This window comes from Phascolarctos cinereus, unplaced genomic scaffold (genome assembly GCF_003287225.1).
Source record: "Phascolarctos cinereus isolate Bilbo 61053 unplaced genomic scaffold, phaCin_HiC Scaffold_3;HRSCAF=262, whole genome shotgun sequence".
NCBI classification, from domain to species: Eukaryota; Metazoa; Chordata; class Mammalia; order Diprotodontia; family Phascolarctidae; genus Phascolarctos; species Phascolarctos cinereus.
In genome coordinates this window covers 144,460,384-144,518,671 of record NW_027555736.1, presented here as the reverse complement: position 1 = coordinate 144,518,671, position 58,288 = coordinate 144,460,384, and the positions used below count along the sequence as shown (strand labels likewise).

General features: G+C 43.8%; 3 protein-coding genes across 6 annotated transcripts; 1 reads left to right on the top strand and 2 right to left on the bottom strand.

The window, feature by feature from the left end:
• Positions 1 to 2,121: 2,121 nt before the first annotated feature.
• On the bottom strand, positions 2,122 to 6,196 carry KBTBD13 (kelch repeat and BTB domain containing 13). Its single transcript, XM_020983418.2, has one exon. The coding sequence runs from the start codon at positions 6,031 to 6,033 to the stop codon at positions 4,663 to 4,665; it is 1,371 nt and encodes a 456-aa protein (XP_020839077.1). The 5' UTR covers positions 6,034 to 6,196; the 3' UTR covers positions 2,122 to 4,662.
• Positions 6,197 to 14,723: 8,527 nt separating this feature from the next.
• Positions 14,724 to 39,225, top strand: RASL12 (RAS like family 12). 3 transcript variants are annotated; one of them, XM_020983498.2, is made up of 6 exons: positions 14,725 to 14,852; positions 15,216 to 15,434; positions 18,654 to 18,710; positions 28,260 to 28,333; positions 30,507 to 30,697; positions 37,240 to 39,225. In XM_020983498.2, exons 2-6 carry the CDS (start codon positions 15,317 to 15,319, stop codon positions 37,613 to 37,615), a joined length of 816 nt encoding a protein of 271 aa, XP_020839157.1. In that variant the 5' UTR covers positions 14,725 to 14,852; positions 15,216 to 15,316; the 3' UTR covers positions 37,616 to 39,225. The 3 variants fall into 3 exon arrangements, with proteins under 3 accessions (XP_020839167.1, XP_020839157.1, XP_020839147.1); XM_020983488.2 differs by having other exon boundaries at positions 14,725 to 15,139; positions 15,292 to 15,434; XM_020983508.2 differs by lacking the exon at positions 18,654 to 18,710 and having other exon boundaries at positions 14,724 to 15,434.
• Positions 39,226 to 39,233: 8 nt separating this feature from the next.
• On the bottom strand, positions 39,234 to 55,136 carry SLC51B (SLC51 subunit beta). 2 transcript variants are annotated; one of them, XM_020966544.2, is made up of 4 exons: positions 55,023 to 55,136; positions 48,030 to 48,339; positions 43,921 to 44,011; positions 39,234 to 39,635 (listed from the first exon to the last, which is right to left on the bottom strand). In XM_020966544.2, exons 2-4 carry the CDS (start codon positions 48,124 to 48,126, stop codon positions 39,392 to 39,394), a joined length of 432 nt encoding a protein of 143 aa, XP_020822203.1. In that variant the 5' UTR covers positions 48,127 to 48,339; positions 55,023 to 55,136; the 3' UTR covers positions 39,234 to 39,391. The 2 variants fall into 2 exon arrangements, with proteins under 2 accessions (XP_020822203.1, XP_078007336.1); XM_078151210.1 differs by lacking the exon at positions 55,023 to 55,136 and having other exon boundaries at positions 48,030 to 48,372.
• Between the last annotated feature and the right edge of the window lie 3,152 nt (positions 55,137 to 58,288).

Below are 58,288 nucleotides of genomic sequence, written 5' to 3'. Positions count from 1 at the left end.
GTGGTCAATGGTGGTCAATCCTAGACTCCAGTGGTGACTTTGGGTGGGTAATATAAAATGATGAGAGTTCTACTGAAAATTCAAATTGTTAATGAGTTTCATGAGATCTGTCAGTATCCCCTCATTCCTTTTCTCATCACCTACAAGAATAACCCTCATGTTAGAGTATGAGGGAGCCGTGGAATTGATCGCTGACTGAGCCTATATCTTACCACTTGGCAAAAGCCTCCAAATTTCTGGTCAATGTATGTTTTACTTGACTGAAGGCTCCCAGGTTTCAAGGCCTGCTAGAGGCAAAATTAAGATATAGATGCATAGGTTCATAGATTTATGACTAGAACAGACCACAGAGGGCATCTAATTCAACCTCCTCATTTTACAGATGAGGAAACTGAGGCTAAGTGAATTCTCTGAGGTTATATAACTAGTGAGTGGCAAATCCAGGGCTCTAACCCAGATTGTCTGACTCCACATCCAACAACCTTTATAGGGTGTGAGGCAGCTGGTAGTGCCTACTACTCAGCCTGAAGTCAGGAAAACCTGAGTTCAAATCCAATCTCGGATACTTACTAGCTTGTGACCTTGCAGAAATCACATGACATCTGCCTCTATTTCCTCAACTGTTATGAGGATCAGATGAGATAATATTTGTTGGGTTTTTTTTTTAAAGGCGCTTAGCATAGTACCTGGCTCATATTAGTCACCACATAAATGCTTATTCCCTTCTTTTCCTCATTTTGCTTTCTGTCTCCTCCCAGTTGGGACTTGGTCCAGGACTCAAAAAATGTCAGTCAGGACAAGTAAGAGGGAATTAGGATCTCACCAGAGAGAGAATGGATTTGTGCACCTTTGTCACTGGTGAACTAGACCAGCCCTGACATTGTTCTAGGGATGAGAGCCCTGCACACAGACAGAATAAAAGGATACGTATGTGGTATGATTTGATGAGGATCAAAAGAGTCCCCCTTGGTCCCAAACTTTCTCGCACATTTTCTGTAAGACCATAGTCTTCAAGATGTGTGCATTTCAACTGGGTTAGGTCAAGTGAGAGAGGAGAACACATTAGCTAGTTAGCACATTAGCTTGGATTTATTTGCTGAATTATTTTGATCTATTAACACCACACTGCCTTTTGGCAGAGAGGAGGACACTTGAATGTCTGGGACACAGGACAAAAAAGCGTTGCTCTCCAGGAAGGCCCAGACACTGAGCAGTCCCGAGGGACAGTGTGAGGGCACTGGACAGCTGATGCAGGTAGGACCAGGAAAGGGACAATGGAGTGTTGAAGGTGAATCCTGCCCAGGACTCAGTTTTTGCCTGGTTAGGTGGGTCAGTGGATACAGCACTGGGCCTGGAGTCAGGAAGACCTGAGTTCAAATATGGCCTCACACACTAGCTGTGTGACCCTGGGCAAATCATTTAACCTCTGTTTGTCTTAACCCACTTGAGAAGGGAATAGCAAACCACTCCAGTATCTTTGCCAAGAAAACCCCACGGACAGCATGGTCCAAGGGGTCACAAAGAGTCGGACACAACCGAACAACAACAATAACAAGCATGTTTGCCCTGCCCATGAAGAAGAATTCTGGAAACAGCTGATGATCCAGGCACCAATGAGTCTCGAGGACACTGAATACCCTGTCTAAGGAGACCAGTAGGAGCAGGCCAAATCACAATGAAGAAGGGGCTTTTCCCTGACTCATTCAACATTTTTGAAAGCATTAGTCACCCTATACATGGAATTAATCACAAGATAATAACTTGGATTCTTAAACTTTTTTGTATCACAGACCCCTTTGGCAGGCTAGTGAAGTTTGTCGACTCTTCTCCGGACAATGCTTTAAAATATATAAAATAAAACACATGGGATGATAAAGGAAACCATTTTTGTTAAAATATAGTTATTAAAATATTTTTAAGAAACAAGTTCATAGACTCCAGGTTAAGGAATCTCAGGGGTGAAAAGCACTAGCAGGAGTCCAACCTACAAAAATTGGGTGCCAGTCCCTCTTTCACCGCTCATTTGCCCCAAATTCTATCCCTTTTATTGGTCCATTGGGGTTGGGGGAATCCAATAAGATAGTGAAACATGAAAGCATTTTAAAAACCATAAAAAACACACACATATTAAGAGCCTTTTATTTACCAGACCAAGATGCCCTGCATTCTGAAGGCCCCAGGCCATTGCCATTTTTTTTTTCACTAACAGCTTTGGAGAGACTGTTCTGCATTTCATTTTCCTAGTGCCTTCCCCTCAACGTCCCCAGGTTTTACTTGGTCACTGTCCCCTCTCCCTTCCCCCCATCTCCTGACTCCTATCCTGCCTCAATTCTAACCGTGTCCAGCTTGGAAGGGAAGAGATCCACTGTGAGTGGCTCCCCAGCAGATCAGAGGCCAGCAGGGTCACTGGCAGAAAGGGGGTGTAGCTAATCAAAAAAAAAAAAAAAAGAAAATCCTGCAGCCGTCTGCAGATCCCCAAAGGTTTATGCAATCACCAGCAGAGGAAGGGGCCTGGACCTACAGAATTCAGATTCTGGGACTCTTTCTGTCTTTTGTAATTCACAGGACCATAGATAGACCTAGAGCTGGAAGTGGAGACCCCAGAGGTCCTTTAATGTATTCCCCTCATTTCTCACATGAGGAAACTGAGGACTAGAGAGGTTCAGTGACTTGCTCAAAGCCACACAGGAAATAAATATCGAAGGTAAAATTTGAACCCAGGTCCTCTGACTCTAGCGAGTGGTACTTCCACTGGGACATTCATTCACCACTTGCTACCTTTATTGCCTTGGGCAAATAACTTCCCTTCCTCGAGGTTTCATCTGCAGAAGGGGGAAATTGGACGAGATGAAGTCCCTTCTAGCCCTAAAGGTCTATGAAAGAGCGAGAGGAGAGGGAAGGGGTCTCATGGGGGAGAGGGGGGGTTGGCTGGAATGAAGGCGCTGGACAGGAACAAGCCTGGCTGATTCAGGGGATAACCATCGAGAAGACCAGCCTGGTTGGATTGGAGGCTTTATGTTGACAAAGACAGGGAGAACAGAGAGACGGCTGCAAAGGCAGGATGAAAAGGTAAACGCTGTCTTTGACCCCGGACAGCTCGAAAACAAATGGCAAAGCACTGGTTTTGCCCCAGGTGGAATCGAGTACAATAACCAAAGCTGAGCTATGACTAACCACATGAAACTGGGCATGGAGAGAAGGAGAAATAGGAGGTGGTGAATAGCAGAAAAGCTGCTGGTGGTACCGGGGACAGAGATCTAGACTTGGGATCAGGCAGACCTGAGCATGAATCCTGCGTTGCAGTCAAATCTCTTAATCTCTCAACCTTAGCAGCTCCTGGAACATAGTACGCGCTTAATAAACGTTTGCTGACTTGACTTAAATAATAGAACCTACCTTTAGGTTTACAAAGAACTATATAAATGGTAGCTATTATTATTGGGTGATTTTGTAGCTAATGGAGGAAAACATTTTCAAAGACTAAAGATCCCTGGACTCAAGCCTGCTCGATGATGCTGAGCTGTCTTTTTCTTCCTGCCTGGGAGACAGCGCAGTGCGGGGAGTAGGGAGAGACCCTGAAACATCTGGATCACAGGGGAAGAGTGCCTGTTATTATCTAGTTAGTTATTATCTAACAAACTCTCTGGATTATCACTGCAGGCTCATTCCCAGCTCCGCCTTCCTTCAGATTATTTCTCACGCCGCCAACCTGTCTTACTACATTCTATGTCTTACCACACCCAGGAAATCTTCCCAGCCCATAGTGGTCTCCTTTCCCTCTGAGTTCCTGCAGCCGTTATCCACCGTGCACAATTCAGCACTTAATTGGATACTGCCTTGCATTGTTCTCCAGTTTTTTTCATTAATACTAGCTTCTTTTCTTTCCTCTCCTAGATGGTAAGCTCCTGGTGGTTAGGAACTGTCTTCTCCAATATCTGCATCTTCACAGAGCGTCTAATTCAGCACTGTGGTTCCAGCGGGTGCTCGATAAATGACTGATTAGTACCACGCACTACAATGCCAGCATGTCTGAATCCCCGACCCTGTCACACCACACAATGTCCTGCAGTGCCACTCCATGGGTCAAGACTGCTATCCTCATTACTCAGTGATGTTAAGCAGCTTTCCCAGTAGACCAAAGGTAGGGTGGTGATCCTCAAAACTTTCCTAAACTTTGAGCTGAAAGTATCCTTAGAGGTCACCTAATCCAACCTCCTCGTCTTCATACAGGTGGAAATTGATGCACATGGACAATAAGTGACTTGCCCAAGGTCACACAGAGGTGAGATCCAAATTCAGGTCCTCTATCTCCAAAGCCAGTTCTCTTGTCTGACATGCCCCAGGCCTCAGCATCCCAACTTTGTAGGTTAAATGGAGACATGACCCCTGAGGGGGAGAAGAAAAAGGGGATGTCCCAGAAACAGCTACAGCCAGACCCAGGACAGGCAGGAGAGGTTTCAGGGAGGCACATAGGGGTTCTTTGTATCTCTATATAAGGGCCACAATGGAAGTAGGTGAAAACTCCATGTATGGCTGCTTGGACCCCGAGCCAGAGCAGATAAGGACAAGTGACCTTGAGTACCAGCACAGGCGCCTTCTTAAACCCAAGCCTTCTGACTGCTCTGAGTTCAGTCCCGTGGATTTCTCCACAATTCCACCCTGTCATTGCTCTGGGGAGCAGACTGCAGGGGCCAGAACCACATCAGGCAGACGGAGGAGAAAGGTTTGCAGCGAGCCGGGTCTAGGGAAACCTGCCTTCTCTCTCAGAAGCCTCCAGGAGCTGTTGTCAACGCTGTAGAGCAGGGTGGTCATCCGATTGACAGTGTAGATTGTGTCCCCTCTCACCACAGCTGTAAAAAGTGCCCCCTTGCTATTGACAAACTGGCCGGGCAGGGCCGTCCACTGCCCCGTGGTCAGGTTCAGGCAGTCGATGGCACAATGAAGGAAGTCATCAGACGGTCCATTACGGATCACATAGAGGTTGTCTCGATGGGCCACCATGCAGTGTCCGTAGCTCTGGGGTCTCCTCAGGGATGCCACAGGAAGCCAGGCATCAACCTGGGTCTTATACTCATACACTGCTGTGGTGTCTGCAGGCTGCCACAGACAGATGAAGAGGCGGCCTAAGGTTTGGGCATAAGGGACCCCAGTGGCAGGCTGGGGGAGGTCTGCTATGAAGTTCCAGCAGCCAGTGGCAAAGTCATATCGCTCCACTGATCTTAGGGGAACCCTCTGGAATTCTCCCCCAATAGCATAGAGGCTGCCTTCATAGCCAACCAGTGCCACATCATAGCGAGCCTGGTGGGGGCTGGGGAACTCCTGCCAGGTCCCCTGGTCAGCATCGTAGCAGAAAGCAGGCTCCACAACTTCCTTGTTGGCCCCTCGGACCCCACCCACGATATAAAGCTTGTTCTCCAGTGTGGTGACTCCAGCCAGCAAGGTGCTAGCCTCCACTGGCAGGGAGGCCAGAGTCCGCCACACATCCTCCTTCTCATCCAGGTAGCACAGGGTTCGAGTCACATCCTCCAAATACTCAGGAGTGGGTGTGTGGGTACCAACAGCCACAAAGCTGCTGGGTCTCAGGGCCTCCACATAGGCCCGCACTTCTGGGGACAGTTCATTGGCCATCTCTGGGGGACCATCTCGAATAAAAAGTGCCGCTCTGTGAAATACATCCCACAGGCCGAAGACAAATGCGGTCTCACACAATGCCACACAGTTGTCTGAGGTGAGGCTGTGGATAAGGTAGTGGGCCAGTGGGGGGGCCTGCAGGAAGGCAGCACATTCCACAGCTTGAAGCAGCTCCTCCTCACCCCCCAGGGCTGGCCGCTGACCCCCCAACACCTGCAATGTAGTCTGGAAGCCACCAGCACTCAGCACCCCAAGGTGGATCTCACCTTGGGTGGCCTCTTGCATCCCTGACCGGAACAGGCCACGGAAGAAGCCGCTGTTTTCCACCAACAAGGCCTTGTCAGCTGCAAAGAGCCGTCCCCCTACCCAGACTTGGACACTGCCTGGAAGAACTGACTGCATGGTGGGGGCTGCAGACAACAGGGTGGGGTGAAGTCAACCCAGGAATTAGGGCCGAGGATAGCTTTTCCCCCCAATCTGATTTGGTCACTTCTCACCCTTCTCCCAGGGATTTCCAGGCAATGAAGTAACTTCCCTGTGGGAATATAAATAACTTCTTGACTAAAGATAGATCCTGCTCATGTGACCCCACAAACCCGGGAGGCAGAGATTGAGCAGGGAAACCTCTGCAGGCCCCATATTGACTCAAAAAACCCCACATTGTATCTTTATCTTGTTAAATATTTCCCATTTACATTAAATCTGGCACAGCCCACTCAGGAGGGCTTTGGGTGACCTGTCCAATGTTTGACAGCTCTGAACTAAATGACTTTTAGCTCTAAATCTATTGTCCTATAATCTCATGATCCTATGTAATGGAAAGACCTTTGGGCTAAGAATCAAGAGGCTTGGATTCTGTTGGAAAGGTGGCAGGCTGAGGGCAAGGAATGTTACACAGACTGTCAGACTTGGGTCTATGCCTCAGTTGATTTTGCTTACATTTTTTCCCCCTTTTGTTACAAGGAAAGCTGAGGGAAAGACCAGGGAGGAGTATTTTGGAAGCTGAATGTGATGTAAAACAAAAAAGCATCCATAAAACATAAGTTACTATTATTTTTTAATGAAGACAGGTTTGAGTGCTGATTCCGCTACCATTCTTCCGATCTTGGACAAGTCACCACCTCTCTGGACTTTAGGCTGTACATGAAAAAGGACCAAAAAACCAAAGCCAACTCCTGAGACTGTTGTGAGGATTAAATGAGCTGCTAGATGTGAAGAGCTTCAAAAACACGTGATGCCAAAGCGGCAAATCATTACTATCATCACGCACATTAATTCAGCCCTTGCAAAGTGTTTCATGTTCATTGTCTCGTTTGAGCCTCAAAACATCTCTGTTTGGCAGATGCCTTCATTGTGCTCATTGCACAGATGACAAGTCTGAGTCTCTGAGAAATGACCCTGGGCAGGTCACTTCTCCCTGGACCTCAGTTTCCTCATCTGTAAAATGGGGAGGTTGGACCAGATTACCTCTAAGCTCCCTTCCGGCTCTAAATCCGTGATCCTAGAATTCATCCAGGGTCCCACAGCTTCTGAGGCAGAGTTTGAACTCAGGTCTTTCTGACTCCAACTCCAGGGTTAAACCCATGACATCAGTTATCACCAATGCAGGAGGGGCAGGACCCAGCTGCATCCATTGCTTTTCACCATCCGGCCCAGCGACCAAGGCAGATGGGGAGAGTTTCAGAAGAGGAGCAGGCCTGGGAACCCCAAGTCAGCCACATCTCTTTACTGTACTGGCGGCTCCAACGTGGGAATGGGGGCAGTCACTGATTTTTTAGTTTGCCCGCCCCCACTGCAAACATAGCAGCAAGGAAGGGCAGCTGGGGCTGGGGGTGGGGGTGAAGAAGAGGGCATAAGTCAGATGCACGAGCCTGGGAAGACAGATTCCCAGAGGAAGAGAGCCAGGAATAGACAGGATAAAGGAGAGGCCCTAGGGACAGAGAGAGGAGGAGGATCCGAAGAGTGGCTGGAGGCCAGATTTGTCAGCCATTAGCCCTTCCTCCAGCATCCCTATATCTTCATAACTGTTGCACGTTTGGACGCTGCTTCCTTAAGCTGTTTGGGCCCCACTTCAGGGCCAGAGACTGTCTCACACTGGAAGCTCCAACGTATTTTTTCCATTCAGCCTCAAACTCTGAGTCAAGATTCTCAGCCTCTAACCATTATTCTGAGCCCCTAGCTCATAACTCCAGGGAAGAGCATGTCCCTGAGCATTTTTCTGGATTTAAGGCAGGGTTGAATTCTGCTATAGGCACTGGGCACTGAATGTTTTGGGGGGGGGGGACGACACAAAGATCCGGGAGCCATAGGTTGGGGAAGAGCCAAAGTCAGACCCCTCTTCATACCCTCAGTCAATAAGCATTTATTAAGCACCTATTGTATGCCAGGCCCTATGTTAAGCCCTGAGGATACCCCCCCCCCAAAAAGGGCAAAAACCAGTCCCTGCTCTCTAACAGGGGTAAAGAATCTGTGGCTTTGAGGCCACATGTGGCCTCAAGAGCAGCCCTTTGATTGAATCCAAACTTCGCGGAACAAATCCCTTTAATAAAAGGATTTGTTCTGTAAAACTTGGACTCACGCAAAAGGCCACACCTGAGGACCTAGAAGGCCACATATGGCCTGCAGGCCACAGGTTTCCCACCCCTACTAGCAGATCCATCTGACAGGAATATTCTATGCATACAGGCAGATTGCAGTGGATGGAGTTTGGATTCAGGAAGACCTGAGTTCAAATTGTGCCTCATATACTTACTGTGTGACTTTGGGCAAGTCACTTAACCTGTTTGCCTCAGTTTCCTCAATTCTAAAATGAGGATAATAATAGCACCTACCTCCCGGGGTTTTTGAAAAGATCATCTGAAATAGTATTTGTAAAGTGCTTAGTAAAGTGCCTCCTGGCCTGTGCTATTACATAATAGTAAACATTTAATAAATGTATATTTTCTTCCCTCCTGTTTCCCAAGACATTTTCCTCATGAAGAGCGACCCAGTAGCCCTCTGTGCTCCCAGCTGTTCACGATGAATAAAGAGATACACTTGGATGGAACCATCTTATGTCCATAGGAGGAGTAGGTGGCCATCTACATGATGTGAATGATGAGTGTTTAATGCAAAAACCTTATTAAGGTCCATGCTGAAATCCCATTAAGGAAACCTCTTTGTTTCAAGATACATGGATATGAATATGTGCATGCTATATTTATATATATTTATGTGTAAATACTTAAAAACAACAGAGAGCTGTTCGGTTGGATCACATTAACTTAAACATAACCCAGTGGAGAAATGGAGTCTAGAAAAAAAAAAGAGCCCTAGAATCCTACGTTCCCAGCATGACTCAGGAAGGAACTGCTCTGATTTTAATGGGCCACATTGATAGAGGCAGTGAAGTGTAGTCAGAGGTTGAACCTAAAGTCAAAAGAGACAAGAGTTCAAATCCTACTCTCAACATCCCTTAACTGTGTGGCTGTTGGCATAGTCGTTCTACCTCTCTCACTTTCTTACCTGTAAAATGGAGCTAATAATTCCTATAGCATGAGCCTCACAAGGTTGTTGTGAGGCTCAAAGGACATGTATATCATGTAAAGTATGCTATAGAAATGTCAGCAATTATTATTATTATTATCTAGAAATATGCCTAGAGTGGAGAAGGGCAAGTCGTCAGGCTATCACAGCTTAACAAAGATCCTGTCAAAATATCCAGCTCCTTTGACTCTAACTTAATGCTCTGGGGACCACTGACTGGTTCTGGAGTCAGAACACCTGAATTCAAATCTCATCTCTGATGCTCACTAGCTGTATCACCTTAGGCAAGTCACTTAACCTCTACTAGCCTCATGTTCCTGTAGATAAGGGAGTTGGATTGGATGCCCTCCAAAGTCCTTTCCAGCTCTATGCCTGAGAGCCTAAATGTGGTCTCCTGTGCAGACCTCTCCTTTAGGAGGGAGGGAGTAACAATGGCATAGAACCAGGTTCGTTTACCCTATTAAATCCATCTCCATTTAAAAATTATTAAATCGTCATTCTGGTTTATAAATCAGTCCCTGAAGAACATAGGGGGTGTAAATTAAGGCACAATGCCTGAGCACCTCTGGGAGAATTAATAAATGTCTAATTTCCATACTTTCATGAGGGTCAGACCTCCACCTTACGGTGATCCTGTGAAGGCCCCGCCACCCCATGGGGTCCCTAAGCAGCCAACCTCTTTCTTTCTTGTAACTGAAATAAGCAGCTATGTTATAAGGGCCTTTCTGTAGTAGTGGGCCACATATGGATCGTGTTGGGAAACCCCAAGAGCCTGATGTGGGAGCTTGAGTCCAGAATGGGCTTCCTCCCCTTCCCTGCAGCTTATCACCCACCCCTCTTGGGGAACCCCTCCTTCCCTACCACCCTTTGGGAGCCCCTCCTTTCCTCTCACCTGGCATTTTTCCAAAGATTTAAGTGGGGGAGGGAGGAGAGCCTCTGCGGGCCCACAGAGGCCTCAAGCAGCTGGTTTGAATTTTCTCCGTGTTATCGATACCAGGAGTCCCTCGGGGAGTGGCTAACTTTCCAGCCTCTACATCCCCCTTCCCCCTCTCCTTCTCCCTTCCTCAGGCACTGGGGGAGAAAAAAAGAAGAGCTCACAGTCGTCAGCCCCAGGCTGATAAGGGAGACAAGGTCTCTGCTTCCATGTGTCAGATCAACTCCTGGGGTTGCAAGAATAGCATCAAGTTGCAGGACCAGTCCCAGAGCCAGGAGGCAGCTGGTTTTCGCCCAGGCTGGTTCCCACACATTCTTCCCCGGTGTGTGTTTCAGACTGAACGTTCCAATTCCTGCAGTTCGTGTTCCAGATTCAGAGACTCTACCCACGTGTTCTTTTCAGATGACCTTGAGTCCCTGGTGCACTGACCTTTGCTGGTGAGGACACGGGCAATATGTGGAGTAAAGGAGAGCACTGGATTTGTAGTCAGAAGCCTGGATTAGAATTGGGGTACAGCTACTTACTATCTGTGTAATGTTTGATAAGTATCTTCCCTTCTCTGGGCCTCAGTGTTGTCATTTGTAAAATGAGGAGATTTTATCAATCAATCAATCAACCTTTATTAAGCACCTACTATGTGCCAGGCACAGTGCTAAGTTCTAGGGCAGGGGTGGGGAAACCTGCAGCCTTGAGGCCACATGTGGCCCTCTAGGTCCTTGGGTGCAGCCTTTTGACTGAATCCAAGTTTTACAGAACAAATCCTTTTATTAAGGGAATTTGTTCTGTGAAGTTTGGATTCAAAAGGCCACACTTGAGGACCTAGAAGGCCATATGTGGCCTCCAGGCCAAAGGTTCCCCACCCATTCTAGTGGATACAAGAAGAGGCAAGAGACAGTCCTTGTCCTCAAGGAATTTACAATCTAAGGAAGAGACAATAAACAAACAAATAAATACAAGCTACATACAGGATAAGTATGAAATAATCCATTGAGAAAAGCCACTAGAATTAAGAGGAGTTGGGGAAGGCGGGATTTTAGATTAGATTTAAAGGAAGCCAGGGAGGTCAGCAGGCAGAGGTGAGAGAGAGGGCCTTCTAGGCATGGGAGACAGCCAGAGAAAATGCCAGAAGTGGAGAAATGGAGTGTGTGGTTCACGGAACAGCCAGCATCACTGGACCAAAGAGTAAGAATTGAGGGACAAGGTGTGAGAAGACTGGAAAGGTAGGAGGGGGCTAGGTTATGAAGGGCTTTGAATGTCAAACAGAGCATTTTGTCTTTGACCCTGGAGGCAACAGAAAGCCACTGGAGTTTATTGAGAAGGAGGGGAACATGGTCAGACAGGCGCTTTAGGGGAAAAAACCATAGAAGCTGAATGGAGGATGGCTTGGAGTGGGGAGAGACTTGAGACAGGCAGACCCATCAGCAGGCTATTGCAATAATCCACTTAAGGTGATGAAGGCTTGTACCAGGCTGGTGGCAGTGCCAAGGAAGAGGAGGGGATGTATTGGAGAGATATTGCAAAGGCAAAACCAACAGGGATCAGCAACAGATTGAATACTGGGGGTGAGAAATAGTGAGGAATCCAGGATGGCGCCTAGGTCATAAGCCTGGGGGACTGGGAGGATGGTGTTGCTCTCTATAGTAACAGGGAAGGTCAGAGGGGGAATGATTTAGGGGGAAAGATAATGAGCTCTGTTTTGGACACGTTGCATTTAAGATATCTACTGGACATCCATTTCAAGATGTCTGAAAGTTGGTTGGAGATGCAAGACTGGAGGTCAGCAGAGAGGTTGGGGAAGGACAGGTAGATCTGAGAATCATCAGCATAGAGATGGTAATTAAATCCATGTCAGCTGAAGAGGGCCCAGGACAGAACCCTGAGGAACACCTATGGTTACACGGCGTGATCTGGCCAGGAAAGGAGAAGGAGGAGTTGTGGATGATTTCTAAGGTCCCTTCATAACTCTATGATATCGTATAACCCCAATAGCAGCTGACACTTCCTCTCTTCTTTCCTCAACCCCAGTTCCCTCGCCAAACCCCACAAGCCACATCTATCTATCCCCTGCCCCACCAGCTGCCTCACTTTCAGTATTCTAGTTTTTATTATTCTTACTTGTGTTTATACTTTTTCATCCTTACTACTACTATTTAATATTTGTATAGCACTTTTAACATTTACAAAACACTTTGCTGTATATTATCTCATTTTATCCTCACAACACTGGGCTGTCCCAGGTTAAAGGCCTCACCTAAGATCACAAAGCTATCACACTAAGTTTGTGGCAGCGACTTTGGCTTATTTATCTGGCTATCTCCCCCCTACTAGGTCAAATGAGGCATTAATAATGAATCTTTTCCCTCTAGAGGCAGGGTAGTACTGGGGAGGGGTGTGGTTTGAGGTGAGGAAGGGAGCTGTGTGGGCAGGTAAATGTGGTGGAAAGGAAGATGAGGAAGGGTCCAGCTAATTGTAACTGGGTCCCCCAGTCTCTTTGAGCATCATCTGACAGTAGCCTCCTCCTGCTCCTCTTTCTCCTGCTCCTCTTCCTCTTCCCCTTCTTCATCCTCCTCCTCTTCCTTTTTTCATCTTCTTCCTCCTCCTCTTCTTCCTCCTCTTCTTCTTCCTCTTTTTCTTCCTCTTCCTTTTTTTCTCCTCCTCCTCTTCCTTTTTTTCTCCTCTTCTTCCTCTTCCTTTTTTTCCTCCTTTTCTTCCTTCTTCTGTTGCTCTTCCTTCTCTTCCTTTTTTTTCCTTCTCTTCTTCTTCCTCCTTTGATCTTATGTCTTCCTAAGAAAATCTCTTCTTCCTCTTCTTTAACAAAAATTGGGTAGGGGCAAGGAAGCCCAGTGTGGTTTGCCCCAGACTCTCCACTCCCCAGACTATGGGCCTTGGGCAAAGAATCAGGTGTGTTTGGTGGCTAGCCCATACTCCCTGTTTTTGAATCGGAGGGTTTTGATTGGGAGATACAAGTTTAGCAGCTATTCTCAATGACTCAGAGAACTCCATGGATAAAATCACTGGCAGCTTTAGCTTCCTGGTTCTAGTTCTCAGCATTCAAATCTCTCTCTCTCTCTCTCTCTCTCTCTCTCTCTCTCTCTCTCTCTCTCTCTCTCTCTCTCTCTCTCTCTCTCTCTCTCTCTCTCTTTCACATACACACACACACACACACACACACACACACACACACACACACACACACACACACACACACACCCCCTTCGTGGCCCAGGGTTATTTTCCCAACTTGCAATAGCCAGGACAGCTTCCTTCACATGCAGCTAGCTTTTAGAACTGGAATGAACTTTTAGAGGTCTCCTAGTCCAACTCTCAGCAACTGACACAAAGAATACCCAGGTAATAAAGATAGCTGTCGTTTATAGACCCTTTAAGTACTTTACATATGTCATCTTATTTGAGGCTCCCAACAATCCTGGGAGGTACGCACTATTATTAGCTTCATTTTACAAACGAAGAAACAGACTGAGAGTTTAAATACTTGCCCAGGGTCACTCAGCTAATAAGTGTATGAAGCAGGATTTAATCTGAAGTCTTCCTGAGGTAAGGTCCAGCATGCTATCCACTAGTCCATCTACCTGCTTAATATAAGTAATTGAACCAGGCAGGTAGTGAATAACAGAAGCAGAACTCAAGGCCAGATGGCCAGTATTCCAAATCACTGCACCACATTACCTCTAGACTGGCATTCTCTCTGTGAGGCCTTCTCCATTGGCAGGGCCTTCTAAGTCTGTAAGATCCAGGCCTGAGACCATCTATCTGCTCAGGAGGCAAATGAAAGGCCAAATGGGAGCTGGTTTTCACTTCCCCTCCTCCTTCAACTCAAAGAGAAAATCCCTGGCTATTAGCTTTTTAAGCAAACCCCGCCAGACTATGAAATATAAACACATTCCTCCCAACACCTTAAAGTCTTAATAACAGGGATAGTTTGTAATGATCTCCCAGAGACATGGTTAGATTCTATAAATATTCATGTAGCTCTGTCCAGGAAAATGGTTTTCTCTTTTGGATGAAGAAGAGTTCTTTATAGGAAAGTCATTCACAGGTCCCACCCCCCCCTACCCCCTCGGGTTTCTTTGCCTGTGTTCACAAGATTGGTTTCCTCACAAGTAAGATTGGAGACTTAGACCCGGACGATTCTCTAAGATCTCTTCCAACTCTGACATGAGAAGCATCCATTAGTTATTTGAGTTTCCATTTGAAGTGAAGAGGTGTCTGCAAGATGGAGCCCTGATTTTTATCTTCTTCTCTACTCTCCCTCTCACACCTTCCTACTCCTACCCCACCTCTCACTCCAACCACTCCAACTTGGAGTAACAGCTATCAGGCTAGTGTGATGGAATGAACCCTGGGTGGGGAGTCAGGAGAAATTCTAATCCTGGTGACTTTGAACAAGTCATGTCCGTCTCTGGGACTCAAGTTTCCTCACCTGTAAAATGGGAACAATAATTCTCTTTAAGGTTTACCAAGCCAGGGCAACCCATCGTGACCTCTTCTCACCCCAACACACCCATAGCTTTCTCCGGGAGATGCGCCCCCTCGGTGGGGGGAGTCTGTAGTCCTTACAAGGAGTTTGGCCACAGCTCAGAGGATGGCTCCGCCTGCCGGGTCCTCCTCCTCTTTCCCCCGAGGGCCCCAGCAACACTAGAGAGGGACGAGGCAAGCTGCATTAAGCCGGAGCTGGAGCTGGAATCAGAGCCTAGAGCCCCAGAGCCCGGGTGGCCACGTCCAGTGTCACGGTGCAGCCAAGGTGTGGGGTGGCGGTGAGGGAGATGTGGAGGTCTTCTTCCAGAATGCGAGAGTGAACCTCAGCATCCGAGGTCCTGGCACGGTCCCCCTGTGCTCCAGCTCTCCCTCTCGGGCCAGGCGAACACCCAGACTGGAAGCCCAGCGCCCCGGGCTCCCGAGTCTGTTTCTTATCCCCGACAGCTACCTGGCTAAATAATCTGAGGACTTGAGCTGGAGCTGCAGAAGGGGCACGAACGCCTAGGGGGATTGCCTTTACCCGCCTGCTCCAAGGAGTGTGGGCAGCCTAAGGTTTGTTGCACGGAGGGACTCGGTGTTAAGGGAATCCCCTCTTTGGCCTCTTTTCCTCCCTCCCCACCTCTTCCAGGTGAGCCCGCCGCCCGCCGGTCATCCACTCCTAGTGAGCCTCTGTTATTATCTTAGAGGCGACATTCCTCCCCTAGGGGTCCTCTGCAGGCTGGACTTGTCATGTCGTCCGTGTTTGGCAAACCCCGGGCTGGGAACCTTGGTCCTGAGCGCCTGGTGCACAGTTCGATCTCCGAGGTTAACGTGGCCATCCTGGGTTGCAGAGGAGCCGGGAAGTCTGGTGAGTGGGGTGGGGGAAGAGAGCAGGATTGTTGAACCCCTACCTCCCAGGGGCTCCCGCAAGCAGGTATAGATAGAAGTGTCTGTTCGTTTGCATAGTGCTTGATTGACAGGTCACTGTAGTCCTTTCACAACTTTCTCTATCCCAGCGCAGAGATGATGGCTTTTCTGTTTCCTTCTACTCTTTCCTCCCCATAGGGTCTGGGGGATGATGCCTGGTGGGGACACCTATGCAGAGCCTGCCAAGGCCAAACCTCCAAGATACACAGATTCAGTCACAGGCTGGGATAGTCTCCTGGGGAGACAAATAGGCTTTTGGTGGAGGGTGTTGGATAATGGAAAAATCAGAGTCATTTGGGAAGGCATCTTGGAGTCAGCCCGTGTATAGAGAGCTGGCCTCAAAGCCAGAAAGAACTGGGTTCAAGTCCCATCTTGGATACATACTGGTTGTGTTACCCTGGACAAGTTATTTAGCTGATCAGTGCTCTAGGCAACTCTCTGAATTGTAGATAAATTGCTGCCCAGGACTGGCCTAATCTGGAAGTTCCCTACAAGGACGAGATCATGGGTCCAGTAGCTCTCCTCATCCCCATCCCTTTGGGACATACAGCCTGACTTCTATGGCAGATCTGACCACCTTTCAATTTTGCCTTTGCATCGCTATCACCTAGCACAGTGCCTGACACTTGATAACTTAATGATGTTTGTTATTGATTGTTGAAGGGGATTGGAAGAGGTGTTGAGAGAGGAGAGGAAATCATGGAAGTAGAATGCCTGGTTTTAGAGAAATCCAAACCCCTCACTCTTGGCAGAAACAGTTTCTTCTTCTTCCCTAGGATTTTCCTACCTAGCACGTTGTTTGCCTTCTTTAATGCGTTTATCATGTGCTATTTACTGAGTATCTTAGTTTTGTGGGTTTATCTTATCTGCCAACAGGACTGTAAATCTCTGGAGGGCAAGCATCCTATCTTATTTAAACTTTGTATCTTCCCAAGCTGTCAATCAATCAACAAGCAGTTACTGAGTGATGAGTGTGTGCTAGGAACTATGTACTAATTTCTGGGAACACAAAGAAAAGCAAAAACACAGTGTTTGCCCTCCAGGAGCTGACATTTAATAAATGTAGCTTGAACTGAAATTTGAAAACAGAGCTAAAGCAACTGTGACAGTTGAAATGAAGACTTGGGCTTAGGGCTTCATTCATCGGTCTCCTTGTCCCTTACATCTTGGCTGGGCCCAATCAGCTGGGGTCTTTCTTTGAGATCCCTGTACGCTCACTTACCACTTTTTAAGTTCCCAATGATTAGTGAAGGATTCTACTTAAGCCCGATTGGATTCCTTTCCTCCTTTAGACCTGTGATGGTTGAGCAGACTGCGACTTTGAAACTGGTGCCCTGGTATAGAACAGAATTGGCACCTGGTTCTCCTGAAGCATGAAAAGTGGATAGAGAAGTAGTGAGGTATAGTGTATGGAGAGCTGGCCTCAGTGCTAAAAATGATGATGATGATGATGATGGTGATGATAGCTAAAGTTTAGATAGCACTTACTACGTTCCAGATACTGCGCCAAGTGCTTTACAATTATTATCTCATTTTATCCTCACAACAAACCTAGGAGGTAGGTGCTATTTTATCCCCATTTTATAGAAGAGGAAACTGAGGCAGAGGTTAAGTGACTTGCCCAGGATTGCAAAGCAGCTAGTAAGTGTCTGAGTCCACACTTGAATTCAGGGCTTTCTGACTTCAGGCAAGGCACTCTATCTGCTATGCCACCTGGATCAAATCTTTCCTCTGCTACCTACTGACTGTGTGACTCTGGACAAGTCATTTAACTTCCCAGGGCTCTAGGCAACTCTCTAAAACTAAACTGCAGAGAAAGTGCTACCCTGGATGGATAAAAGGGAGTTTCATTATCTGAAAGTTTCCTACAACAGGGAAATCATGGGTCAAGTCCCCATCTCTTTCCTGCAGAAAAGGGTTATTCTCACCCTCGCTGGCAGCTTTGCCTATTTGAGAGAATGTCCTTTCTGTATTTTGGAGAACTGTCTATTGTGTCAAGGCAAAACATATGGCTTTTTTTGTCTGTTTGTTTTGGTTTTGGTTTTTTCTTTTTTCGATAGGAAGAGATTGTCTTCTTAGCATTGAAAATAAAGACCTTAACTAAGCAAAGAATTCTATGCCATCATTTATTTTGCCAACAGTTATACAGATTAAAGAATTTAAATTTTCAAACGTGCATTCCCTAGACAGTAGTTTGCAAAAATCATGGAGCCTTCGAATCTTGGGAAAGAGTTTGAAGAAGCACTTAGAAAAGCACTTTTAGTTAAGAAAATATACTGCTTCTTTTTAGAGACCAGCCTAACAGCTGACTTTGCATGACTAATTTCAGTACCCAGAACAAACCTCTGTTGACTTTGCTAACTGATAAATGCTCTTTGTATGTTGAAAAATTCATTCCAAAATTTTATGTTCCAAATTTGTTCCAAAATTTTTATATTTAATGAAAATATTCCTACTGGGACTTTCTATAGTCTGGTGTTTTTTATCACAGTAAACTTGGACCTGGGAAGGAACAAGGACTAGAATTTTAAAATCAGTCTATCTTGAGCACAGGCTGGGATTTATCTCAGGAAAATAGAGGTTTTATAGCCCTCCTGAGGGACTGTCTCTATCTCCAGCTTTTATCTTTTCTTTTCAGTCCCTTTGCAAATTGGAGTCAAATTCCCACTTGAGCACCCTGGTGTGATTTCTCTACAGACAAAAAGCTCTTCCCTCGTTATGTTTCTCCAAGCAAAGGACTAGGAGACTTACAGCTTCTTGGCTTCTCCAGATTTTCTATGACTCTCACTGTATCCATCATTTGCCCTTGGTGTTTTGATCCCTGGCTTTTTTAAATCCCTGAGTATTACTAGAGGGACACGTGATCTCCTTGTTGCTGATTCCTTTGGAGTGGATTGAAGACCTTAAATGGTGCCAAACTCTCTTTATTGATTTTCTATCTCTTTTTTATCTCTGTTTCTCGATGGAGAGCTGGACTCTCCATCAGTGGAGAGGCGTCGGGGGTGGGGGTACTGTATGTGAAGGGGGTGTCAGAAGGATCGAAATAGTTGGTTGTTTCTCTAAAACATTTATGTGCCAGCTTCCAGTGAAAACAGCCTAAGATGGCAGGAGAAGATTGGAAAAGCATTTCATTTGTTTGTTTGGTTTTTGCCTCTTGCAGCTTTGACCGTGAAGTTCCTGACCAAGCGGTTTATCAGTGAATATGATCCCAATTTGGGTAAGATGCTCGTTTGTCACTTCCCTCTCACCTCGTTTCTCTTGACAGTGGCTCCATCCCTGAGTATCCCCAATGAAGCCTGATTTCCAGCCACCCCCAAGATATTCCCTAAAGCTGTGATGAGAGTGAGGAGGAGGGGTGGATTACCGAGATAAAGTGAGTGTAGTAGAAAGAATACTGATTCAGGGATGAAAGAACATCCATTCAAATCTTGGCTCTCCTGCTTTATTACTTGTAGGATCCTTGGGCAATTAATGATTCTACCCAATTTAATGTGCCAGGCACTGGGCTAGGTGTGAGAGACACAAAACAAAAAAACAAAGCAAGCCTTGTGCTGAAGGATTTTACAAGCAAGAAAGTCACGTTGTCTCTGTTGTCCTCAGTCTCCTTATCTGTATACTGAGAGAGTTGGACTATATCATTGTTAAATTCACTTCTAGCTCTATATCTATAACCCTGTGATGTAGGCTCAGGCCTACAATTTATGTGACTTTGGCCAAGTCATTTCACTTCTCAAGTGAATTACAATTTTCTTATCTGTAACATGAAGGGGTTGGAGTAGATGGTACTTCCAGCTATAAAATCCTATCAACAGATTGATTCCCTAAAGTTAATTTTTTCTTGTTTTTTGTTGGGGGGGGGTTAGGCAATGGGGTTAAGTGACTTGCGCAGGGTCACACAGCTAGCAAGTGTTATGTATCTGAGATCACATTTGAACTCAGGTCCTCCTAAATCTAGGGCAGATCCTTTATCCACTGCGCCACCTAGCTGCCCCCTAAAACTAATTTTTTGAGAAAGGAATGAACTGCCTCATAGACGTTGACACCTGTGTTGTTTCTCCTTTCCTGGCTGGGGCTGGCCTTCTTTTCAAGGTTGAGAGACGTTGCTTTAAAATATAAGACAAGCTATATAGTAAGAATAATTTTTTTAAAAACAACCGCATCAGAGCTTATACATCTAAATGAATATGGTCTTAGAGAGGCTGAATGGAGTGGTTTAAAGACCATTAGACTTGATTCAAAACCGTAGGATTTTAGGGTTGGAAGGGAGCCTAGAGATCATCTTGTCTTAAACCTCTCATTTTGCAGATGAGAAAACTGATGCTCAGAAATTCCAGCTGTCTTCTTATATCCCTGTTCCCTTTTATAGCCAAACTCCTAGAGAAAAACTGTTTCTCTACACCCCTACCTTGTTTCCTCACCTGCTACTTCTTTCTAAACCCTTTACAATCTGCCTTCCAACCCATAACTCTGAAGAAGCTGTTGACACTATTTTAATTTTTAAATCTGATGACTTTTCCCACTCACCCCCTAACCTCATCCTTCTTGATCTCCCTTGAGCTTTTGATGATATTGACTACCCTCTTCTCCAGGACATGACCTCCTCCCTTAGTTCCTATGACACTCCTTCTCCAATTCTACGTCTCTGATTGCTCCTTCTCGATCTCTTTTGCTGGGTCATCCCTGTCCTGCCTCTTAACCATGGGTATCCCCCTAGGGTGTTTCCTGGACCCTCTGCTCTCTCACTCTCTCTCCCCTCCCCCACTGTTGGTCATCTCATCAGCTCCTATGAATTCCATTATCTCTACACAGATGACCACCAATCTTTCTCCTCAGCTCCACTTCTACATTGCCAACTCTCTGCTGGGCATCTCCACTAGATGGCCCATTGGCATCTCAAATTCATCACATCCAAAGCAGAGCTTGTTATCTCCCCTCCCCCCCCCCCCGCCTTCAAATGCCCCTGATTCTTCTTGTCACCCAGATTTCCAACCTCAGAGTCAGCCTTAGCTTTTCACAGTCACTCACTCAACCACATCCAATCAATGGCCAACTCAATTCAATCTCAACTACGTTTTTCACACCCTATCCCCTCTCCACCCATGGGGCCATCCCTCTGGTTCAAGCCCTCATCCCCTCTCACCTGGACTACTTCATAGCCTAGTTGTTTTCTGTGCTTCCACCAGTCTTTGCCCTCTCAAGTCCATTCTCCACACAACTGCTAAAATCATCTTCCTAAAGCACAGATGTGTTTTGACAACATCACTGCCCTGCTCAGCAGTCTTCCCCCAGCTTTCCATTGCCTCAAGGATAAAATGCAAATTCAGTCTGGCTTTTAAAACCCTCTATAATCTGACTCCCCAGTCTACCTTTCCAGATTTATTTTACACAACAGTCATGTACTCTGTCTTCCAACCAAAGTGACTGGCTTGCAAACTCCTCCTGCACCACCAATGACAAAATAAACCAGTCTTTGAGGGTTTATGACTTAGTAGATAAATCCTAGGGAATGCTGAGAGGCATTTAGAGATTAAGGGGCTTGCCCATCACCCAGCCAGTCGGTGTTAGAGGTAGGATGTGAACACAGGTCTTCCTGTCTCCATACCCAAGCACTCTACCTACCTCTTGGTGTATTTAAAGTATGGCTCAATTACCTGAGAAAGAGAATGTGTTAGCTAATAGATGGGAATAATACCTGTAGTGCCAATCTCATTGTTATAAGTGGTCCTGCCAGAAGTTGTTTTTAATTATTAGCCACTATTAACAGTAGCCTGAATTAGAAAATAACAAAATGTTTAGAGATCAGAGGTAGTTTAGCAATCATCTCCCAATCCTCTTATTTGATGAGGGAGGAAACTGAGGCCCAGAGAAGCTAAGTGACTGCTCAGGATTAATCAGTAGAGCAGGGCCCTAAAGGGATGGGACATGGGGTAAGCTAGTGTTTTTAGCTTGATGGGGGAGGAGAAGGAAAAGGTCCAGACATAGGTTGTTTCTTGGAGAAGGCAAGCCAGAGTGAACTGCTGGGAGGTGGGAGGGAGAACAGAGGAAAATGTGAAAACCTGGGGTGGGGAAGATGCTGAAAAGGGAGTAGGGACTCCAGAAGACACACTTGGCCTGTTTTATAATTTCCCCCAAGGTATGCTGGGAATACCTCACAGGACCAGTCACACACAGAGCGTTTTCCTCTTCTCATCATGTCTAGGACCCCAGAAAGAGCTCAGTCTCAGAGTTAAATTTTCAGCAGGGTTAAGTAAGGGTTTGGGACAAGGAGTGTGTGACCTTAGTGGGGAGTGGAGGGAGGGAAGAAGTGCATCCTGGGATGCTTGGAGCTTTCTACTCTGATGAAAGTGTGACCATGCTATTGCTGCCAGGGATAGACCTGAATAGCAAATACAAGGGTGCTGGTGAACAAGGCCAGAGGTGGAGTGGGCAGGAGAAGAAGCAAGCCACCTCTGCCAGGGACAGAGCTGGGCAAGGGAGGAAAGGTGCTGGTGCACAAGGCCCTTGGCAGAGTAGTACAGTAAACTTTATCTCAATATCCTCTTTAAGCAAAAGTCCTTCTGTCCCACCCTGGTTACAGATCCCAGCTCCGCTTGGGCTTATTTGGTGATTTGAGCTTCATGATTGAGTCTGGAGGCCTGAATGGAAGATGGAGTGAGTCATTGGAATGTGGGAGGGAGGACTGACCTTGATCCCTGGCCCCTTGACTCGGGGACTCGCTCAGCCTGGGCATGTACTCCTGTGTCTTCTATGAGGTCAACACTGCACCATGATGTTTCTGTCTGCCATGCCAGTGCCAAGAAGGGCTCTGACATTCTCACCTTCTTTTGCTGCCTAACAGAACAGCAGGATGCAGAGAGCTGCTCCAGGGTCCCTGCTTCCCATTCCAGGGCCAGGAATATTCAAGCAGGAGATTCTGTGGCTTCAAGAGGAAGAAATGAGCTCCTGGCAGAAGTGAATAATAACAATTTTTTTTTTTGGTTTGGACCTGTAATGTCATCCATAAAGGGATCTCCCCATGTGGAAACTCCCTCAATCTGTGCAGATCAGTGTAATTTATAGTCTTGAAGAGTTGCCCACATAAGAATCCCTGGGGGCCAAATGTTGACTTAATTTTAAAATGTGATACTCTCTATGTTCTATTGCATTTTTATTTGTTTTGTTAAATATTTTGCAATTGCGTTTTAATCCAGTTTGGGCCTATTCCAGTGTTGTGGGCAGGATGTGCAGTTGTTTGAGACCTCTGATTCTATACACTTGAAAGGAACTTACACCTGTCTCATTGGGTTCTCATCAGATCCCTATAATGGAAGGAGGGAGTGATTTTTATGCCCATTTCATAGCTAAAGAAACTGATGATAGGAGAGAGGTTAAGTGACTTGCCCCAAATCACAGAGAGTCAGAATTAGAGCCTGGTCTTTTTCCATAGAGTCATCTCTGAAGAGCTGTGACTCCTTGGATAACTATCTGCCTTCTGTTTTCAAAAACTTGTGGGAGCTTTCTGCGGGGAAAAAAATCATGAAAGTTTGAGAAGCAGTATTTATATCACTTTAAGAAACTGTGCTAATATATGATATTTTTTCCTTTTGGGGGGAGGTTGGAGAGGCAGTTAGGGTTAAGTGACTTTCCCAGGGTCACACAGCTAGTTAGCGTCTGAGTCCAGATTTGAATTCAGGCCTACCTGACTCCAGAGCCAGCAACTGCAAGAAGACCTGGCTTCATACACTTATTAGCTGTGGGACCCTAGGCAAGTCACTTAACCCTGTTTGACTCAGTTTCCTCATCTGTCTAATGCCAAACCACTCCAGTATCTTTCCCAAGAAAACCCTAAATGAGGTCATGAAGAGTCGAATACAACTGAACAACAGCAAAAATAGGACATGGTAACTGAGAAACAGAAGGCCATGTCATTGGTCTCAGAGAGCCTGTCCTCTAGCTAGAAAACAAAGCAAACATGAAGAAAACCAGAAAGCTATGAGAGATGCAGTGGTGTAGAGAAAAGAACAGTGAATGACCTGGCTTCAAATCCTGACTTTGTTACTCGTGTAACCCTGGACAAGTCCTTTTACCTTTCTGTGTCTCAGTTTCCTCAACTGTAAAATAAAAGTGAAACAGAACAGAAACGGCCATTTGAAGGTGGATAGCTTTAGGGAGGAGAGGGGATGATAACTTCTGTTTCGGACATGTTGAATTTGAGATGCTAATGGGCTATCTAGTGAAGGTGTCCAGTAGGGACTTAAGGATGTAGACCTGGATTTGAGGAGGAAGATTAGGGCTGGCCATATAGGTTTGTTGGCCGTCTGTGGAGAGACGATCATTAGCTTCATGGGAGCTGATGAGATTACCAGAAGGCGAGGAGGGTAGGGGGCAGATTGGGTGCCCCTCTAAGGACCCCTCCAACTCTGAAGTCTAAACTAAAGGCCACACTGTGTGGGAGAGACTGTAAGTGTCACGGGAGCTCAGAGCCAGGGCTGGAATGATCACAAAATGCTTCCTGGAAGACGAGGGATTTCAGTTTGACTTGGGCCTGAAGGGATGCACAGGATACAATAGGACAGAGAAAGGAACACCAGAGGGGAGGCATTCTCTTTCCAGTTGCGAGGGTTTGTGGTCTTGATGTTATTATCACTTCCTCACCGTCCCTCAGACCACACATCCAATCAGTTGCTCAGTTGTGTCGTTTTAAAATCCACAGCATCTCTGGACTTCTCTCCACCCAAATGACCACTACCCTAATTCAGGTCCTCTCTCCTGGACTATTACAATAGTCTTGTAGTCACTCTTCTTGCCTCAAGTCTCAGCCTACTACAATCCATCCTCTATGCAGCTGCCCAAGTGTTCCTAAAGTGGGGGCCTGGCCATGGCACTCCTCCATTCAATAAATTTTAGTGGCTCCGCATCATTTCTAGAATCAAAAATGAAGCCTTTTGTGGCATTTAAAGCCCTTTACAGCCAGGCCTCCACTTACTTTCCCACATTCATTTTAAGTTACTTCTCTTCATACACTCAATGATCCCATCAGTTTGGCCTTATACCTCATACCTGGCACTGCAATTCCTGTTTGTACTGGAACATCTGGATTGCACTCTCCCCCTCCTCTCTTTTAGATCTGCTAGTTTCCTGCAAGACTTATCTGAAGTATCACCTTGTATGTAAAACCCATCCTGATCTCTCCCAACATTGGTCCTCTTTGAAAATGAAGGGGGGCAGCCAGGTGGCACAGTGGATAGAGCACTGGCCCTGAAGTCAGGAGGACCTGAGTTCAAATCTGGCCTCAGACCCAACACTTGACACATACTAGGTGTGTGACCCTGAGCAAGTCACTTAACCCCAATTGCCTAAAAAAAAGAGAGAGAGAGAATGAAGGACAAACAACAACAGGTGTCAGGGCCCCCACCACCAAAATCATATCTATTTGTATGTAGCTCACATATACAATAATGTATCTGTTTTGTATATAGCTATATATGTATGTATTGTCTCCCTTATCCCCATAGAATGTAAGCTCCTTGAAGGCAGGGACTTTTATTTGTGCCTGTACTCTAGGACCTAAAACAGTGCCTGGCAAATACTAGGTGCTTGATTAATGTTTGTTGATGGATTAATTGATGAGCAAAGTCCCAGTGGTAGGAATGAGATTGTGGACCTTGGAAGTGAGGCAGAGGGGACAGCTAGTGGATAGTGGATAGAGTGGATAGAGCACTGGTCCTAGAGTCAGGAGGACCAGAGTTCAAATAGCTGTGTGAGCCTGGGCAAGTCACTTAATCCTCATTGCCAAGGAAGAAAGAGAGAGAGAGAGGAAGAGAGAGAAAGAGAGAGAGAGAGAGAGAGAGAGAGAGAGAGAGAGAGAGAGAGAGAGAGAGAGAGGAGAGAGAGAAAGAGAGAGAGAAAGGAAGAGAGAGAGAGAAAGGAAGAGAGAGAGAGAAAGGAAGAGAGAGAGAGAAAGGAAGAGAGAGAGAGAAAGAGAGAGAGAAAGAAAGAAAGAAAGAAAGAAAGAAAGAAAGAAAGAAAAAGAAAGAAAGAAAGAAAGGGAAAGTGAGACAGAGCTTTGACTTTCTATTAGAGGCTCCAGGGTTCTCCAAGTTCTAGACAAGTTTTAGATGAAAGGAAAATTAATCTGGTGGTAGGGTCCGTTGTACAGGATGGATTAGAGCCCAAAGAGACCAGAGCAGGGAGATCAGCTGGGAGCCACCATAGTAGGAGAGAAAATGGAAGCCCCAGGGGCCAGGAGGAATTAAGTGACCAAATAGATCTTGTTATGGACTAATGGAGAGACCACTGGACTTTGAGTCGGGAAGACCTGGGGTTTAAATCCTACTTCAGACACTAGCTATGTTTGAAGCATAGGTCCTGGATGAGTCACTTAACTAACTCTCTCTGGGCCTCCATTTCCTTGTCTATAAAATGAAGATAATGAAAAAGCCTACATCAAGGACCGAGAAAATAGAATGAAATCATATGGCCTTTGCAGATTTTAAAGTGCTAGATACCTGTGATCTAATGTCCACTGAAAAATGGTAGAAGTGGGAGAAGGGGTGGTGAAAAGAGGATTGGAGTCCTGAGAATTGGTCTAGCCCAAGCTGAGAAACAGGCAAAGTTTATCATAGGCCCACCCCTTCTCCAAACCCTTCTCAATGCCTCCTCACCCCCTATATAGCATCCCAGGGCTCTCACATTGTCTGATGTTTGTCCAACCTACCATTCTTCCACCTGTCAACCTGGCCTTTCTAAAGGAAGGAAATAAACATTTATTAAGTGCCTGCTGTGTGTCAGGCACTGTGCTAAGCACTTTACAAATATTACCTACTTTATTTGATCCTCACAATAACCATGGGAAGTAGATGCTATTTTTATCGCCATTTTACAGTTAAGGAAACTGAGACAAACAGGGTTAAGTGACTTGCCCAGGGTCACACAGCTAGTAAGTGTCTGAGGCTGAATTTGAACTCAGGTCTTCCTGACTCCAGGTCCAGTTCTGTATCCCCTATGCCTCCTGAGCTGCCTCCTAAGGTGGGGGTCCTTACCCCTGACCTTCCTCTCTCCTCCCTGTTTCAACAATTACAGATCTTTTCTGATTTCTTGGGTACCTTTGTAGGTAACCACTCACTAATCTAAGAAATGAATCAGAGTTTAGGTATAAATGAGTGCTAATAGGGTCCTTCCTTCCAACATATTTGCTGTGACTCTATATAGCTTTTGAGGGGGGACTCTAATGGTGGGAATTTCATGCACAGCCTATTGAGAGAAATACTGTGGGGGACTGTCACTCAGATCACACTGGGTAAGTGGTTGCTTACACTGCCCATACATGGGGCTGGGATCTCTTCTGGAGAGGAGTAATGAGACAAGAAGCATGCTGGACTGGGTGATCTGGGTTCATGTACCAACTCAGGTACATCTTAGCTGTGTGATGTTGGGCTACTCCATTAACCTCTCTGTGCTCAAGTTTCCTCATTTGTAAAATTGGGTGAGGGATGGACTAGATGGCCTCTAAGATACCTTCCATCTTTAGATCTAGGATCAGATGTTAGATGCTGGGTTTAGGTTCATCCATGGATTTGTGGCTCTGTCTCTTTCTGTCTCTGTCTCTGTCTGTCTCTGTCTCTATCTGTCTCTGTCTCTGTCTCTGTCTCTGTCCCTGTCTCTGTCTATCTATGTCTCTCTGTCTCTGTCTGTCTCTGTCTCTCTATCTCTATCTGTCTCTGTCTCTGTCTCTTTCTGTCTCTGTCTCTTTCTGTCTCTGTCTGTCTCTGTCTATCTCTGTCTGTCTCTGTCTCTGTCTGTCTCTGTCTCTTTCTGTCTCCGTCTCTCTATCTCTGTCTCTCTCTGTCTCCGAGCATGTTGGGAGGAATGGAAGAATAAGCATCTCTGATCAGGGTTGGCCCAGTGTCTTTGCTGAGACTGCACGGGGCACCTTGCCTTTTGGGAGGTCCCAGAAAAAGCTCATTGGGCCACTTTGGCAGGGAAATAAAACAAACTGAATGAGATGTGAAAATCTAGGGATAGCTGTTCTTGGACCAAATATAGTGAAGTATTTGGGGGCATTTTTTCCATTGAATTTCTTCTCAAATAATCGCAGCTATTTATATAAGCCCCCAAAGTAGGCAATGGATGAGGATTGTTAATGATTTATGCTAGATGTTAGTGAAGCTTGTGCGTTTTCCAGGGCCTGACTCAGGCTCTTGTCACGAAAGTCCAAACAGTGGCCTGAAGGGCACTTTGCTTGGAGTCTCATGGGCAGGGCAGGCAGAGGGGGGGGGTGAAATCATGGCCACCCCTCCCCTCCACTCGCCTGGATGGAATTGCTTTCAGGAAGGACTTTGCTCAATGGAAAAGAGCCCAAAGCCACGTGAGGTGGTTCTCTTGGTGATATGTCTGTGCAGGAGTCTGGAGGCAATGTGAACCTTAGAGAGGTTCTTCCAGGGCTGGCCTTTTGGTTTGGACTGGAGCCTATCATTTTATTGTCATTAGGAATGCCTGGTGTGGAAACTCCCTTTCTAGCTGGCAAGGTTATTAGGGCCTTTCTGAAGAGCTACAAGTAAGGCAGAGCACTTGTTTATGACCGAAAAGTGGTGACCATCACAATAGCAGAAAGCACCCAGGCCTCAGCCCCATAGGCCTAATGACTCAGAGTCAGTGTCTTGGATGGCACCCCAAACCAACCCATAGGCCTCTGCTCAACATATAATAGAAAGCAAAGGTTTCCTACCTCCTTACAGTCCTTCCCACCCTCCATCCCCACTGATGTGCCCAATACTTCTAATTTCAGAAGACACCTACACCTCAGAGGAGACTGTGGACCAACAACCAGTCCTGCTAAGAGTGATGGACACTGCAGATCAGGTAATGCCGAAGACCCTCATCTAAGAGCTAGCTTGTGCTGAGTGTGCCAAGAGCCTGGGACAATATATTCAGAGCTGAAAGCCTCCTCAGAGTTGATTTAATTCAACCATATTATTTTACAGGTGAAGACCAGTCATCAGGCCTTCTCTGTACAGTCACTAATGAAAGAAAACTCATTATATCTGTCAAGGCAATGGGGTGACTTGCCCAAAATTGTATAGCTAATAAATGACAGAGCCAGGATTTGCCCCCATTACCTCTAAGAAGCCTTGGGCCCTGGATAAGGAGTGGGAGGGAGGAGTATCACCAAATTCATACCTAAGAAAAGGGTTTCTTGGGCTAGCGATAGTGGTGGTCACAGCACAGGGTCCTGGTCCTTTTCAGCTTCCATGTGTGTGACCCTGAACAAGGTACTAACCTTCCCTGAACCTCAGTCACCTTCTATAAATGAGAATAGACCATTTCCCTCCCCTTCTCTGTCTCTTGGGGATGCTGTGATGACCTCATTTATGGGTTTCAGTTTTTACCTTTGTAAAAAGAGACAGTTGGACCACGTGGCCTCTACATGTGAATATTCTGGCCTTTGAGATCTAATGTTCTAAGTTCTAACATTCTATGTTCTGAGGACTCTCCCATCTCTACTAGTGTATGTTCAAAGATCCCTTCTGCTCTGAAATTCTATGCCATTTTAAATGGAATATTGGCTGAATGATTAGAGAGCCCAGCGGTCATCTGATGTAGTAGTTTTTGGGACAGGGATGGTGATGAGTGATATTTAAGTGTCTCTTAAGCCACACACACACACATTCCTGTGCCCGCATGCACATGATAATAAATGGCTGTACAAGAATAAACATGTACACACTCATAGATGTACATACGTCCAACAATTGTTCCCCTTGGCAAGGTTGTTGGGTCCCTCTGAAGGGCCTTGAGCAATGTCATATGAGGATAATTAACCTGAAAAAGTGAAGGCTCAAGGGGAATATGATAATTTTTGTTTTGTTTTGTTTTAGGCAATTGGGGTTAAATGACTTACCCAGGGTCACACAGCTAGTAAGTGTCAAGTGTTTGGTCTGAGGCCGGATTTGAACTCAGGTCCTCTTGACTTCAGGGCCAGTGCTCTATCCACTGTGCCACCTAGCTGCTCCTATGATAGTTTTCTTAAAGTATTTGAAGAGTTATCATGTGGTAGTTAGATGGCCCCATGGATACAGCATGGGATTTGGAATCATGAAAACCTGAATTCAAATCCTTACTTTAAGACACTCAATGAGTTGGGTGACCTTGGTCAAGTCACTTACCCTCTCTATGCCTCAGTTTCCTCATTTGTAAAATGAGGATAATAATACCACCTACTTCCCAGGATTGTTGTGAAGATAAAATAAGAATATTTGTAAAGTGTGTTGCAAACCTTAAAGCGCTTTATAAATGCTAGCTATCATCATCATTATAAAATAGACATGTTCTGTTTGACCCCAGAAGGCAAAATGAGAAGGAATGGATGGAAACTGCAGAGGCAAATTAAGGTTTAACCTTAATGAAAAATTCCTAACTATTAGAGCTATTCAAAAGTGGAATGGGGTGCTTTGAGAAGCAGTGGGTTCCCCTTCACTAAAGGTGAAGGATGGATGAACCACTTGTTGGCTCTATTGTAGTAGGGAATTCTCAATTGTCCTTTGATGTCTCTCCCCACTCTATGATTCTGTGATTCTGCAGTCACATTCCTATCTTTGCCCTTCACAAGGATGTTGTGAGCAACATAGGAATCTTAAAAATATTTCTAAAAACAAGCCAAAATTGCAAATTGTCTCTCCCAAGCAAGATTTCCAAGAAGGCAAAGTTACATACAAATGGGCCACCCAGTGCTGCTCGTGGATGGTCAGGTCTCAGGGTTGGTGACATTAGAGCCTTTGGCTGCTGGCCCTCAGGATCTGGTGTCTGCTCCTCTCTGGCTGGAGAAGGGACAATGGCCCCTTTCATGCCAAGCCAAATCCAGATTCAAATGTTCCTTTGAAGTGGGCTCAGCTGGGGAACAATGTACAAAGGCCCGAAGGGAGGAGAGATAGGGCAGGGGCACCTCAGGTGAGGCTGGGGACTTGGCCTCTTCCAGTCTCAGATTGAGGCCTGAGACCACCCCCGTGTCTCATCTGCTTTTCTCTCTTACCCCCAGGATGTCCCCAGAAACTGTAAACGCTACCTAAGCTGGGCCCAAGCCTTCCTCGTTGTCTACAGTATTGATGACCGGCGAAACTTTGAGGGTTGTAGTCAATACCTGGAGATCATCACCCACCATGCAAAGGAGACCCAGCATGACCACCCTGTGCTGCTTCTAGGGAACAAGCTGGACATGGCCCAGTACCGGTAATCCTATAATCTAGTTGTTTCTCTTCAACAGCCAGACAGAACGACTAGGTGGCAAATCTGACCGACTTTAGGTAGAATTTTACCACAGGGCAAGGAGCAGACTCTGGTTCCAGTACTCTCTGATTCATACAGAGTCCACTCTAGGTAGGCAGAGCCACTGGGCTCTGGAAGTCAGCATTATAGCTATGTAGCATCTACCATCTAAAGAATACAGAAATCTAATGCAGAACATACAATTCGGCATTTAACATGGGGTCTACATGAGGCAGAGATGTTGTGGGAGGAGGGTATGGGCAGATCCAAGATTACAGTTGAGGTATCTTCACCATGAGTAGCCAAAAAAAAAAAATTACAGGGCATAAAATCTAGTATGTGTGTAAGTGCCCATATACCATAATGCCTCTCTTTGTCAAGAACCTAGTAGGTAAAACCCTATACTATTGTGCAAAGAGCTGAAGGGGGAAGAGGGGAAGGTGGGGTAGGGGGTAGGGATAAAGAGATGTTTATGCCCTGAGGGAGTTAATAGTCATTCATTCATTCATTTTACAGGGGCCACCCTGCCTTCCACCTCCTCACTGATTGCTAGTTTGGGTATTTGAGCACCTAAAACCCAATTGTTGGATAGGAAGGAGCCCTTTCAACTTGGAAAGAACACATTAAGCAATATCATGAAAAGACTGCAGGTCAAGATAGGTATGGAGGTAAGAGATGAGAGCTCCACCTTAAATGAGCTTAAGTCTCTGGGCCTAGGCAAATTATGTCCCATGTTGCTTCAGGAGCTTGCAAATATGTAGGTAATCTTTAAGAAATCATTCCATAAATTAAAAAGAAATTTTAAAAAATCAGACCTCAGGAAAATCCATAAATTAAAAATACATTTAAAAAAAATAATTAGACCTTAGGAAAAATCCGGAAATTAAAAATAAATTTTAAAAAATAATCAGACCTTAGAAAAAAATCTATAAATTAAAAATAAATTTTAAAAAATCAGACCTTGGAGGGCAGCTAGGCAGCACAGTGGATAGAGCATCAGCCCTGAAGTCAGGAGGACCTGAGTTCAAATCCGGCCTCAGACCAAACACTTGACATTTACTAGCTGTGTGACTCTGGGCAAGTCACTTAACCCCAATTGCCTTTAAAAAAAAAATCATACCTTGGGGGAGAAAAAAAGAAGTCATGGCAAATGGGGAGATATGCTAGAATGGGCAAATATTGTTCCATTTTGCAAAAGGGTGAAAAGAGTGCATCCTGGAAACTAGAAACCTGTAAGTTTGAAAATTCTGTCAAACAATTTAAAAACTATATTTGTATTTAGAAAACTTGCAGACTTTTAGAACATCATGTAATGTACATTAGGTGCCAGTATGAGTTCATTGATCAACTTCTTTTCCTTTTAGGAAAGGGTCATGGGGTCAGTAGACGAGGGATGCCATAGACATGGTGTAACTTGATTTTAGCCAAGCAATGCCATGAAGTTATTGCTGTCCTCCTGGATGTCAGCTGGATAGTACCGTTAGATTTGCCGCTCATCTTTCTGTAGACAGGCAGCTACAATGCACTGGCCCAAACACGGAATCTGAAGTCAGTAACTGGAGATTAAATGCCAGGCCTGCTGCTTACATGGCCTTGGAGAAGCTAATCTTCACATGTAACAAAAGTTACATGTGAGGAGTTAGACTGAGGGCTGGCAAACTCTGGCCTTTGGGCCAAATGCATCTTGCCCTCTGATTTTGTACAGCTGGTGAACTAAGGATGGTTTTTACATTTTTAAGCTTTTTGTTTTATTTTAAGGGCAGCTAGGTGGCAAAGTGGATAGAGTGCCAGGCCTAGAGTCAGGAAGACATAGAAGGCATGCCCAGCAAATTAAACATTTTATTGATATCTTTTGTTTTATATTATCTTTATTTCTGTATATATCTTTTCCCTTCCCCTACCAGTGAATCTTGTAACCAAGAATTTTTTTTAAAGCAGCTTAGCAAAATTAACACATCAACCAAGTGTGCCAGTATGTACAATGTTCCCCCACTTCCCCCAAGAAGGGAAGTCATGCCCATCAAATTTTCAGATAAAAACAAATTTTCTTTCAGGGGCACAGACTGTGAAGGACTACTGATAGAATGGGTGTTGGAATCATGATTAGTAGGGCTGGAGATCTTGAACAAAACCACTAATACAAAGTCTATTGGAGGAAATGTAAAGTTCTGAATTTAGAACCAAAAAGTGAATCACTAAGGTTTGAGAAAGGGAGACCTGGAGGCAGTTAGGTAGCACAGCGGATAGAGCATCAGACCTGAGTTCAGGAAGACCTGAGTTCAAATTTGACCTTAGACACATAACACTTACTAGCTGTGTGACCCTGAGCAAGTCACTTAACCCCATTACCTAGCCCCCCCCAAAAAAAAAGAGAAAGGGAGACCTGGCATGGGGCCACTCATTCATTCCTCATCTCTGCCCCCTTCCCATCCCAGGCCTTGTTGCTGAACAAGGGTTGGTGGGTCAGCCAGCCTGATCTCAGGCTCACAGTCCACTTTGTGCCCAGAACTGGCTGAATGTGAAAAAGTTTAAGGGGTCTTAGTTGACCTCAAACTTAATATAATCAACATTATGATGCAGTCACTTAAAAAAAAAACTAACAGTCTTAGGCTCCGTGGATAAAAGTATGGTGTTCTGATCATAGATAATAATAATATCATCAACAATAATAATAATGATAATGCCAATAGTTAGCATTTCTATAGCACATACTATGTGCTAGGCACTGTGCTAAATACTTTATAAATGTTATCTTGTTTGATTCTCACAACAACCTTGCAAGGTAGGTGTTATTATTATCCCCATTTTATAGATGAGGAAACTGAGGCAAACAGGGTAAAGTGACTTGCCCAGGCTCACACAGCTGGTAAGTATCTGAGGTCAGAATTGAACTGAGGTCTTCCTGACTATAGACCCAGTGCTCTATCCTGGCGTTTTGCCATCTCATGTTACGTAATATAATAGTCTTTGGCACTCTCTTCTGATCAGACCACATTTTAAGGACTGTGGTTAGGTTTGGATTCCACCTTTTAGCAAGGACATTAAAAAATAAGCAAGAGTCCAGAGGAAGGTGGAAAAGGATCTAAAAATCATGTCTTGTGAAAAATGGTTGCTGGAACAAGGCATGTTTAGTCTAGAGGAAGGAAGGCTAAGAAAAGGAAGATATTACAGATCTTTCGAAATATTTGAAAGGGCTGTCTCATATAGAAGACAGCTTTGGGAAAGGCAGCATGGGGTAACACAGAAACAGATAGAATGCTGGACTTAAACCTGGATTCAAATCCTGCCTCAGACATTTATTAACAATGACCCTGGACAAGACTCAGTCTGGGTTTCCTCATCCCAGCATATGCTTTACAGTGTTGTGAAGATCAGAGAAGGAGATGTTGTTATCTGTTTTGAAAAGCTTTAAGTGCTATGTAAATGGCAGTTATTACTAATCCAGAATAGAGTTTTCCTGTTTGGGGAGGCCAAAATTAGATCCAACTGGTGAGAATTCAGGGGGTTGAATTTTGGCTCAATAAAACAGAGGGTGTTTCCAAAAAAAAAAAAAAGAAAGGAGTAAGGAAGAAGGATGGGTGGGAAATAGGGAATAAAATTGAGGGAAGGAAGACAAGGAAAAGAGGACAGAAAAAGAGAAAGGAAAGGAAACAAGGAAGGAAGGAAAGGATGGAGGAAAGAAAGAAAAACTTTACAGCAACTAGAATTATCCTGAAAGACAATGGGCTGCCACATGATATAGTAAACTTCCCATCTCTAGAGGCAGTTTTGGAAAGGCTAGACTCCATAGCTGTTGTTCAGGGACATGATAAAGGGGATTAATTCCTACACTGGGTGAGAATTGTGGGTTAGATGATTTCTAAGGTTCCTTTAGAGTTCTAGGATTCTCTGAATTTCTTTTAGCCAGTTCCTGACTCTTGGTTGTCACTGTTCTATTATCCGTGTGTGTGTGTGTGTGTGTGTGTGTGTGTGTGTGTGTGTGTGTGTGTGGTGGGGGAAGGACACTTCATTACTGGGCCAGCTGAGCTCAAGGGCCACTGTGCTTTATAGCAAGAGTCAACTTTGCTTTGCCTGTGTGAGATATATAGATATCGACTTTCAGTTTGATGGTTTCTGTCTCAGTAATGGATACACAGAGGTCATTTCACTCAGAGCTGGCCATTCTATTGATCTCTTTCTCTGCCTCTGATTTCTTCTGCTCCAGGCATGTCAAATGCTCATTGAATGAAGGAAGGAAGGAATTTCTGATGTCAGGGCATATTCTTGGCAGAGATTTCTTCAGTCTAACAGCAGGCACTCATTCAGTCCACCTCCCTGCCCCCTTCCCAGACCAGGCCTTGTTGCTGAACAAGGGTTAGTGGGTCAGCCAGCCTGATCTCAGACTCACAATCCCTTCTGTGCCCAGAATTGGCTGAATCGGATGTTAAGTGATAGATGACATAAGACTTTTGAGCTGTTCTTTTTTTATTCCTTCTCTTCTGCACAAATCAGGTTTTTATCATTCCCATATTGTTCCTAGGGATCTTTCCCAGGCCAGGATTGTGGGGACTGTGTAGGATGAGCATAAGGAAATCTTCAGTCATCATGAAGAGGAATTTTAACCTTGAAAACTTGGCCAAAAGATCTTTGGGGCCAGTCTCTTAGTACTTTCTCTTTGCTCACTTCTCTCTCATTTCTCATTCCCTCTTCCCCACCCTATTCCCACAACTCTCATGGCTCCTTTTCCATGGAAGAAACAGGAAAGAAAGTCTGAGTTTAGCTTGGTGTATTTTAGAGGGAGTAGAACCACTTCCTGTTCTCTGGGGGAAAGCCAGACCCCTGGAGATGTTTTAGCTTGCTTATTAGGAGCAAATGAAAGCCATGTAGTGTTTCCTTCTAATCTCTTCCTGTCCTCCTTCTCCATACTTGCTGGTAGTGAGGATTTGGGTCACACTCATTGTTCAGTTTGAGTTGATTTTCTTTGTTATCGCTTTTGTTGTCAGTAATCAATCAATCATTCTCATCTTTCCCTTCCTCTTTTACCCTATCCCCAGGAATTAGATACAGTAAAGGGGTAATGAGGGAGAGGTTGGGAGGGGTAGGATGGTGCAGTGGTTAGTGTACCTGGCCTAGAATCAGGAAGATTCATCTTCCTGAGTTCAAATCTGGCCTCAGATACTAGCTGTGTGACCCTGGCAAGTTGTTTAATCCTGTTTGCCTCAGTTTCCTCATTTGTAAAAATGAGCTGGAGAAGGAAATGGCAGATCATTCTAGTATCTTTGCCAAGAAAACTCCACATGGGGTCATAAGGAGTCTGACATGACTAAAAAATAACTAAACAACAACAAAAACACACCAATTCACTCTGCCTTTCCATTCTATTTTTATTTTATTTTATGGATAGTCTTGTTTTTACATCTTCATTTCCAAATATATTGTCTTCTCTTCCCTAACCAGAGGACCATCCCTTGTAACAACTAAGAAAGAAGACATAGAAGGAATAAAAAGAAGACAGTCTGGCAAAACTAACCAACCTATCAATTGGGTTTCCCCAGCCTTTTCAGTATTCCACACCCATAGTCCCTTATCTCTCCATTGAAGGGAGGGAAGTGTATTTTCTCACCTCTTCCTTGGGGACAAGCTTGGTCTTTATAATTACATGTAATTGTGGTCTGTATCGTTCCTGTATTATTCCAAGGGATCTTTCCCAAGCTCAAGGCTGTGAGGACTGTGTCTTTGTTGTTCTTTTCATTTATATTATTATAGTCATTGTGTATATTGTTTTCCTGGTTCAGCTTACTTCACTCTGAATTGGTTCATATAAGCCTTCCCATGCATCTCTGAATTCTTTTCCTTTCCCACCACCCTTCACTTCAACTCCCACCTCTCACCCCCTATATATACATTAGACACTAGTGACTAATCTTCTGTGAACTCTAAGAACTATGTAGGTAGTGTGTTTAACAGAAAGGGCATTAGATTTGTGGTCAGTGGTCCTATGTTAAAATCCCAACTATGCCACAGACAACTCATGTGACCTGGCCTCAGTTTCCTCATATGTAAAAAGGAGAGAGTAGGACTAGGTGACCTCTATCTATGATGCACAAATCTTCTCTTTTCTCCTTCTGCCTCAACAGACTCTTAGGATCATAGATTTAGAGCCAGAAGGACTTTAGAAGACCCACTTCTTTGTTTTACAGAGGAGGAAACTGAGGCCCAGAGAGGTTAAGTAATGTGCCCGAGGTCACCCAGGTAACAAGCGGCACAACCAGGTCCTCTAACTCCAGCTCCTTCACTTTGCCCTCCAGCACTGTTGCCTCCAGGATTCCAGTCTGCGCTCCCACCAGGGACATGTAGCTAGAGGAGGCTTTCTCTAGGCCAAAGGCAGGGTCCAGTTTTGGAGTTCTCCCTTGAAGTAGAGCCTAGATTCCCCCAGTGTAGGCTACTTCACTGGGTCCAGAATTTTCCCCTTTGGGGAAGGGTTGTTTGCCCCTGAACATTCTCACTCCCTTCTGTTCTCCTGCCAGGCAAGTCACCAAGTCAGAGGGCATGACTCTAGCTAGCAAGTTTGGATGTCTGTTCTACGAGGTCTCTGCCTGCCTGGATTTCGAAGCCGTGCAGCATGTGTTCCACGAAGCCATCCGGGAGGTACGGAGGGAGCAGGAGAGGAACGCACCCACCCGGCCTCTCTTCATCTCTGAGGAAAGGTCCATTTTCCATCAGGCCCCTCTCACTGCCAAGCACGGCCTGCCTAGCTGCACCTTCAACACCCTCTCTACCGTCAACTACAAGGAGATGCCTACTGTGGCCCAGGCCAAGCTGGTGACTGTCAAGTCATCTCGGGCCCAGAGCAAGCGCAAGGCTCCCACCTTGACCCTACTAAAAGGCTTCAAGATCTTCTGAGACCCTTGCCATCCACCCCCACCACAGGGGGCAATTATATGAGAGGCAAAAGGGGGCAGTATGAGTGGGAGTAATCCTAGGGACAACTAATAGAACTGTGACCATCAGTTCAGACTGTCAGAATTAAGGGACTGAGCCTTTCGGGGCAGACTCTCCCCCTGATTGAGTGGTTCCCACTCCCAGCCCTTCCCCCCCAATTTACTTCTGGAAGTAGAGTTAGTTCAACTTGACTGGGGCAGCTCCTCACAAAGCAGTTCACAACCCCCTTGTCTGGAGGGCAGACTCTGTGTGTGTGTGTGTGTGTGTGTGTGTGTGTGTGTGTGTGTGTGTGTGTGTGATATTTTGATCCTGCAATCCATGAAATTCCAGTTTCCAAGGCAACTTAAGCAGCTGTGACCTTGGAGGATAACAGCTGTGGGCTGTGGAAAGCAAAGGCAGAGTCTGAGGCCGGTCTCACAAACAAGCCGAGTGAAACTTGAGGAATCTCTGCCTTTGAGGTCGAGTTCAAAGGCTCTGTACCTCTTCCCCACCCTCTACCCCCACCCCACTTCCTGCCTCCCTCCCTAACTTCAGGAGTTACAGTGGCCAGATGTGGTCCCTGAAATACAACCAGAAGCTCAGCTGTTTGCTGCAAAGATTCTGACTCTCTACCTATGGGGGAAAACTTTGAGCTTTGAGCGACCCCTGGTGGAAGGCAAGAGAAGAGCAACTGTTGAGTTTGGCCCACCATATGGAGAGCGTTGGTTTGTGGAACAGTGAGCCGGGGGCATACCACTGAGCATTCATGGTCCATACCCATGAAGGACCAGAGGCGAAACAGTATGGTGCCTGGCACACGATAGGAGCGTGATTGAAACACAGAGTGTGCCCCTCCGTTTTGGGTTAAAATAGACCTTCCAAAGATGACTTGAAGAGAAAACAAGAAAGCTCAAAGAGAAATGCAGTCTGAAAAGTGTGTGGGGAAAAAGGAAGTGCCCTCATTTATTCTTAGGTGACAGTGGAGAGTTTACAGGCTGATTGTATGTGGGTATACAAAGTGCTGTTTGGGTTCTTTGTTTGCTTATTTGCTTGTTTTTTTAGCATCCATTTCCACCTCATTCTTTTCCATCTTTGAGTCACTCTCCAGACCCCATATGGGATCTTCCAATTGCCTTACTCAGGACAGAGTCTCCTACCGACGCCATACTAGCAAAAAAAAAAAAAAGCCTTAAGGGAAAGAACACCCAGCACTAAAAGTGATACGTTGTTGACCCAGACAGCAAACACCATACAAAGTACCATTACCTAAACTGGTTTGGATTTAGAAATGCATTCTACCAAATCACAGCTATGCTTAGGCAGAACTCTGATCTTTAAAACATTTTTTTTTGCCAATAAAATTTATTTTTCCATAAGTTATTTGGCCCTGCCTCTATAGCTTAAGGACAATATGAAAAAGACTCATCGGGAATGCATGTCCTCGGGGTCAGGCCACTTTTGGCTATGCCTCTCTGTACATACAGTTCATTGCAGTTTTGTTCACATCTGTGTGCATTTAACCATTTGAATACATATGCAAGTTTTGTTGAACACTTCTGGAAACATTTTAATAAAGAATTCTTAAAGAAAAATGACAGCATTTTAATTTGTGATTTATCCTTTAGTTTTACTTAAGTACAAAATATTTGGCCCATAGCTACTGTTTACTTTATGTCTTTGACTAACGTGACATCTATGGCAGAACTTTGCTTTAACCCACCAAGCAGGCACCTGGTGTTTAAAATACTTCCCAGGTTTTCATGTTTCAGTTCTCCATAATCTCACTTCTTCTGATGACTCTGGGGAAATAACTGTAGCAGCTGTTTCTTTCAATTCAGTCATTTCCTGTTCTGGGTTTTGGTTTTGGGAGAACAATTTTTCCTTTAAAATATCCAAGCTGTTATCATCCTTCTGTGACACAGAGCCCTCCTTGTTGGTCACAATCTCAAAAGAGGATTTGGTTTCCACTGCTTGTTTATCCTGGGAATTCATCTTCCGATTTCTAAGGGGAAAAAAGAAATGACAAGTAACCAAGACTGAATACTCATCCCCTGACTCCAGACACTGAAGTTAGGGGATGTTCAAGTCATCAGCTCAGAGGGCTTGGTGTCTGATGTATGTAGAAATTCCAGATTGGATGTGTCTGATAAGTGGCCTCAAATATAAACTGAACATTTTGTCTTTCAGCAGATAACAGGTGGGATATATAGAACCATCAGTGGTGGAACAAGAGATTCTTCCTTTGAAAGGTCTCTCACCAGTTCCTTCCTTTCCATACTTAATGCCAATACTGTAGACCAGGCCCTTATTATTTATCCAGATTATTATGAGTCCCTCCTCCCTTCAATGTCCTACAAACCATATACAGCCAAGCTAATCTTACTAAAATCTCATTTTACCCACATTGGTCCCCTGCTCAAAAACCTTTAATGGCTCCCCATTGCCAACAGGGGCAGCTAGGCAGTGTAGTGGATACAGAGGTTCCCAAAGTGGGTGATACTCCCCCCCAGTGGGGGGAGCACTGAACCAATGGGGGGAAGGTAGTAGCCTCTGGTGGAGTTGGGGGGTGTTGAATAAAAATAAGGGGGCAGTGGAAGCATAAGGAAAGAAGAGAAGAAAATTTTGAAAAACATTTGTACATGTTTCATCTGTTGTGTAATAGAGTTAAAATCATAGTGATTACATTATTTTCCAAATAAACACACAAAATGCAAGTTATAACTGATCAGTGGTCAAGTCTGCTGACAGTTCTTAACAAGCAAGTATTGGTTGCCCATTATCAGGAAGTCCAGCATGCACTGGCAGAAATATGTGCGTGAAATGACTTGTTTTACAATACAATATTATACAGCTGTATGATGCAATATTAAATCATCAAAATTTCAATGCCAGAAAAAAACAAAAATTTCAACAAATTATTAAATTTAAGATGCATCATTTAAAAACATATAGTTTTTTGAAATGATGCAAATTCAAAAAAAAATTGTTAAAGGATTAAAGAAAGTAGATTTCCAGGGGGCCAGGGGGCCAGTAGGCCAAATAAGTTTGGGAACCTCTGGGATAGAGTATTAGACTTGAGTCAAGAGGACCCGAGTTTGAATCCTCCCTCTGACACTTATCTCTTCTCCTCTCCCCCTCACCCCCATAGCCTGACATTCTTCTTGTCACAATCTGGAACCAGCTTACCTCTCTAGTCATCTGCTACTAATTGCTATACAAATACTATACTATAAACTAGCTTACTAATTATTCCTCAACATACCTCTAAGAAGATAGCAAGATTTTTGTGGTGGTAAGAAAATGTATTTATGTGACGCAGTGGATACAGTCCTGGGCCTGGAGTCAGGAAGACCTGAGTTCAAATCCTGCCTCAGACACTAAGCTGTTTGACCTTGGGCAAGTCACTTAACCTCTGTCTGCCTCAGTGTCCTCAACCGTAAAATGAAGAAATAATAGCACCTACCACCCAGGCTTATCGTGAAGATCAAATAAGATAACATTTGTAAAGGGCTTAGCACTATGCCTGACACATAGTAGGTGTTGTATAAATGCTTATTGGCCTTGCCTATTCCATTATTGGGTTTGCTGGGGATAGATCTGTATAATAAAGGTAGGAATGTAGGCCAGGTGGTTAGAAAATAATAACCTTGCCTCTTCAGTTTACCTTTTGTTTTGGCTTAAATTCATTTTCCAACTAAGCCAAAGAGGATTTGGGGAATGTCTGATCCTAAATTAGATAATTGTCTGGACCAGAAGTCTACAATCTCCACCCAGACATAGAGGTTAAAAAGAAAAGACTTCATATTAAGACTTAGCTACTTTGATCAATATAATGATCCACTACAGTTCCAAAGCACTTATAATGAAAAATGCTATCCCCTTCCAGAGGGAGAACGGAAACTCAGTGCAGACTGAAGCATACTTTTTTCATTTTTTTTTCTTTTTGGCCACATGGTCAATGTGGAAATATGTTTTGTATGACTTCACATGAATAGTGTTTATCCTATTTCTTGCATTTTCAGTGGGTGGGGGAAGAGTGGGAGGGAGAGAATTTGGAACTGAAAATAAAATGAAATAAACAAAAAGAAGGAAAGAAGGAAGGAAGGAAGGAAGGAAGGAAGGAAGGAAGGAAGGAAGGAAGGAAGGAAGGAAGGAAGGAAGGAAGGAAGGAAAGAAAGGAAGAAAGAAAAAAAGGAGGAAAGAAAGAAAGAAAGAAAAAAAGGAGGAAAGAAAGAAAGAAAAAGGGAAAGAAAGAACTTTGGTTAGATTTTGTTAGATGGGTGTGATGCCTATAAGTAAATAATCTTCAACCTGCCCTTATCAGGGAGAAGTCCTTGCCATCATACATACCCTAAAGGATTGGAGCTAAGATGACAGTTAAGTAGTCCTGAAGAGATGAAGCCCAGAAGCAGGAAGCAATGCCCAGCAGTCTCTAGTTGTGCCTACAAACCATCACGAGACCATGGAGCAATGCCCAGCTGGGACTATAGGCCCAGCATTCACCACAAGATTGATCCCTTTGGCCTTAACTTCTGTCTGCCTGTTTCCTCAACTATAAAATGGGGATAATAATAGTATTTGCCTCCCAGGGCTGTTGATGAAGATAAAATAAGATAACATTTGTAAAGCACTTTGCAAACCTCACAATGCTATATAAATACTAGTTGCTGTTGTTGTTAGTTTTCTGGGAGAAGAATGGGGATCAAGTATCGACCTGATTGAGCAATCCATAACAACCCTAGAAACCAATTAACAGACCACCCAACAAGAATCTAGACTACAACCCCAAGGGGCAGAGCCAAAGGGACAAGTTCCAACAGCTTCCACAGAGCCTGAGATAGGCCTGTGGAGCTGTTGCTGATATCTTTTTTTTTTTTTGTAATTTTAGGCAATTGGGGTTTAGTGACTTGCCCAGGGTCATACAGCTAGTAAGTGTCAAGTGTTTGATGTGAGGCTGGATTTGAACTCAGGTCCTCCTGACTTCAGGGCTGGTGCTCTATCCACTGTGCTACCTAGCTGCCCCTGTTGCTGATATCCTAGAGTGTCCATTGGTATCTTTAGATGGTGCAAAGTGGGGTGAGCATTTGATAGACAGCACCTCCCCCAGTAGGCACAGCCTAATATTTATTCAGCAAATAGGTATTGAGTTTCTATTGCTTATAAGATGCTGTGGGGAATACAAGAGAAGTGTTTAATATAGAATGAAAGATTAGGCACATATACAAATAACAATGACACAAAGCAGAAAGTGAAAGAATAGTAAGAGAAGTTCAAAAAGTTCTATGGAGGTTCAAAAACAGGAGTGGTGTAACAATAATATGGCAGTGTTATGATGACTAACTATCAATGATAGAATTTAATAAGCCATGTCCCATTCATAAGTAAATGTTTAATAAGTGCTCATTGGATTGGATGATCATCGATTGATGACTTTGTGGCAAAATTATTTTGAGTAGTTATTAATAATGTTCATTAATAATAACTGATATTTAAGTAGTCCTTGACATTTCCCAAAGCACGTGACATTATTATTTCATCCTCACAACAATAACCACAGTTACTGGCCCCATTTTACAGATCCAGAATTTGCCTATAGTTATATAACTACTAAGTTCCAGAGTTGAGATTTTGAATCCAGCTCTCTTGTGTTTGTTTCCATGTCTAGGATTCTTCTTTTAACACACCACACTGCTTCTAAATATCATCTATTGATGAGTTTGTGACAGATGATCAGCTCTTTAGGGAAAAGGATCCTGGCTCGCTCATCTTATCTTTTCATTCTGCCTCCTCCACCCCCATCATTGACAAATTACCTTTTACATACTCAGCTCTCAAAACATACCTTTTGAATGAGTGAGTTGGTTACTATATAACCTTACCATGATATCACCTGTCATTAAACTCTAGAGGTTGTTAATGAAGCTGTGGAATGCTATGATTTTAAAAATTTTCCAGAAGTCTTCACTGAATTCTATTTTGAACAAGTAATAGTGAGTATAATCTTGAGAATGTTCTGGGTTTTTTTCTTTAGTCTTTTCTTCTCTCTCTAATCTCACAGGGCTGTAGGGGTTGTAACTAACGGCAATTTGGGTGGCAGCGTTTCATTTATCATAGGCTGGACCCTGAGAGGTCCTTGAGGGTAACATATTCCCAGTTCTAAATTATGGGCAGAAGCCAACGGAGGTCAAGCAGGGTCCAGAATAAGATTTTCCCAGGAAAAGTCACCTTATTCCTAGAACTATATTATTCAAAAATGGCCAGAGAGCTTAAATAAATCACTTTCTAACCTTCTTGCCATGATATTTCTACTTAGAAGGAAGACATTCAGGACAAATACCACAGATGCAAGGGCGAGGACAGCAATATTCCATGGTGTTGCTGTAGAAAGAAAAGATACAAACAAACATTGGCTACTCAATCTTTTAGAAGGATCTGGTGTTTGTAATCCAATACAACAATGCTTCGTGTTTGTCTGTCAGTCAACCACACTCCTATCCTCACTACTGGGCACTGGGCAGGGATGCTAAGGAAGAAATAAACCATCTCCAGTCTCAGGGAGCTCCTAGCCTGACAGGAAAAACAAATCCCTGTCCAGAGTTTGAACCAGTCTAGGCAGCTGGGGCTTTGTCTCAGTGCTGACATTGATGGGATAGAGTAAGGGAGGGAAGAGATATTGCCTCCTCCTTATTCTTTCTTGATTTCTAACTCACCTATTCCTTCTATATCCAAGTACTCACTAAAACCTAGTTTTCCCCTGGAAACAAGTTTCTTGGCATTTTTTCCCCAGGCTGGTTGCTTTTTCTCTCTCCTACTTTTATATAGGGTCAGGAGAGGCAAATGGAATACTCCCTGCTCCCCATCACTCAGCAATCTCACATCTTTTAAAGTTCGTTCTGCCCTGTCCACATACATGTGGTTGTCACCTAAGGACCACCATCCTCCTTGATGGCTCCACTACCTGGTTTCTCTGCCTCACTCTTTTTCCAGCTTTGTGTTCCTCAACCTCCTCACCTCCTAAGACCTAAGTCTATCTCAACTAAGCACAGGAGGGCTCTAACTTACATTGCTCCTGTTCCCAATTGAATGTGCCCCAACTTCCAGAATTCCTACCTATGGCCCTATTCCTGTCCTAAGGAACTCATCTTGTTTCTAAGGATGTCAGAGTTTTATGGAAACGAATGGGTTTATTTTTAAAAGTCCCTTAAAGAGAGAGGCAGGCGGTATTGTTCCCATTAATAGGTTGGAAAACGGAGCCCTTCCCTGTGGTGACAGAATCATTATTAGAAACTCATTCCCTTTGGTTTCTGCCCTCAGAGGAAATCATGAGGATGTGTTTTCATTGTCTTTATTTAATTTTTATTTATCCATGTTTGGGGAAGAGATAGGAGCTCAAATAAAACAAAAGGGTACATTTCCTATTTGGCATTATGTGGTTATTCTTACAGCAGATTTATATTTCTGATTACGTTCTTCTGAGGCTAATGGTTTTTGAAATTCAATCTCGTTTTATTTCAGTTCCAAATTCTCTCATTCCCACCTACCCTTCCCTCATCAATTGAGAAATCAAGAGAAACAAAACCCATTCTAAATGTGCATGTATGTATCAAGCAAAGCAAATTCCTATATTGGCCATGTCCTATAGATCTATAATATATACACACGTATGCATCCATGTACATCCATATATATGCAAACATATACACATACCTGTGTGTATGTGCATATATGTGTACTGTTTTATATGTATGTATATATATACACATACATATATGTGTATGCACACTCAGTTTGTACTCTGAATCTAATACTTCTCTGATGGTAAATAGCATGTTTCATCATAAATTGAAGGTAACAATTTTTAAATGTTATTCTCTGAGCACACAATAGCATGTGGTTTTCCAATCACTATTTTGTGTACTTCAGAGTATCAGGAAGACCTCACTGGTGAATTTTGAAAAGTTGAGCTTATCCCAGTGGGGTTCCTCTCTGGTTGTCACTAATGCCTCTCTCCCCACGGGAGCCTTTTCTCTCTTCCATGGACATTCCTCTCCTCTTTTTCTTTCTCCCACACTGAAATCCATTTGAATCCTGGTAGTTTGCAATTCCTTATATGTATAGCCCCAGTAAGATAGGCTTCCTACCTTATAGTGCTTTGATGTATGCACCTATCTATTTAATTTTCTTCTTATATTGTTATTAATAATATACTAATATAACAATTATTATATAATGATGCACCTATCTATTAATTTTCATCAGTGGGCGTGGGAATCTCTGTCCCTACCAGGCTTACCATAGGGCATTTAAGAAATTGACATATATATACTATGAATTTTTAAAATGCTTCTCAGGCAAACATTGTACATAGGCAATACTGTACAATGACCAACTGAATGACTTAGCTATTCTCAGCAATACAATGATCCAAGACAATTCCAAAGGACTCATGATGAAAAATACTATCCATATCCAAAGGAAGAACTGGAATCGAAAGGCAGATTGAAGAATACTATTTTTCACTTTTTTCATGTTTTTTTTTAGTCTGTTTCTTCCTTCACACTATGACTAATATGAAAATGTTTTACACAATTGCACATACATAACCTATATCAAATTGCTTACTGTCTTAGGGATGGGGGAGATAAGAGAGGGAGGGAAAAAATTTGGAACTCAAAAATTTTTAAAAATGAATGTTAAAAATTGTTTTTAGGGGCAGCTAGGTGGCGTGGTGGATAGAGCACTGGCCCTGAAGTCAGGAGGACCTGGGTTCAAATCTGGCCTCAGACCAAACACTTGACACTTACTGGCTGTGTGACCCTGAGCAAGTCACTTAACCCCTATTGCCTAAAAAAAAATTGTTTTTACATGTAATTGGGAAAAAATAAATGCTACTTTAAAAAAACAAACAAACATGGTTCTTATAACAAGAGGAAGGTAACTGAGAAGACATACTTTCATGTTTCTGTTGCCTAAATAAAACCCTCACTCATTCACTGGATGATTAGCTGAAAAGATACCTCTAGCAGGGGTTCTTAACCTTTTCTGTCCCGAACACTTTGATACCATGGTGAAGCTTATGGCCCCCTTCTCAGAATACTGGTTGTAAATGCATAAAATAGATAGAATTATAAAGGCAACCAGTTATATTAAAATACAGTCATCAAAATATTTTTTTAAAAAACAAGTTCCCTGGACCTCAAGGTTAAGAACACCTGCTCTAGGGAACTCTTTATTAAATATTGTGACTACCTTATCTTAAAGCGTGGGTTCCTGGTAAAATGCCTGTTGCTCTAGGAGGGATCATACTTCAGCTTATATCAATGACTACTTCATTAGTAAGAGGGAGCCTTAAATCCTTTCCTCACAGCAGATTTTGTTAAGAGGTCGAGGGGAGAGAATATGAAGACATTGAGGGAGGATCGGCGTCACCGTGAAGAAGTTAGGGGGAATGCTAAGGGGCAGAATGGAGAGGGCACGAATTGCTCTGGGGATTTTATCTGGCTGTCCTCCATGCCTGGAGTACTCTCTCTCCTGGGCTCTGAGTGCAGACCTTCCTGGCTTCCTTTAAGTCCCAACTGAAATCCAACCTTCTATAGGAAGCCTCTTCCACCCCTCATAATTCTATTACCTTCCTTCTGTTAATTATTTCCTATTTATCCTATATATAGCTTGCTTTGCATATATTTGTTTGCGTGTTATCTCCCCTATTAGATTGTAAACTCCTTGAGGGCAGGAACTGTGTTTTTGTTTTTGTGTTTTTATCCCCAGACTGGCACATTTATTGTTGTTGTTCAGTCATTCTCTCGTGTCTGACTCTTCATGATCCTATTTGGGGTTTTCCTGGCAAAGATACTGGAGTGGTTTGCTATTTCCTTCTCCAGTGTGTCCCCATTTTACAGATGAGGAACTGAGGTAAGTAGGAATTTAATGACTTGCCCAGAGTCACACAGCTAGTAAGTGTCTGAGGCTGGATTTGAACTTACATCTTTCTGACTCCAAACCTGGTATTCTATCGACTGCATCACCTAGCTGCCCCAGCCTAGCACACAGTAGGTGCTTAATAAATGTTTACTGACTTATTGATTGGGAGATAGGTTCGGATGCTGCTGAAGGTTTGTTTTGCCTACTTCACAGTTTTTCCCAGGGCTGCTTCGGCTTGCTGGTACAAGAGACAGCCATCTTGGGTCTAAAAATGAGCCCAATACGATCCATGAAATGGAAAATCTTAAAGGAGACTATGGCAAGTTGATGCAGTTAGTAAATGTTCATTCACTAAGCACCATCCGGGCCCAGTGAAAAACAAAGTTAGGTTTTTCCCCAGCCTCTGGATTGTCATGGAAATTTGACCTAATCAGTCCCTGAAATCTCCCCTTCTGAATCGAAGCGGAGAACTCACAGTCCTCTGTCCGGTAAAACCACAGCATTTCCTGCAGCTCTTCTTCTGACCAGCCTGGCTCAGACCGGGCCCCGAACGGCTCACTGCTACTGTTCATGTTGGTAAGTCCTGATGTTGTTCCTTCACAGACCCGCTCCGGCTTCCCCGTGCTCCAATGAGCCACACTAGGACTAAAGCGCTGAAGGTCTGCCTAGAAGAGGCTGAGGCTGCTAGAGAGAGAGAACAGCTTGTCGAGTTGGCTCCCAAAGTCTTCCCACTCTTCCATCTAAATATCGCAGGACTCAGGCATCTGGTGTCCAGGAACAGAAACCTGGGGAGGAAATAAGAACGAGAGAGAGGTAGGTCTCACCTTGAATTTGACTATTAAAACTCGTTCATGCTTTGAGCCTGATTTCTTTTCCAGCTCCTGCTTCCTCACAGGACTCTATAGGAACCAGGTTTAATATAAACGGCTCTAAAATAAATCTTAGCGGAAGGATTCCAGAGCAAACCTGGCCCCAGAATAGACTGTGTGATCAGCAAAAGTACATATTTAGCTTTCCAGGTATCTAGAGCTAAATCTAAATGCCGGTTTGGGAGTAGCAGCCAGTTTAACTGACATCTGTTCCCTGTATAAAGGAAGGTATTCAATTCAATTAGCTAGGGGGAGTAGTGCTGGAGCTGGAGTCAGGAAGTCAGGAGTCAGAAAGATCTGAGTCTGAATGCTGTCTCAGACACTTAGTAACTATGCGGCCATGGGCAAGTCACCTAACCCACAGCTTCTTAAACTTTTTCCACTCGTGACCGCTTCTGCCTCAGTTTCTTCATCTGTAAAATGGGGATATTAATGCTTTACAGGGTTAGTATTAGGGTCAAACGAGATAATATTCATAAAATACTTTGCAAACCTTAAAGAGCTAGATAAATGCTAGCTATTGAGGGACCAGTAGTGCTAAGCACTGGGATGTGCATATATAATAAGGTACCTTAAGGAATGAAAATGCTATAACAGCTAGGGAAAATTTCGTGGAGGTGATTCCTGATCTGAACCCCAAAGGCAGGAGAATTTATGATGGGAAAGTAACGGCTACGACTGGACCTGTGCCTTTGCTGCAACTCCCAGGGAAGAAATTTCACTTACCAAAGCAGATCACCACATTTCTGGTAACTTCTAACCTTAGAGCTGCCTTGGGGCATGGAAAGAGGAAGCGACTTGCCCTAGGGTCACACTCCCAGCCAGTGTCAGAGGTGGGACCTGAGGTGAAACTGGGTCTTCTTGACACAGAAAATAATAATAATAATAATAAAAAGTAACTAAGGTGGGGGGCACACAGCTAGATGGCCCAGTGGATAGAGTACCAACCCTGGATTCAGGAAGACCTGAGTTCAAATGTGACCTCAGACACTTGACACGTACTAGCTATGTGACCCTGGCGAAATAATTTCACCCCATTGCCTTGCCAAAAAGAAAAAAAAAAGTAACTAAGACACATTTGGTTGAGTGGGAAGGGAATTAGTTACTATTCTAGCTCAGAGATAGATGTTATTCAGATGTACCATTTGATAGCTTCCTGTTTTTAACAACTTATTTTTGCTGAGTGCTCAATTGTTTCTCCATAGTTGAAGGTGGCACAGAGGTGGATAGAGCACTAGGCCTAGAGTTAGAAAGACCTGAGTTCAAATCTAGCCCTAGACACTTACTAGCTGTGTGACCCTGGGCAAGTCCCTTAACCCTGTTTGTTAGCCTCACTTTCCTCATCTGTAAAATGAGTTGGAGAAGGAAATGGCAAACCACTCCAGTATCTTTGCCAAGAAAACACCAAATGAGGTCACAGAGAGCTGGGCATGAATGAAAACGACATCTGAAGGCTTGTGCTGTCAACATGTAAATTAAAACACTTTAAGTTGTACAATCTTAAAAAGCCATTTAAAGTAAAATTTTTGTACTCTCTAAATAGAATGATTGACAGGGCATATGAGGTTCTAAATCTCATCTCTCTGAGCCTCAGCATCCTCATCTGTAAAACGGAAAGACTGCACTAAACCTTTAAGGTCCTTCTCAACTTAAAAAAATTTAGGATTCTATGATCCCGTTCACAGATTGGAATTTACATTTAGCTTACTTACCATTGCAGGCCCTTTCCAAGATGCCCTTTTGATGAAGCCCAGAAGCAGACAAGGGCTCAGCAAATAGATGAACCCATTGCCCAGGGATATTTGAAAGCACATTTGCTGTATCTACCTGGAACCAGCAGGTGTCTTTGTGGAGGGCAGAGTCTGCCGAAGAGGACTTTCCCTTTTCCCACTCGAAAGGAGTCAGGCTGAATCTCCCTGACCTTGCCTATCTCCACTCAAGGGGTCAGCTTTTCTAGTAACACCGTCGCCTCCTCCCTTTCCTCCCTCCAATCCCACTGAGTAGGAATTCTTGTCTCAGGCACCCACATTCTTCGACATACTTTGTCACCTTGGCCCAAGAGCTCTGCCACTATCTAGTTTAAACTCTGCCTTTAAAGAAATTTATACAACTTCTAAATATACCAAATTATAGTTCCTGAGCCCATAAGTCAGATGAAATGTCCAGCTGATTGAACTGAAGACTTTTCCTTTGTTCTAATTAGTTTTTGTGTGGTCACATAGCCATTACCATCCTCCCCCTCCCCCATTTTCTCTCTCTCTCTCTCTCTCTCTCTTGCTCTCTCTCTCTTTCTCTCTCTCTCTGTATTTGTTGTTGTTCCATCATTTTTCAGTTGTGCCCAGCTCTTCATGACCCTGTTTGGGGTTTTCTTAGCAGAGATACTGGAATGTTTTGCCATTTCCTTCTCCAGCTCACTTTACAGATGAGGAAACTGAGGCAAACAGGGTTAAGGGACTTGCCCAGGGCCACACAGGTAGTAATTGTCTGAGGCCAAATTTGAACTCAGGAAAATGAGTCTTCCTGATTCCAGGCCTGGCATACTAGCCACTGCACCTCCCAGCTGCCCCCTCTTTGTATTTAAAGATAATTAAGAATGGTTGTATATTTAAAAGGAAAGCCAGCTTTAAAGTACAAATGAATCAGGGAGAAACAGCTTACCAAAAGGAAACAGATTTAGGATTTAAAACAGCCTCCCTTTCTTAGAGCAAGGGAAGGAGAAAAAGGAGATGATTTATCAGTTTAGGTTTCCAAGGGAAAGACCAGTTCTGTCATTCCTCAGTGGGGTTCCCATTCACTAAGTGCAGTTCTGAGCCAAAACATCCAATCACTCAATACTTATCACAGTCCCCGTTCAAAGTGTCCTTCATCCGCCACCACTCAGCTGCCCCAGCTGCTCCCCCATCTGTTACAGACACTCCAACTTCTCCAGTCAGCAGAACCCCAGCCAGTCCAGTTCAAACCGAATGATTCAATGCCCATCTCTTTGTGGGCTAGAAGACTGTACATTGAACTACATTTCCCAAAATCCTTAGCTAGGGCTTAGACTCTGGACCCAGTCACAGGACAACCAGTCTTAACCCTAGTGACATAATCTATTTTAAAGTGTAACAGTCTTCCACTTCACTTCTTACTCATTCCCATTTAGAAACATAATTGAGAGATGACCACATTTATCAATATTGATCTAGCCCGAACCGAAACAACTCAACTGTAAGGGAATGATCTATATGAAACTAGTGACTCATTTATTTGTTGTGAGATCAGAGAAGATCCATGCCCAGCAGGTCAGAGCCCCAAGAAATGGAACTCACCAAAAAGAGGGTTCATTATTCCCTGTTGATGGGGCAATACCAGTGTTTCTGCTTTCTCTCTTTGGGGAAAGGGAAAAAAGAGTGGGGACTGGAGACCTTTTCTTCACATCTAGGAGGGCAGTTTCTTCTGGCCATAGCAGACAAATAATCCATCTAACTAGGCTGGATTGAGGCAGTCACTCTGACTCTGAGGTCCACAGTATACTTCAGATCTAATTATGCTTCACTTGCTCTCCCATTTCACAAAAAAAAAATTCACATCTACCTATTTGACACCAAAACACACTGGTAAGAGAAAAAAAAAGTCAAATCTACTGTTTCACTCAGACTGACTATGTTTTTTCTTAACCAACCAATCAACAAGAGCCATAGCTAACAATTTTGGCACCTGGGGAAAGAAAGCAAAACAAAATATTCTCTGAAATCTCCTTTGTAATTCATAATATGAAAACAGTACAAGAGGGAATTAAGATAAATGCAATTGGGTGGGAAGGGAAATCAGTGACTATAGTGACTCACAGATAGGGGTAAATAATGAATACCATCTGGTGGCTACTTAGTTTAATTATTCTTGCTAAGTAGATGCTGTGGTCAGTTTTTTCTATGTTGCTGAAGGTGTGCATGTGCTATCAATATATAAATGTGACAGATTTTTAAATTGCATAACATTTTAGTATAATTTTAAAAAATGTTTTACAGCCTCTAAATGTCTATACTCTGTGTCAAAGCACCTCTTACCAAAGTATGGCACTGAAATCAATCAAATAGTTAACTTAATCAAGGAGATGGATCCTTGGGACTGTGTAGACCCAGTCTACATATGCTTTCTCTAGGAAGTGTCCTCCCTGCTTCCAACCTTTGTTCCTATCGCCTCATTCTTATTATAATCGCTAACTCTGAACACTCTCCCTGTGACTATACAGCATCTTGAAGTTTAAACAGAGGAACATAACTTTTCTTTACAAAGTTTCATATATATATATATATGTATATACACATATATATATAAAATAGTTTCACCTCTGTCTCATGGAGCAGAAAATTATTCTATTTGCAAATTTACGTAAACTCAGGAAAGAAAAAAAACAAAGAAATTCTAATTCAATTCTATCTATTGAACTGAACATGACTGCAATTGTGGTTTGGTTAGAATCAATGGTCTGATCCTAAATCAATACATAGTCCTCTGTTTTTAGCACAAGCAAGAAAAGTGAAAATTGAATCCTTTCACCTTGTGCTGCAAAACTTAGTGTATAAAAGATAAGACAGAACATGAAACAGTAAGACATTTTTTGAAGATTTATCTCACTAATATCATGGGATATTAGTTTGTCTATCTCACCTCAGTCTTCATGGTACTTGTCATGATCTATGGTTAGAAATGGCAAATCTAGACAGCCCACTAAAAAGCAGAGACATCACCTTGCCAACAAAGGTCTGTATAGTCAAAGGTGTGGTTTTTCCAGTAGCAATGTATGCCTGTTGGACTATAAGGAAAGCTGAGTACCACAGAAGTGGTACTTTTGAATTGTGGTGCTGAAGAAGACTTTTGAGAGTCCTTTGGAAAGCAAGGAGATCCTTACTCAGTCCATACTTAAAGAAATTAATTCAAGCTATCCCCTGGAAGGTCAAATACTGAAGCTGAACCTTAAATACTTTGGCCACATAATGAGAAGACAAGACTCATTGGAAAAGACCTTGATGTTGGGAAAGACTAAAGGCCAAAGGAGGAGATGGCAGAGGATGAGATGGATAGATGAGATAACTCATGGAACATGAGCTTGGATGGACTTCCAGAGATAGTGGAAGATAGAAGGGTCTGCTGTGGTATGGTCAATGGGGACACAAACCGTTGGACATGACTGAACAACTGAACAACAACAAAATGGTTAGAAAACAACTACTACACACACCTAGACTGACAATATGGTTAAGCACACCTGAAATTTTAGGTGGAAAGGTAATATTTAGGGTACAGGATCAGGAAGAAGGCATCCCATCCCTGGTCCCCAAAACACCTTCTCCTTTTCGGCTTAGCTCTACAGGGAACTAAGTGATATATCATGGTAGGTGATTTGCTGTATGTCTGAAGGAGTCTGAGAACGAAGTCACTGCAATTCATAAAAACTACCCTTTTCCCAGACCAGCCTTTCCACCTTCTTTACTCCTGCCACTGCTCTCCTAGTAAACCAGACCAACATGGAAAATTTCTCCTTACTTCTAGCTGAGCAATGCTAGATCATCAGTACATTAAGGATTTGTGATTTTTCTGGGTAGGAGACAAGTCTGAGGCTCAGAGGACTTGGGTGACCTGTTCAGAGTCACACAGCTGGTTGGTGTCAGGCTCAGGATTTTCATTTCTGTCTCTCTGATGACAAATCTAGTGCTATATCTACCTGCCAAAAGTATCAAACAGGAGGCAAAGAGTCTCCTTCACACTCCAGGAATATGCCAAGCCAGATTAAAATGTAATTGGGAAATATTTAACAATAAAAATATAATAAAACATAAGTAATGTTAACATGTGGTTTTCTCAGTCTATATGTGGCCTGCAGGGATCCTTTTGTATGGTTTAGTGGCCGTATTTCTGGTTGACTTTGATACCACTGCGGCCTCTCACATGGCTGGATGTAGCTAAAAAGTAAAGTATTGCAATCAATCCATTTACACGCTCCTGAGTAGTAGTTGTTATTCAGTCATGTTTGACTCTTTGTGATCCTGTTTGAGGGTTTCTTGGCAGAGATACTGGAGTGGTTTGCCATTTCCTTCTCCAGTTGACTTTACAGATGAGGAAACTGAGGCAAACAGGGCTAAGTGACTTGCCCAGGGTCACACAGCTTGAGACCAGATTTGAATTCAGGAAGATGAGTCTTCCTGACTCCAGGCCTGGCAATCCATTCAGTGTGCCACCTAGTTGCCCTTCTTCTGAGCAGAAGACATTATTATTCCTGGATTTTAAAAGTATTTTGAGAATACACTTATATATGATAATTCTTTAATGTAGCTGACTATAACACTTACAGAAGGATGCTGTGGCCTCACAGGATCATAGATTCAGAGCTACAAGAGAAGTGAGAAAACTGCTAGCCCATTTCAGAGGTGGTTTTACAAATGTAGAAACCAAGACCCAGGGAATTTAAGCAACTTGCCCAAGATCACACAAATAAGTAGCTAAAACTAGGATTTGAATCCATGGCTTCTGACTCCAGGTCCAGACCTCTATTCATTATTTCCACTGTCTTGACATCCCTGAACTCCCAGGAAGTATAAAATTAATAAAGAACTCACCTTGAATGCCCTGGTTCTAGGACAAACTGCTGATTATTTGAAGCAGCACAATTCTCTTTCTTTTCTTTCTCCTGATCACCCTCCAGTCCCCTAGACTGAGCAGTCCCTGAGGGAGGTATGTGCACCTTAACTAGGAGTGATGACTACAGTCTTATAAAGCCCCAACGCAGAAAGGGAGCTCTCTTAACAGTAATACACCCACTTCTAGAGTTTCCCTTGTACAACTTAGAGGTGATTGAACTCTGTAACAAGCTGACCTCTGAAATCTCTTTAAGGTGAATTCCTGTCACCGGATATGGTTACACAATCCCAAAGGGCATCTGTTTCATTTGTTTCAAACTAAGAGTAAATAAATAATTCTGACCCCATAACACAGTAAGCTTTTTTACAGAAAGAGAGACCGAATCACACAGAGACACAGAAACAGAGACAGAGACAAAGAGAAAATTGTGGAAGGTTCTAGCAGTATATGACCCCAATTTCCCTTCATTTAGCCGTGCAGCTTAAGATCCACTCTGTCCAAGTACTATCAATGCTTAACCAAGGAGGGATGCCTTATTAGAACTTCCGATTTGTCATCAGGGTTAAAACTCCCGACTTTACTCATTCATGCATGTCTCACCCTTGAAACAGAATGAAATCTGCTGGAGAGTAATACACTTTAATTCAACAATCATTTACCAACTTACTAAGTGTTCCAGGCACCAGGCTAGGCACTGGGGGATACAAAGACAGAAACTAAGTCTCTGCCCTCACGTAGCTTGCCTTCTACTAAAAGAATGTTATTATTGTTCACTCTTTTTTTTTTTCCAGTCATGTCTGACTCTTCATGACCCCATTTGGGGTTTTCTTGGTAAAAGATGCCAGAGTAGTTTGCCATTTCCTTCTCCAGCTCATTTTACAGATGAGGAAATTGAGGCAAACAGGATTAGAAACAAAGACGATTGAGTAACTTTCCCAGGGTCACACAGCTATGTACATGTATCTGAGGCTAGATTTGAACTCAGTTCTTCCTGACTCCACACCCAGCATTGTCTCCACTGCACCAACCTAGCTGCCCCTAATTAGAGAAATAAATTGCAGGAAATAATCTACTTTATGTGCAAAGGAATCTGGGAGAAGGAAGGAATGCCATGCATATGCAGTGTGGGAGAAAGTACAAACTTCTCAATCTGGCATTTTGAAGCCTTTCCTGCTCTGGATCCAGCCTACTTCAGCAGAGTTATTTTATGTTGCTCCCCTTTGAACACCACAGCTCAGGCAAACTGACCTTTTTGCTATTTCCTGAAATGAGCATTCTACGTCCCATCTCAGGTTTGTACTCACAAAGTCCCTCCTCATCTCCTCCTCTTGGAACCCTTAGCTACTTTCCCAGGTCATCTTAGGTACCACCGCCTATCTGTGTAATAGGACTGCAAATCTAGAAATGGAAGTCATGCAGTCCAATCCCCTCATTTTACACTTAAGGAAACAGGCCCGTGGAGGTTAGTCCATGTGTAGGCCTTTTTTTCCTTACTCTGGATTACTGTAAAAGCCTGCTGGTTGGTCTGCCTGCCACAAGTCTCTCCGCATTCCAGTCCAGCCTTCATTTAACTGCCAAAGTAATTTTCCTAAAGCAAAATTCTGACCATGTCTCACCCAGCCACTGCTCACTGCTCCCTATTACCTCCAGAATCAAATATAAAATCTTTTGTTTGGCTTTTAAAGCTCATCAAAACCTATCCTCACACCTACCTCCTTCCCCTCCATCCTATTATTCTTCTTATACCTTATACTTTCCCATATACTCTGATCCAGGGACACTGGAACTTGCTGTTCCTTGAATAAGACATTTCATCTTTCCTCATGCCTGGAATACTTTCCCTACTTATCCCCTCCTCCTGGCTTCTTTGGCTTCCTTCAAGTCCCAGCTTAAATCTCACCTTCTAAGGGAAGCCTTTCTCAATCTTTCCTTAGTTCTAGTGCTGACCCTCTGTTGACATTTCCTATTTATCCTGTATATAGGATATTACATTAACAAAGAACTCACCTTGAATGCCCCGGTTCTAGGACAAACTACCTATTCTCTGAAGCAGCATAATTCTCTTTCTTGTCTTTCTCCTGATCACCCTCCAGTCCCCTAGGCTGAGCAGTCCCTGAGGGAGGCAGGTGCACCTTAACTGGGAGTGATGACTACAGTCTCTCTCTATATAGCTTATTTGAACATAGTTGTTTGCATGTTGTCTCCCCTTGATCGTGACGTCCTGGAGATCAGGGACCGTCTTTTGCCTTTCTCTGTAACCTTGGTGCTTAGCACAGTGCCTGGAACATAGTAGGCACTTAATAAATGTTTGTTGATGGACTGACTTGCCCAAGATTAAGAGTAGTGAGAGTCAGACAGAGGCAGGATTTGAACCCAGGTTTTTGGACTTTAAGTCCAATTTTCTGTCTACTGTTTCACATTGCTTCCTCCTGAATTCTCTTCCTTTTACCTCCTCTCATATCATCATGTACTTATACTTATCCATCTTTCTTAGAAAGCAAGCTACTTGAGGACAGGGAATGTTTCCCCTTGTCTTTGTATCCCCAGAATTTAGCAAAGTGCCTTGTATGTTAACAGGTACTCAAAAATTCTTGTTGAGTCTTATCAAGTCATTAAGCACTTAGTAAGTATCTACTATGTATCAATCACTGTACTAAGAGCTGAAGATACAAAGAAAGGGAAAAAATGCTGCAAATAGGAGATAATTAACAGAGGGAAGTCATGAGCATTAAGGGGATTCAGGAAAGGCTTCTTGCAGAAGACAGGATTTTAGCTGGGACCTGAAGGATGCCAGGGAAGCCAGAAGAAAAAGATGAGGAAGAGTTGAATTAAAATGAGAAATGATCTCCAGGGATTTATGTGGTGGACTTATCTGATTGTTGACAGGTTAAGATGATAGAATTCAGCTGATTAAAAGTAAGGGCAGATTCAAACATTTCCTTGAGTTTCAACAGAATCAAGTTCTCTCATCTCTGAATTCCCAGAGAATTACTTTATGGACCATACAATTTATCACCTATTTTACATTAAATTGTCCAATTGTTTTATGTGTCTTTGTCTTGTCTCCCTGCCTGGAATATGAGCCCCTTGATGGGATCCATGTCTTAAACTTTTTGCCTCATATGATAACTTCTATGCATTAACTCAGCAAACACAATTAGGGACAAATGTTATAGGTTGTTCAGGCATTAAGACCAGCACTGTCAAGGAAGTATAGTAGATTTCTAGCATAGGGCTGGCTATT

Coding starts and splice junctions, on each gene's coding strand:
- KBTBD13 (XM_020983418.2), bottom strand. CDS start 6,033: ATGCAGTCAGTTCTTCCAGGCAGTGTCCAAGTCTGGGTAGGGGGACGG.
- RASL12 (XM_020983498.2), top strand. CDS start 15,317: ATGTCGTCCGTGTTTGGCAAACCCCGGGCTGGGAACCTTGGTCCTGAG. Junction 15,435..18,653: donor CAGAGGAGCCGGGAAGTCTG/GTGAGTGGGGTG, acceptor TGCCTCTTGCAG/CTTTGACCGTGAAGTTCCTG. Junction 28,334..30,506: donor TGATGGACACTGCAGATCAG/GTAATGCCGAAG, acceptor TCTTACCCCCAG/GATGTCCCCAGAAACTGTAA.
- SLC51B (XM_020966544.2), bottom strand. CDS start 48,126: ATGAACAGTAGCAGTGAGCCGTTCGGGGCCCGGTCTGAGCCAGGCTGG. Junction 44,012..48,029: donor GTTTTACCGGACAGAGGACT/GTGAGTTCTCCG, acceptor TTCTTTCTACAG/CAACACCATGGAATATTGCT. Junction 39,636..43,920: donor AGAAATATCATGGCAAGAAG/GTTAGAAAGTGA, acceptor TTTTCCCCTTAG/AAATCGGAAGATGAATTCCC.